Source organism: Cyprinodon tularosa, unplaced genomic scaffold, assembly GCF_016077235.1.
Source record: "Cyprinodon tularosa strain WSP-4 unplaced genomic scaffold, ASM1607723v1 ctg298, whole genome shotgun sequence".
Classification (NCBI taxonomy): Eukaryota; Metazoa; Chordata; class Actinopteri; order Cyprinodontiformes; family Cyprinodontidae; genus Cyprinodon; species Cyprinodon tularosa.
The window spans coordinates 3,490-75,067 of record NW_024039005.1 but is presented as its reverse complement, the minus strand read 5'-3'; the positions used below and the strand labels follow the sequence as shown (position 1 = coordinate 75,067).

At 39.7% G+C, this 71,578-nt stretch overlaps 3 protein-coding genes across 6 annotated transcripts in view; 2 read left to right on the top strand and 1 right to left on the bottom strand.

Moving 5' to 3' along the window:
* Positions 1-858, top strand: part of LOC119787429 (acyl-CoA Delta-4 desaturase-like) — a 12,520-nt gene extending 11,662 nt beyond the window's left edge. The window contains exons 12-13 of the mRNA XM_038291295.1: positions 252-377; positions 522-858. Coding sequence (XP_038147223.1) covers positions 252-377; positions 522-573 — 178 coding nt within the window. The 3' untranslated portion in view covers positions 574-858. The remainder of the gene's footprint in view (positions 1-251; positions 378-521) is intronic.
* An 11,973-nt stretch (positions 859-12,831) lies between these two features.
* LOC119787428 (acyl-CoA Delta-4 desaturase-like) lies at positions 12,832-23,359 on the top strand. Its single transcript, XM_038291294.1, has 13 exons — positions 12,832-12,976; positions 13,172-13,426; positions 14,970-15,080; positions 17,062-17,259; positions 17,338-17,439; positions 17,508-17,633; positions 17,709-17,769; positions 17,852-17,928; positions 18,019-18,116; positions 20,159-20,255; positions 22,332-22,411; positions 22,890-23,015; positions 23,110-23,359. Exons 2-13 carry the CDS (start codon positions 13,217-13,219, stop codon positions 23,159-23,161), a joined length of 1,338 nt encoding a protein of 445 aa, XP_038147222.1. The 5' UTR covers positions 12,832-12,976; positions 13,172-13,216; the 3' UTR covers positions 23,162-23,359.
* A 3,637-nt stretch (positions 23,360-26,996) lies between these two features.
* On the bottom strand, positions 26,997-67,863 carry eps8l2 (EPS8 like 2). Of its 4 annotated transcripts, none has more exons than XM_038291312.1 (20): positions 67,711-67,863; positions 62,619-62,672; positions 62,175-62,221; positions 54,448-54,512; positions 46,504-46,665; positions 45,066-45,215; positions 41,333-41,412; positions 41,108-41,220; positions 40,933-41,003; positions 40,737-40,863; positions 37,612-37,700; positions 37,455-37,529; positions 34,940-35,088; positions 34,700-34,868; positions 34,488-34,610; positions 34,257-34,376; positions 32,198-32,267; positions 31,944-32,112; positions 30,364-30,496; positions 26,997-27,554 (listed from the first exon to the last, which is right to left on the bottom strand). In XM_038291312.1, exons 2-20 carry the CDS (start codon positions 62,666-62,668, stop codon positions 27,474-27,476), a joined length of 2,043 nt encoding a protein of 680 aa, XP_038147240.1. In that variant the 5' UTR covers positions 62,669-62,672; positions 67,711-67,863; the 3' UTR covers positions 26,997-27,473. The 4 variants fall into 4 exon arrangements, with proteins under 4 accessions (XP_038147240.1, XP_038147241.1, XP_038147242.1 ...); XM_038291313.1 differs by having other exon boundaries at positions 67,708-67,856; XM_038291314.1 differs by lacking the exon at positions 67,711-67,863 and adding an exon at positions 66,940-67,038.
* Positions 67,864-71,578: the final 3,715 nt, after the last annotated feature.

The window sequence follows — 71,578 nt, the reverse complement described above, 5'->3', positions numbered from 1 at the left end:
CCATATCAACAATCTGATGTTTCAGTGAGTGAGTGCTTGTTGCTATGATGCTCATTCATTCTATTACCCCTTTAAAGATGAAGGGCTGTTTGCCACATTCATCTCAGCTTTTAATCCTAGCAGATGAGACCAGATGTTTGCAAAGGGTTTGGTTGGATGAGAGTCTTTCAAGGAGAAAAGGAAATATTTCGTTACATCTTTTTCATCTGAGGTTGGTTGATTTTATTTCAGACTCTTTTTTTGTCTTTAAGTTTGTTTCCAACAATGCCGAGGCACAACTACCACCTGGCGGCCCAGAGAGTCCGCGCTCTGTGTGACAAACACGGGATCCCCTACCAGAAGAAAAGTTTGTGGCGAGGAATGACTGATATTGTCAGGTAATACACTCACCACAGGAGAATCAGTCAAAGCTAAAAATAATGCATGAGCAGAAGAGTGCTGTCAGAAGCAATCAGTCTTTGTCTATCTGTCCACCAGCCTGGATACAAACTGATGCTTTCCCATTTTTATACTTTTTTCAGCTCACTGAAGACGTCCGGCGATCTCTGGCTTGATGCTTATCTTCATAAATGATGAGGTGTTTTTAAATGGAAAAGTCTTCCTTTAGATTAAATTCCTGCCATGTTTTAAAGTAAACAACAGCAACAAGCATCAGACTAATTTTCCTTTCTGTAGACAGTGTAGTTGATGGACTGAGAACATCCTTAAAGCTTTTGGGATTTTCAATTCTCCTTACTGACACATGTTTTATTTAAAATAAGTATTTGTTAATTTGTTAATTTTCTACTATATTCCGATTATTCCTGTTAATTTCTCTGACATAAAAAAGTCAAATGTAATAAAATCTCACAATGATCATTTTGTTTTTTGTTTTTCTCCAATCTCTCCCCGTATTACAGAATAAAAGCATTTTTGACTAAAACCGACAAACATTTAGTGATATTATAAAAGTAAGATATAGTAATAAAATCATAATGCTAATTTTTGCCTTTTGGTGTCTTAAAGAATTTGCTGAGTTTCTTATGAAGATTAAGCAAAAATGAAATCTGTAAGACGCTTTATGAGCCTCATCATCTGAACCACCTGCTGAGGAGCTTCAGCCAATCGATGATGGACCAAACTGCCAGCACTGAGATCTGAAGCCAGCTGTCACTGTAGACCCTCTTCATTAAGACGAAGGCCCAGCTCCTCTTCAGCGCATCAGTCGAACCTTCAGCCACCTCTGCCCGTCTCCTCCATCTCTCTTAAGCCTCTTTCCCACTGAAATCAGTGGATCGACCCGCTAACAACCGGCATTTGGCTCCCTTACGATTGGCAGAGCAAGCTGATCTCACCCCTCGCTGCCAAGGTGCATGGCCTCTGCCCCCCCACAGCAGCAAAGTCCAACTCATATATTAGCCCCATTTCCACCCCCTTCTTAAAACCGATCCGTGCCGAGTTCAGACCGAGCTTGGATCAGTTAACCGCACCGAGCTCGGTTTCATACGGCCGTTTACACACCATGTTAGCACGGTTCCTCGCCTCCTAGTGATGATCTACGGTACTACTGCTCTCTAGAATTGAAGGAGGGAATCACACAAATCAAAATGGCGGCGCCCGTAACATTCAGGAAGTTATGTTTGGTAATAATTTTGCTGTTTATGGAGAGTCAGGCGAAGAAGGCAGCCTTTGGTGGATTTACTTGACAGAGTCGGCTTTTGGGAAGTGAAAACGACAAACAATCGTCTAATCAGGGCTTCAAGACGCAGGAAACAACGACGGACATTGAGGTTCATCACACTGCTAAGCTGGAAATCATGTGGCTCGGTAGGGAAGCTAGGATTTTTAGGAATTTCCTGATTACGGAGGCTGACTGTAAGGGGATGGCACGGTCTGCTCATGAGAACCATGCCAGAACTGAACCGCGGCGAGCCCTACTGATGAACTAGTACCATGTTAGCGCAGTTCGGTTGGGTCTGGCACCGTCCGATTCAGTTTGGGTGTCATTTATACTCAACAGTTATCCGGGTTACCGTGATCCGACCGATCTCAGCTCGGTTTCTAAAGGGTAGTACTAGAAATGAAGCATTCCTAAAGAGTTAAAAATCAATCCACTGGACTTTGTTTCCAAGTCTGAAGATGTTTCTCTTCCAGGAAGCTTTTCAATTCAAAATGTCAGAAATATTGTTGAGTTCCAGGTTTTATCCAGCAGCCCAAACTTGTTTGTCTTCAAACCTGGAAACAAAGTCCAGTGGATTGTTTTTTTAAACTCATGGAATGACTTTGTCCCGGATGACTGAGAATCTTTACCAGTAAATGGGGCAATATTTTAGTTCAGTCCAGCCAGGTACACATCAGGGAAGCTCCCCTCCTCCACCCTCTTCAAGCATCTGAAAGTTCCTGAAACTCAAGGAGGAATTTTGTCTCTTTTGCAGCAAGTTGGTTTTGGGTGTCAACCAGTAGATCTACTGAGCCTTGGTCAGTCTGGAGATCTGGCCCCTGGTCAAATGCCCTGATGGTGGCTTACAGTTTCAGGGCTTCCTTTCCAATTTTAACCTACCAGAGCCTCATGGAAAAGAGGAAGAAAAGGGTAGAGAAGGTGGGGGGGGGGCAAAGGCATACCTCTAGGAGTGTCTTGTGATTCTGCCTTAGGCTGGGGAAGGATTGCAGAAGCTTGAGTGCAGAACGGCAGGAAAACCTTCAACCTCCTGACTCGAGCCGGGCGAACACGGTGCAATATTAGCAATCGTTGCACGCAGCTACAGCTCACACTGTACGACGAAACTGCAGGGTTTTAAAGTTCACTGTTCACCATGTTTGTTCTCACGCTGTGCGACCCGACGCTCTGATGCGACCTCAGGATGGCTGACTGAATTTCAAACATGGTTGGTTTTCTCCCGACCTTCCTATTCCTGATCAGGATATGGTCGCTAGAGGCTGATTGCCCCTCCTTACGCCCTGTCCATTAAACGATGTATGATCAGTCTGACTGGTTGGACTGGTGAATCTGCCAAAAAAGGGCAAAAAACACCTTACAGTTTATGCCGGTATGGAAGCTCATTGGTAGAATTCCCTTATGACAGAAAGAAGGCCACGATTCACAGCATTTTATCGTCCGGAGGGGGGACACATTTAATTACAAAACCTAATTCATAAAAACTCATTCATTTGTTGCGAAGTAAGTATAGGGCCACGTGTGAGGATATATTCTGATTTCTGATTCTGATCTGATATAAGACAATAAAACTTCTTCTACATATCCCCCCCTGTAGTTCATTGCAGATGAAATACTTTGTGATGTTACATGGTGATGTGAATACTACGCGACTAATTGCACTTTAATGCTTATGTTTAATGTAAAGAATGGACGAATTATTCCAGGTGGGGTTAATAAAGTGGTCTAAGTTTAAGGACTATGGTTACCAGAGTCCAAAATTATTATCATGGTTTATGACACTTGAAGCTAAACCATTTTATAGTCTAGCTCATTTCTCTGTATCCTTGCGCAACATTGTTTGATTTAATATGGAGGTAGTTACTATAAGGATCTATATTTATGGATCTAAATGAGGAAATCATTGTTAACCTTTTATGGAACATATAGTAACTATAAACACGTTAAGTAATATTATGTGATTGAATAAGGCTGGATTGGAACCAGTCAGGAGAAGATGAGGTTCAGGCAGGCAGGTGGAGCTCCAATGGAAGCTGCTGTGACATTAAGTCCAACAATAAGTGTTCATGTAACTCCAGTCCATCCAGACGCTCCTCCTTTCACAGGAACACCTCCCTGCTCAACTATCTTCACTGCAAGGGGTGAAAACCGTGAAGAAGGCACAGGAAGCAGTGATACAAATGAGTTGAAGCGACAATAAATCAAGCTGTTAAAGACTAGATTAAAAAGTTACTTGGTCTTTATGCGTAATGTAAATTATAATCATAGCTGCTTTAAATAAACATCTCATTCATCTTTGTGGCTGTAAGAGCCAGGTTATTCAAATATATGACGAATTTGGACATTTCTAAGATAGGTTAGACACAACTTATACATATATGTCAAAGAAAAACATAAAAAATAGAAAGCTTGCTCCTCGGTTTATTGCAGAGCTGCACACTTTGAAGCAAAATGCTATGAAACTGGAGAGAAATCGTTCTCCACAGGCCTACAAAAATCATACCTAGACTGGAAAAATAGTTTACTGCTGCAAAAGAGGATCCTTTGTTCAGCAACAGCAGCATATTGTACCGTCCTGTTGGATCTTAGTGCTGCATTTGATCCAGTTGACCATAACATTCTTTTAGAAAGACTTGAATATTTTGTTGGAATTAAAGGAACAGCTCTAGACTGGTTTAAATCTGATCTATCTGATCGATTTCAGTTTGTTCATGTTAATGATAAATCTTCAACATGCTCAAAGGTTACCTGTGGAGTACCACAGGGATCAGTGCTAGGACCAATTCTCTTTACTTTATACATGCTCCCAATCGGTAGAGTTATTAGACAGCATGGGATTAATTTCCACTGTTATGCTGATGATACCCAGCTATATCTGTAGCTGATCAGCCTTCGGCTGATCCAAAATGCTGCAGCCAGAGTTCTGATGAAAAATAAAAAGAGAGATCATATCTCTGCTATCCTAGCTTCTCGTCATTGGCTTCCTGTTAAAAAAAGACATAGAAAGTTCAGTTTATGCCAGCGTTTTAGAAGATTCTGGGAGGTCAGGGATACGCTGGCTAAATCGTTATGGTGTGACAGAGGCTTTCGATAGAAAACTTTGACTGAATCTGACTGGATGATCTGGTGAGCTATTAAGTCCCTTGAGATGATATGATGTGAATTAGCGCAAAAGAAATAAACCGTCATGATGTTACAAAGTTCTGACCCAAATGCAGAAAACTGAACAGAGAGACCAGGGCAAAGGTTTAGAGGGTTTTACTGAAGAGGTAAAACAGAAGGAGAAGTGTTGCTCTGAACACAGCTCAACCGGAAGTTTCCAGGGAAGTCGTTGAATCCTTGACTCCTGTCTGTGTGCCGTGGTTCCAGTGTTTGTCTGATTCGGTGGAGGGCGGAACAGAGTTTACCCAGAATGCCGTTGTTAGTTGGTGAACGGAAAAACTGACTGGCACTTAGATTTCCTGCGGTACTTGAACGGGTCCTAGTGGAGAATAATCCCTTTCTCAGTGTGAAGCTCAAACGATCTCTTGGGGAAAGTGGATCCAAACCTCCTGTTTGAATCTCAGCTCAGTTTGAAGCTCAGTTGATCCTTCCAGGGAGAGAAGGTCCGAAAAATCCAGTTTGCAGGATGACTTCCTGCCGAGAGGCAAAGACAAAAACAATGTTAAAACTCAGGTTGACAAAAACTCAGCTTGGCTAGAGAACCCTAAACTGGCAATCACTCTGGCGTGGAGGTAGTGGCAGTCAGCAGCTTAGGAACACTTCGTTTAACGAGGAAACTATCAGCAGGTGTGTGAGGAGGCGGACCAGAACCAGGCGCCTCCTGGTGGATGAAGGGAGACAAACACAGAAACACACTGTAATGTTAAGGCTATCAGGAGTCCTGATAGCCTTAACATTACAGGAAATCTGTAAGCACTTTATAAAAGTTTACTTGGTTTTAGTCTGACTTTAGCAATCTGGGTTGATGTGATCTTCTTATTGATCATTAATGTGTAATTTAATTGAATTCAATTTTAATCAATTCAGATTATTTACAGTATATAGCACCAATTGGCAACACATGTCATCTCAAGGCCCTTTATAGAGATGATTCAACCAGATCACCCAGTCAGACGGGTTCAGGGTTTTCTGGCTGCATGGCTGAGCAGGTTGTAGACTCTGGATTTGATTGTTTTTGCATGGAATTTGCATGTCAAAGCATTCTGGGTTCTCTCTGGGTAATTCTGACTGTTCGGTCAATTCGTGTCTTTAAATTGCCTTTATGTAGGTGTGGTGTGGGCCTGCAGAGACGGGCTCCAGCCCCCTGTAACCCTGACATAGAAGCAACTAGGGCTGGGTATTGTTAAAAAAATTTCGGTTCCGGTACCAATACCGATACCTTCACTTCGATACCGGTTCCTGAACGATACTTTTTTCGATACCAGTTTTATAATATCAATTCGAAAAAAAAGAAAATTACACAACATAAAAAAGTACAAATCTTGAGTTTTATTTTAAGCTCTGTTTTTCCATTTACATTTTTCCTCTTACATAAAAAAATAAATAATTCAGTGTCTAATATTCACTGTTACATTGTGAGGACCTTTTTACTTAGCAGTTTTCCTTTAGAAAAATTACCATGTCTGACAAACAAGCCCGTTGAATGGGATCCTACTGACAGCGCACCGCTGGTATGGGGGGGGTCTGAGCGGCTCCGACAGAAATATTGAAGGCAGGATGAACTGACTGCACTGATTACGTTTTCAGGTGGATTTTCCCACTTAAAAACATAATAAAACTACTTTATTCCCACTGATCACAGCAAATATAGCTGCAAGGCAAATAAAGGATAGAGTAGCTCCGCCCAACGCGCGTCTGACCCACTTTGCGACCGCGCAGCCAGAGCAGCAAAGCTTCTTCAGCAGCGCGTCAGAAGCTGGTACAAGCAGCAAAAATGAAGCAGCAGACGAGATTTTGCTGCTCCTGCTGCGTCCAGTTTGAAAGCAGCATGATTCACTCCGCTCTGGCTTTGCTCCGCCCACGGGCTGCTGAGAGGAGGACGGTCGCGCTGGCTGCGGTCCGCTCTTCTTGCAGTCAAACACAGAGCGACTTTCTGCTCTTAAATTATTTCCGTGCACGATGTATTGCATTGTGCACTATTAGCATCAGTCTTAATAAAGTGAAGCCGCACTTTTGACCTGGGGGGCATTTTAAAGGGGTTCCGCGACGCTGCAACCAGTTCACAAAAGATACACATGAACCCTGGCTGTAGGCGGGACCACCTGTGTATTTTTCCTGGATGACGCAATCACCTTAAGTGTTCCAGCCAATCACCGAAACTTGGTACCGAAAGACGAGGCATGTTTCGATACTCTGTAGAACCGAAGCATTTCGGTCGGTACCATAAAAGTACCGAAGTTAGGTACCCAGCCCTAGAAGCAACAGAAGATGGATGGTTGGAAACCCAACTGATCGCATTAAAATATTGACTTTGGACAAATTCACTCCTCTTGGATGAGTACGTAGCAACAGCAGACATTTGCTTTCATTGTTTGGTTGATTCTACAGTAATCACTCACACTGAGCATGCATGCAGCAACAGTGGAAAGAAAAAAAATCCCTTTAACAAGAAGAAACCTCCTGCAGAAGTAGGCTTGATGTGAATGGCCTCTTGCTGATGCCGGCTGTGGATTAGATAAGCAGACACACAAACGTCTAATTGTTCTGTTTTTTTGTTAATCGGAATGAAACAAGCATATAGTGACAATAAAACCCAGCCCAGATCTTTGTTAACGAGAGAAACAGCAGGAAACACTGAAGAACAGTATTAGAACTATCATCTATGATTGGATTTAGATAAATAAACTGAATAATATGTATGTAATGTACAGTAGTAGCCATTCAAATTTTCCCCACTTTCCTTAATTGGTCCTTGGCTGGTCCCTACAAATCCTTTGTAAACATCAATCTTTGTACTAAAATATTCTGTCTGTCATGATTCGTGGACATTAAGCTCTAAAGAGAAACGCCATCTGCTGGTCAGACCTTGTAATTCAGTGAAAGGCTGGAGTCAGAGTGGAAAACATGTCAGAGGGGCTGGAAGTTCTAGGGGATTCTGCTGGGAGTTGAAGGGAAGTGGGCTGCCATTCGGCTGGCGGTTGAATAAAAAGGGCCATTTATAAATGCTGCTACTGTAAGATAAGGAGGGCAGGTTGAAGGTGCGATGCCGACACCTGAGACTCTAGGTCACTCACCCACTTCCTTTGTAAGTGTTTACGTCACTAAAGTGTTCCATGTCTGACAGGATTATGTTGAAAACACTTTATTTATTTATTGCCCTGCGGAAATAACGATCATTTTAAAAATGATTTCAAGAAGAAGTGTCTCTTTTAACGGGAAAGAAAACTTTCTTCCTTACCTTTTTCAACATAGCATGAGTTTAAACAATAAAAACATTACCCAGTGCAGCAAACACAGCCTTTTTCACATCTTTTCATCCAAATGAAAGAAACATAAACAGCTAATTGTTCACTTCGCCAATCTGGGTCAAGCTGCAGGGGAATAAAGCCTCCCGATGAATGCATCGTCTCCAGTTACCTTCTCTCTATAACCATTTTCTTACTGACAGGCTGTTGAGTGCTAAAGCAAACATAAGCTGTATTATATTTTTCTTTAACAGGAATAACAGCTTGTAGTTTAAAATCTGTTTATAAAGATGGAAGAAAAAAAATATTTCTATGTATTTGCACCATTACTGATGATACTGTCCAGTCTATAAACCAATATATAGAATTATAGAATGGAATTAAATTTTATTCTCATTACATTGTTACACGTACAAAGCAACAAAATTTACCTCTCTGCGTTTAGCCCCTCCCCTTGGGGAGCAGTGGGCTGCCATGGTGTGGCGCCCTGGGAGCAGTGTGGGGTTAAGGGTCTGGCTCAGGGACCCAAAGTGGTAGTCTGTGGGAGTGGGGCTTGAACTCAGAACCTCAGAATTCCAAGCACAGTGCTAGACCCCCCCCCCCCCCCCCCATCTCAGTTCTCTCTTAGTATTTTATAGTTTAATTTAATAAGTGAAAGGAATAATAAAAACTGCTAGTTGGTTCCACAGGAGAGGAGCCTGATAACTAAAAGATCTGCCTCCCATTCTACTTTTAGAAATTCTAGGAACCACTGCATTTTTTTTACTTTATTATCTGAAATCAGTTTAATCCCATCCAAATGAAGTGACTGGCTAATCAGTTTCTTTTTCAGAGACTCTGGTCCAAAGACTATAACTTCTGTTTTGTCTGCATTCAGAAGCAGAAAGTTAAGAGTCATCCAGGTTTTTATGTCTTCAGACATGCCTGTAATCTATGTAATGGGTTAGCTTCATCTGGATTATTGTTTTTGATCAGGACCTGTCATTTAAATCCCATATCAAAGAGGTTTCTAGAATTTCCTTCTTTCATCTGAGGAACATTGCAAAAATGAGCAATCTCCTGTCCAGGGGTGATGCTGAGAAACTAGTCCATGCATTTGTTACTTCAAGGCTGGACTATTGTAATTCTTTACTATCAGGAAGTCCACAAACTGTAGTTAAAAGCCTTCAGCTGATCCAAAATGCTGCAGCCAGAGTTCTAATGAAAATGAAAAAGAGAGATCATATCTCTCCTATCCTGGCTTCTCTTCATTGGCTTCCTGTTAAATCAAGAATAGAATTTAAAATCCTCCTTCTCACATATAAAGCCTTAAATGGCCAAGCTCCATCTGATATCAGAGATCTGATTGTTCCTGATGTTCCTAACAGAGCACTTCGCTCTCAATCTGCAGGTTTACTAGTGGTTCCTAGAATTTCTAAAAGTAGAATGGGAGGCAGATCTTTTAGTTATCAGGCTCCTCTCCTGTGGAACCAACTACCAGTTTTAGTCCGTGAGGCAGACACCCTGTCTACTTTTAAGGCTAGGCTTAAAACTTTCCTTTTTGATAAAGCTTATAGTTAGAGTGGCTCAGGTTATCCTGAGCTATCTCTATAGTTATGCTGCTATAGGCTTAGACTGCTGGAGGACATAGGGACCCCTTTTTCATCATTCTGCTTCATTCTATCTCTATTCTCCCACTCTGCAGAATCTGTTAGTTCAATCTCTAACGTTCTGCTCTCTCTGCTTTTTCTCATAGTAGCTTCATCTGGTCTGTTCCTGTTTGGCTGTGACTCCATCCTGGAGAGAAATATCAGCTGTGCTGCTGCCATCAACACCTTTGTTTCTAGATGTTGGAGCTTGGCCTGTTTTCCAGTGTAGTCCTGTTTCTCTGACTGTGACTAACTGGATGTGCTCTCTTCATCCTCTGACATGGGAGCTGGCTCGGAGCTCGTCTGCCTGGCTGTGTGTTTCCTGGACGGGGCCGCCTGTGGAGCTGGTTGACAGTTGCCTTTTGTATCTATGCTTCTTTTTCTATGTCTGCTTCTCTCTCCTTGAACCCCAGTGGGCCTCAGCAGATGGCCGCTCACACTGAGCCTGGTTCTGCTGGAGGTTTCTTCCTGTTCAAAGGGAGTTTTTCCTCTCCACTGTCGCTACAAGCATGCTTAGTGTGAGGGATTGCTGAAGAGTCAATGAGTCGATGCAATCAGCTGGTTTTCCTTAGATAGAAAACTTTGAATCAATCTGACTGGATGACCTGGTTGAACTGGAAAGTGACCTGAGATGACATGATGTGAATTGGAGCTATAGAAATAAACTGAAAACACAGAGATCTAGCAGGATAAGCACAGATACAGTCCATAATCTGAGGCCATGAGAGAATCATTAGTATCATGGTCTTGGCGCCAATGGTTGACTTTTTCCATTTTCTCCTGCTCACCGTTCCCTTCGGCCCAGTGGCTGATTAACGCCGGTTGTTTCCACCTGGTTCCCTCAGCAACAGATTATTTGAGATATTGGAGTTTTTGCCTTGCCTCGTATGCTCTGTCTGTTTTTGGCTTTTTATTGTCTTTCCTGTGTTTTGCTGGTTACCGATCCTGGACTGTTTCACTGACCTCAGCTCGGATTCCCCTAACGGACCCTATTGCTCCCTCAGCGTCGGCTCATCTTCACTCAGGATACTGGAAGCAGCTACGGCTGCAAGCGATGGACTGACGCCCAGCTGCTCGCTGTAACCTGCGTGTTTATAAATAAATCCTGTTGAAAATCGCTGTGGTCTGTCTGAATATTGGGTCCTAGTTTCTGATGTCATTAGTGACTTTCACCAGAGCTGTTTCAGTGCTATGATGAGCTCTAAAGCCAGACTGAAACTCTTCAAAAAGTTCATTATGGTGGAAGGATTTTAGATCAGAAAGGAAGATTGGATATAGGTCTATAATTGACCAAGTCATCTGGGTCAAGAGGCGGTTTCTTAAGCAAAGTCTTCGGTCCTCCTAAGAACATTAAGAGCCATAAGCAAATCAAAGGCCCGTTCTCATTGGTTGCTCTAAGCTTTGTTTTGCATAGGTTTTTGGGTTTGGCCATTTGAATATCACACCTCAAGAACATCATCCCTCCGACTACAGAACGCTGAGGTTACAGAATTGATAAAGGCAATGCATTGAAATGTTTTTCAGAAATACTGTTTGAAATTTGATTTAAAACTGATTTAAAACTGATTTATGGTTGCCATGATCCAGCTGACTGAGAATGCACCGGTTGGTGAAAGGGTGTGAAAAGATCCATCTATAGTTTTCATTGTTGAAATAGTGAAAAACATCACATTTGTTCTAAAATCTGACAGATCTTATCAGATTTTAATGACCAAGATAATGTTTTACGACGTCCAAAGTGTGCTTACAGCTCGATCTAAAACATTAGTGAAAGAACAGCATCATTACAGCTGATATGTCAGGGAGAAAGTTGAGTAGAAGTTTAAAAGACATTTAGGTCATAAAACATTATCAGCAGCTTTGTACATTTCACAGAACACAGTTCAACCATCATCTCAACATCTATGTATGGCTATCTATGTTAACCGAGGCTGGGGAAGGAGAGCTTTAATAAAAGATGCAAAGTGACCCTTTCTGCAGAAGCAATCTAGATCCTCGGTTTAGGCTGAATAATAAGCTGTTAAAAATACAACTAACAGTTCAGCTGCTTAATGGTGTAAAAATACAGAAAAAGATGTGACTCTTTGTTCTATTCTAATTTTTAATCATCTGCCGTAAGCAGCTTCTGAGTTACCGAAATCTAACCCTGGACATCAGTCGCCCTGAATGCACCTACTGCTCTGAAAAACATGGTGGTGGCAGCATCATGCTGTGGCGAAGCTTTAATTCAGGGAGGTGGAAAGCTAGTCAGACCTGGAGGTTTTTTATGGTAATAGCTTAATGACTTTAATATTCTTTATTTGCAAAACTGAGAAGGGCACGCCTGCAAAAAAAAAAATAAAAAATCTGGACCATAAAAGGTTTAAAAGTTTGAATATGAGGAAGAAATTCCAGTCTGACCTGCTGGAAAAACAGAAGAGGCTCTTAAGGACTTAATGTTGCCTCAAGTTTTAAAGCTGTAAACACATTTAGATTTTGTAAAAAAGTTATTTAAACCTGAGTGATTTTAACACATCAATAGTTTAAAAAGATTTTATGTTTACCATCTGCTTCACAAAGGCAGAAATATCACAGGTGGCCTTTAAATGAACACAGAGGAACCTCTGTAGCACAAGGATTATTGTATTTATCTTAACGGGGGGGGGGGGGGGGGGGGGACCGGTGCTAAGAGACGGGGGGACTTGTAATGCACATTGTGTAACCTGTTGTGTAAGAAATGTGCTGCAGTCTGTGGGAAGCTAGCCCCCCCCCCCAGCATTGATCGCTGCTCCGTCCTTCTTAGTTTTATTAAACATTAGCCTATCATTATTATCTTGTTGTAATCTGTGCAAAGCTTTAGTTACTTCCTTCATAATTCTCTTTGCTTCATTGTAATCTGATTACATCATAAATAAGGCAGAAGAAGCTGCTGATTCACACATTACTGGAATGACCTACAATAACCTTTGACCTATTTAGATTCCCTGCATTAAACCAGCAGCACTTCCAGGCTCTGATTGTTTCTGCTCCTTAATATTCCCATAGGCTCAGCTGCAGCATCTCTGCCCCATGGTGCACAGGCAGCCAGAGCTGCTCTGCTCCCATTGGTCAGGAGGCCTCGAAAGATCCGCTCGAAGTTCATTAGGCAAGAAGAGCGTTGGAGGGGGGTGGGAGGGGAGCGGGGACTGGCAGCTTGTTAGGCTTTTATCAACGCCTTCATGCTTTTATAAGGCAGCTGGACAGATCCGGAGGGGAAGGCTCTGCTGATGTGACAGAAGGTGGAGAAGAGCCGTTAGGATCTGGATGCTGTAAGTTATATTTGTTTATAATTCACCATTTTCTGGGAAACAGACATGATCAGCAGGCGATTCTGGTCTGAGCTGCAGCAGAACAATTCAATGATCACTTATCCACAGCATATGCTGAAATAATCAACTAATAGATATGAAAGGACCAATGCCTGACTGGTTTATGTGTTTCTAAATGTTGATGCATGAGGACAGACTGGTCCTCTGAACAGGTGAATCCAGGCAGCAGCAGCAGGGAGGATGGGAGGAGGAGGACAGCAGACTGAGCCTGCAGAGCCAGGCAGCGGGAAGGCTGCAGGTGTTTACACCTGGGAGGAGGTGCAGAAGCACCGCAGCAGGAACGACCAGTGGCTGGTGGTTAACAGGAAGGTTTATAACATCAGCCAGTGGGCCAGAAGGCATCCAGGAGGCTCTCGGGTCATCGGCCACTATGCAGGAGAGGATGCTACGGTAAATACCTTCACTGCAGCACTGCTTGTGTTTAAAATCAGCTGCAGATGCATCATTTCACACAATCTGTTCTCCTTCCTGCATTCTACTGGAGGACACATTATGGGATCTATAACTATAGATGTGTTATCCAACAGATATCTGGAATCTATATGTTTTCATTATTCTGTTAGTAAAAGACTCTGAGGCATGAAGACTTTTTGATTTGATGCATTTTAGTTCTAACAACTGAAATTTCCACACCAACCTTTTATCATCGTCACGCATTTTCTCTTCTGAATCACTTTAAAAAACTGAAGTGGGAAAATATTAACACACAGAATCAGCCTTTGCTTTGGTCATTTTACTGCATATTTACCTTTCAGCTCTGCAAATGGTATTTCTGGCATTTTGTTGAGTATCTATAAAAAGTCCATCATAAAAATGTAATGTTCACAGTAATAAAGCTTGAATGCTTCTTTGATTTAATTGGGGAGATATTTGTTAATCTTTGAGATTGCTGAATGAAGCTGTGACCTTTGAACAGATTCACTACGTGTAACTGAGCATGATCTGTGATAAACACACTACTTAATGCTTCTAAATGCACGTATCTATGTTGCCGTATGTCGTCTTGACTTGTCTGAGTGTTTTAATCTGTTCATGTCTATGACGTTAGATTAAATTATACAAATAGAATTACTTATTCTTAGAAAAGTTCTAATTTGACATGGAAAAAAGTGGATTTTTCAGCAGGCAGATTATTGATGACCTTGTTTTATGTTGGGTTGATACTGGATGTATCTGGCTGAGGAAATCTGCATTTTTATCAACTTCATCTAATTTAATCACTTCTTTAACTTCATTACTAGCCATGAATTTAAAAATTTTCTTCTTTTTAAGTAATGATTTATGGTACAATTTTGCAATGTTCATTTATTTTAGTATCTTACTTTACTTTTCTTTAATGCCAGTTAAAGTGTTTTAGTCCATTGGAAATGTGGGATGGGAATTATTAAAAGTTATTTTAATAAAAGCCATTTTATTTGGCTTTTATTCCATTTTTTTTGGACCTTAGCTGCCTTTTTACGACTTACTGTGAAGGACAGAAAGACGCACCGAATGTTTGCATAAACCTTTACTGGAAGAGAAAACTGTTTTCAAATCTAAAAAGAAAAAGTTATTTCTTTTACTTTAAATGAATGGAGACAAAACTGGTTTTAGAAATAATATTTTGATAAATTCCTGATTTGTAAGTCAGGAGGCAACAATAACTTTATTTTTTCTTTTCCACTCTGAGATCCGTTGTTTTGTATAAAGGTTGTTTTTCCTCATCTTTCAGTTTAAGATGATTTTTCTGCAGAAAGAAAGGAATACATTTAAAGTGTTTGCTGGTAGATCTGCAGATTCTCTCAGCAAAGCTTTGATTTCCATAAAGTTGCAGCACGTGGCTCCCAGACCTCAGCCTACCTCAGGGATTGCTGCCTTCATCTTTTAAACAGCTTTCCTCTCTGCTGAAGAGCTTTAATCTTTAAATCTACATTTTTTTATTTTTGTTTTGCAGGAAGTTTTTGCGGCTTTTCATCCGGATCAAAAGTTTGTGCAGAAGTTTCTGAAGCCTCTGCTGATTGGAGAGTTGGTGGCGACGGAGCCAGACCAGGATGGGAACAAAAATGTATGACCTCATTTCCAACTTCCTCACATTTCTTTCAGCATCACTGCTGGTTTATTTTCACCCCTAATTTTCCTTTGATACGTTTGCATCGCATGATGACTGGACCACTGGATTCGTATCTTTAACTTACTTCTTGCTGTTGCATCATTCTGATGAGGCCATGATTATCTGCTTTTCCAGAGATAGAAAGTTTCCATGCATCACATGTGTTTAATGAATCTATTTAGCTTCTGTTCTTGGATTGAATCCACATGCCAGGTGTCCGTCGAACACATGATGGCTCTTCAGAGCAGGAGTCAGAAACCTTTATGCTTCTGTGTCGCTTAGCTCCATAACGTTAAAAATTGCATCATTTATGTGATAAAAAAAAAAATAATTTTTTTTGATGACCCAAATTAGTGATAGGTCCATTAACACTGATGTGTGGGTGCGTGCCTGGAGCCCAAAGAAACAAACACTGTAACGGGATCGTTTCCAGGAAGTCATGTGACTGATCAAGGAGCTGTTTCCAACTGATGACTCACTAAACTGGGTTTAAAACGTTTCTGTCAACATGATGCATCTGCTGGAAAAATGTCCAATTTTTTGTGGTTTATCATTAAAATGATCCAGAATTTTGGAGCCTAAAAGGAATAGGATCGCTTCAGCTGTTGCATTTTGATCTTAATTTTCTCGTTGTTTTATCCTTTTCCTCTCAGTTATCACTCAACTTATCTGAATTAATGTTAATTTCAAATTGAATCTTATTTACCATTTTTACTGCACTTATTGTTTTAAAAATATGATTTAAAATCCTAGTCAACAAGCATCCTCATTCACATTTTCCCCTAAATTTTCACTTTTATATGTTTACATTATTTATTTCCTGCATCAAAAAATATCAAAGATATTTAAAATTTAAACGAATGATATGAAATAATACAATATAACCTACAATAAGTTCAATAATATCATTGTTCCAGGTCATCAAATCAATTCAGTTTAGTCTGTCCAGTCAGCTGGCTGTAGTGTCTTCAAATGTCCAGCAGGGGTCAGTATGCTGTGAGACAGTTTTAATGAAGTATCAATGCAATTTGTCGAAACGCTTCAAGATGCCTCATTAACCGTCACTAACCCGAATGCAGAGGCGAGGAGGCTGAGGTCAGATCTTAAAGACTGAATGAAATTACTCTCAGGCAACTGAAGCAGGAATCCAAAAATCCAACATTAAAAAGTACAGAAAAAACCCCCCACCAGACATCAGGGAGGACATGCATGAGGAGCGAGGGGAGGACGAGGAAGCAGCCCTGAGGAACGGTTTATATGGCAGACTGAACAAAGACTGGACTAATGAGCTGATTGGGAGCAGGTGTGAACAGAGGAGTCTAGGAGGAGCTACGGAAAAATAAGACCAACACCAGAGGGCAGCAGAGGGCAATCAGGAAGAACCTAAGAACTCAAATATATCCAGAAAACACAACAACATAGGAATTAAACCAATAAAACTAGAAAACAAAGGAAAACATGGATCACAGTGAAACTGAAAACTCAAAGAAAACTTAACAGAACAAAGACTGTGACATTTTTTATTTTTATTTTTTCCTACACTGTCCTGTCCGGCGATGTGGCAATAAGGATAATTGTCTTAATGACAAAAAGATTTTACTTTCACAAGTGGAGCAGTACGGCTATCGCCATAGTGTCCCGCTTGATTTATGCATATAAATAGCTTTATTATAATCATGCAGGGAGTTTTACAGATTATATGGACACTGCAATGTAAGTAGAACAGGAAAGAAAAACAGGAAAAAGGATAAAAGATGAAAGAAAGAGGAGATAAAAGGGAGATAATAATAAAACATCTTCAGTCTGCTTCATCACCTGCAAAGAGATGGAAAAACAACAATCAGAGAGTTTAGCTTTTACTGAGCTCCATATAGTTAAAGATTGCATAATTTAAATTATTTTAAAAAACAATGTTGTATTTCTTCTCTGCTCAAAGGCGGAAATCATCCAGGATTTTGAAAAGCTGCGCGAACGGGCAGAGAAAAGAGGACTTTTTCAGGCTCAGCCTTTATTCTTCTGCCTTCATCTGGGACACATCGTGCTGCTGGAGGCGCTCACCTGGTTCCTGCTCTGCTACTGGGGAACAGGCTGGATAATGACCATACTGGCCTCAGTCTTCCTCGCAACTGCTCAGGTCTTTTTCACACTAAATGTTCTCCTTGTTATTGAACTTTCTGGAGGTCACATTGAACCTTCTGCGTTTCTCTTCTAGTCGCAGGCTGGATGGCTGCAGCATGACTTTGGACACCTTTCTGTCTTCAAGAAGTCCAAATGGAATCACCTGGTCCATAAGTTTGTCATTGGACATTTGAAGGTAACATGACAGAAATCTGTTGTGTTTCTCTGGTTCTGTGTCACCTTTCCTGTCTGTTGTTCCTTCAGGGAGCTTCGGCCAACTGGTGGAACCATCGACATTTCCAACATCACGCCAAGCCCAACATTTTCAGGAAGGATCCTGACATCAACATGATGGACATCTTTGTACTTGGGAACACTCAGCCAGTGGAGGCAAGCGGCTGGATGAAGGAATGCATTTCTAAATGCTTTTCAGCTCATTGACCTCCCCGCTTCTCTTTGTTACAGTACGGCATTAAAAAGATCAAACACTACCCCTACAACTACCAACACCAGTACTTCTTCCTCGGTAGTTTTGCTTTAAGACATTTAAAGATCATTTTAGAAAAAACAGAAAACTGCTCCAGAACTAACTGCTATGTGTGTTTCAGTGGCGCCACCGCTGCTCATTCCGGTTTTCTACAACTACAACATAATGAAGACCATGATTACTCGACGTGATTGGGTGGTAAGAAGCCCGCCTCCCAGCCGCACCAATCAGTTTATATACTTTCTGAGTGGAAATTTACATTTTTTAATTTCTGTTTATCTGTGGAAGGATCTAGCCTGGGCTTCTACCTACTACATCCGTTACTTCTACTGCTATGTGCCGCTGTACGGCGTGTTTGGCTCATTGGCACTCATGACGTTTGTAAGGTAAACGCACTGTGAACTCTGACATGTCATAGTAGACTAGATGAAAAAAAATGTTAGGACAGATGGTAAAAGTTTAACAGGTTTATTGGAGGTTAGCAAACACTGATGGAGATTGAAACTCTGTGGGGAAATAATGCTGGAACTCAGCGGACTGGTGAACCAGAACCGGAAGGGGAGATCACAGTGATCAGTTCAGGGACAGTGGGAAAATAGACTGAGGCTTGAATATTGCTGGAGAGTCACTCACTTTTGGGGGGCTCTTGGGTTATCCTTGGATCCAGTTTGTGGGGGTTTAATCCAGAGAAGAGGGAACTCGTTGGAGAGCGGAGAGGCAGACATACGTTGGACCCAGAGGAGTAAAGGAGCGAACTCTCACTTGGTTTTCTAGAAGTGGACTGGAACGGATCATGTGGAGGTTTCCCCCTTGCTCAGTGAGACTCAGTAAATCCTTCCAGGGGTAGAAGGTCCAGGCTTATCCAGTAACACATGAACTCTTCCTGCCAAAGAACAAAGACAAAAAACAAGTTCAGACTCAGAGAGTCAAGGCTAAGGTTAGACTCTGCTAATCAAACGCTCTGGCATCGAGGTGCTGACAGCCCGCTGCTCAAGTACTCCTCTGGTAGTGACCCAACGAGCCGCAGGTGTGCAGGGAGGCCCAATGAGGACAGGGCACCTGTCAGACAGCAGCTGTGGTGGGGAGAGGAAATCACAAAAAACAACCCACGCAAACTGGAATCCTAACAAGATCTATAAAATCAGACTAGAGTGACAGACTTTTCTGGGTATTTATAGAGATGAAACATTTTACTGGAAAACACAAAAAGAATCCAACATTACAGAATATAATTTAAAGCATTTTGAGAAGAGAGGCAGATAAATGTAAAAAGAATTTAAAGAACCATTAAAAAAGATATTTTTTTGGAATTGGAATTTGTTAGATGAGGAATATAAAAAAACAAAACAAAAGGCTTTTTAAAAAAAGGTAGAAAACTTTTTTCCGCTTTTTTTTTTGCTTTTCTTAGAAATGCATATTTTAAAATTGTGTGTGAGTATTATAAGCATCTGTTTAGTTTAATCTATACCCAATCAGTTCATCACATGATTAAATATCCTGTATGTATTTTGCTGTGTAATACGCAGATCCAATAAAGAGCTACTGCTACTAGAACAAACACAAGCAAAAAACTTTACATATTCATTTTCATCATATGCACATCATTTATGTTGGAACTGTGCTCAGGGACAAAGACTAAAAGGGGAAAGGAGCAATAAAAAGACAGATACCTTCATTTCTGCTTTATATAATGATTTTAAAGAGATTAGGATCGGGGGGTGGGGGGGTGGGTGGGGGGGGGGGGGGTCACCATTAGGCAATACTAGGCAGCTCCTGGGGCCCCAAGTTCCTGGGGGCCCCATAAAACTCTGTTTCCATGTATGGTTAATACAACTATTCCTTATTTCTGCACATTAATTATGTTTTTGATAAAAACCCTTTGGCTAAAATGCCATCAGAATGCTGATATTATCAGGTGTGTGAGCAGCGAACTCTGCTCTCCAGAGCGAGTAGATTGGTAACCCCGCCTCCTGCTCTCCTCTATCTTGTCTGCTGTCATGATTCATGCAGCTATTATTTCATCCAAATGACAAATGGAGAACAGATAAGCAGATCATGGCTTGTCTACAGTGAAAAGAAGGACTGGGTTATTTACTTTGGCCTTTTTGGAAACACAGGAAGGAGCAATCAGCTAAGTGAGCTTAGTGCTTGGAAAAAATCTTTCATTCCTTTAGAGACAGCATGAAAAGTCAGCTGAGTACAAAACATAGAGAGGAAAGCAAGAAGAAAAGGGACAAGAAGAGAGGGACACAACCTAGAACAGATAATGGATGTCTATTCTATTAACATTTCTACATCTGGAGAATGGGGCTGTTCTATGTGTTGTCTTCTCCATGCAGAGGGCCCCATGCCTGTCTTTGCCTAGGGCCCCACATTTCCTTCATCCTCCCCTGGTTAGGATTCTCACTGATGCTGTTTCAACCCACAGGTTCTTAGAAAGCCACTGGTTTGTGTGGGTGACTCAGATGAGCCACCTGCCAAAGGAGATCGATCACGAGCGACGCCAAGACTGGCTGACCATGCAGGTATACCATCCATGTTAAATATATGTGCTTATTTATCTCAACCAACAGATGATCAGTTTTAGTTCTATAGCACATTAGTAGACAACTAAAAGCATTTTAAATTGTAAAAACATAAGAAAAATCCAGAAAAAAGTCAATTTTAGTGACATATGGAAGGAAAGTAAATAAAAGGGTTATTCCAGGCTGAAATTAATGATGTTTTAGATCATTCGTTTAAATTAGACCACAGTCAAATCTCCCGACAACAACTTTAACCTTAATTTAAAGCAGCTGAGGGTTTTAGCCTCACTGAGGGAGGTTATTCCAGATTATTCCAGACTGTTTAACGCAGAGACCTGATAGATCTGCATGAGTCAATCACTGACAGCAGGTCTGTGATGGAGGGTGGTGCGAAGCCGTGCAGCGATTTACAGACTAACAGAAGGATTTCAGTAATGGAGTGATGTGCTTTTCTTTTTGATTTTAGTGAGAATGCAGGCAGCATCATTCTGCATCAACTGCAGACGGCTGATTTTTAGGCTGACCTAAAGACACAGTGATCAATTCTGCTAAATTTACATTTTATGTAAGGTTCTGCTGGGACATTAGTTATAAGTCATATAAGGAACAAACATTTTAATTAATTAGTAGAAAATTAAATCAATAGAAATGTTGCTTTGAAAGATAGAATAAGAACGATTGGTAAAAATATTTATTAATTAAAAAGGATTTTACTGACAAAGAAGTGAATTTTAAAACGTTGGTTTTATTGTTCACTGATATTAATGCTGTGCTTTATATAAACCTTTTTGTCCTTGTTTTAGTGAAGTTTAAAGGTGTTTTTGTGGGTCAGCCTGCGGTTCATCCTTATCTCAGCTGCTTCTTATCAGTTGTGTGCTGATTCTCCTGCTGCCTCCTGCTAACCCACACAGAGCTGCTGTCTGATTCACAGAAATAAAATAGCTGGAAGTTAGCCGCTGTTCTCCAGGCTGACAAAGACAAACAGACTTTTTTATTAAGCTTCAATTCCTGGAAAAAGTCGACGGTTTCTGGGAATGCTGCCGAAAAAATGACAAACAATAAAGTTTGTTTAAGTTCAAACATTTTGCATCTCAGGCTTCCTTCTGAGATAATTGGATTGTTTTTATAATTGGATAATTTTTATGTAGTAACTCTAATTAGTTTTTAACTGTTATAACAGGTTTACTGTATTTGCTGCCCTGTAATTGGAGTAAATACCTCCCAGTGCGGTACGACCTGTGCCATAGTTCCCATCCACATCCGCAGAGTAAAGGATACAGAAGTGAACAAAGTATTTTACATTTCAATTTATTTTCTTCTGATTTGATTTCTGTTGCATTTAAAAATGTTTTTTATTCCTTCAGCTGTTTCATTTCTGCACAGAATAGATGCAGCTTTTTTATGTAGGTCTCAGATGTTTGATTGGAAACAAACAGTCACTGGAAAAAATAAAAATGTTGATAAGTCTTTTTTTCTTAAAATAAGTGCATTTGTTCTTGGATTGAAGAGATAAAAGAGACACTTTTCTGATGGAACAAGACAATTTACATTTAAAATAAGAAAACACAATTGCATTGTCTTATTTAAAGTGCATATTATCTAATTATCTTATTTTAAGAGTAAAAATACTCATTCCATTGGCAAACTACCTCATTTACCTACTCAAATTAAGGGTAAATACACTTTTACTTATTTCTAGAAATTTTTCCAGAGTGAGAAACAAACCAAAAGAGTGTTTTACAAAATGACAGCAAAATGCCAAACCTGAGCAGAGAGCAGGAATCAGAGAAGCTCACCTGGTTCCAGCTCTGCTATGGCAGCTTCTCTACGTGGAAAAGGTTAAACATGGAGGCAGCGACATTCTGCTTTAGCAGGGACAAGCTAGCTGCGCACCATACTCTAATATGCAATAGAAATAAAATAAGGCAGAAAAATGCCAACCTCTTTTATTGCTGCGATACTTTAATAAAATCACAATAAAATCCTTTGAAATGTTTGCAGTGGGTCACAATATGAAAATATGTGAAAATATTCAATCATGTTGATGCAATCACTACTTCTTTTCCTCTGTTTCAGTTACAAGCTACATGTAACATTGAGCAGTCCTTCTTCAACGACTGGTTCAGCGGACACCTCAACTTTCAAATCGAGCACCAGTGAGTCTAATAACTTCACTCTGGGGCTGCAGACGTCATTTTCTCAGATATTTGGGACGAATTGGCAGATGGCCGCTCACACTGAGCCTGGTTCTAATGGAGTTTTCTTCCTGTTCAAAGGGAGTTTTTCCTCTCCACTGTCACTACAAGCATGCTTAGTGTGAGGGATTGCTGAAGAGTCAATGAGTCGATGCAATCAGCTGGTTTTCCTTAGATAGAAAACTTTGAATCAATCTGACTGGATGATCTGGTGAACTGGAAAGTGACCTGAGATGACATGATGTGAATTGGAGCTATAGAAATAAACTGAATAGAATTGAATCAAAGGTTTTTTTATTTTGTGGAAGAAACATTTTGCCATTCAGAGAGATTAAGTCTTCTAGTCATTCAATAAATGTGACTCTTTCAAAGAGCTCATGTCTTATTTTCAGATTAGCTGTAAATCTGCTCCGTATTCATTCTGCTTCTCTTTCTCTAGTCTGTTTCCCAGAATGCCGCGCCACAACTACCAGCTGGTCGGCCCGCAGGTCCGCCAGCTGTGTGAAAAACACGGGATTCCTTATGAGACCAAAACCCTTTGGCAAGGCATGGCCGATGTGGTCAGGTAGTGACACGATAATCATGGCTGCTTGCAGTCATAAACAGGATAATCATCAACGGTTCGTCTTTATTTATAATGTTCTTCTGTGATTTTTCAGGTCGCTGAAAACGTCAGGGGAACTATGGCTTGATGCTTATCTTCATAAATGATGAGCTGGAAATGTTGCTTCTGTCATCTAGTGTGAAAATCTAATTGATGATCCTGGAAGAATGTTTTTCAGACTTTATGATAAAATAAAACCTTAATCTTTAGTGAGCACTGGATCTTTGAACTCCTTTACATCACTACCAATGTTTTAGGTAAAACTCTGATTTTTGACTGACTCATTAAAGATGTTTACAATAAGAGATGAATCTTTCTTTATTTCCCAGATTGGAAAAGAAAATGAAACTTTAACAGAAGAATATCAAACCTGGACTTTGCAGATAAAAGTATTAAAGTAGGACGACCTGCAATGAAAGATACCACTATTTTAAAGTTATTAATTGAAGTTATTAACTCCAGTTACATACAGTAACTAAACATACATCTAAATTCCTTTATGTGAAACAAATGATAGACAATTATTCCAACTCCTGATCAAATATTAGATCAGTTGTTGGTTATGATGTAATTAAGGTCATAAGTGCAAAAATATGGAAATCTGTAAATTTTAGAATGATTTCCAAATATTGTCGACATTAGAGGTGAAGTTAGGTTATCTATCTGCACAGGTGTCATTTATAATGATCATTACCTTAAAGCCGTAGGGAAGTCATATTTAAAAGTCAAATTCTGGCTTTAACATCTATATAAATGTTCTCTTTATCAGACCATATTGTCCCAAACTTTAGAAAATTTCTATTTAAAAAAAAATCCTATCTTAAAATCTGTTTTCTCCGTCATCTTCTGCAGGCCAGTTAGTTCTACGTCAGCCTGAACACCTAAATTCGGCCAATCATATATCAACGGTCATCTGTCAATCAAATGTTTTCGGTCATAGCATCTTGATTCATGTGTCGCAGCTAATATACGCAACGGTTGAAACCAGAATCCTTTCCTTTCCCATTGAGTTGCGTCCCAGTGTTCACGGGGATGGACGTCTGTGTCTTCGGCAGGCGTAGAGCTAACAGAACTGGCAGCGTTGCGAGGCAAGGGCTCAAACATGGACGGCTGGAAGCCTTCTACACCAAACCAAGCTTCTGCCGCCCTGGCGTCCTCTTCCACAACATCTTCGTCCCCGCTTTCCTCCTCTAAATAAAAAATGGATGACGGAGGAGACTCATCCACGACCTCCGACACTAAACTCTCCTCCTCTTGCATGTTTCCTCTGTCCATAGCGTTCCTTGACAGCGTCGTTTCTAAGTCACCAATTTAGTGCTACTTGGTCCCAATGGAATTTCCCATTGGGAACCTGCTAGCACTAAGTTGCTAATCCGCTTCCCTACGACTTTAATGAGACGGAAGCTTTTGCTTCTTGGATTCCTCATTTTGATCGTCATCGTTTATCAATCAATTTATCTCTATTATAAACTACAATTTGCATTGTAATCAAGATTTCAGTTTCTGTACAGTTTTATATAAACATATATTTACAAAAAGGCAAACAAAGGGAATGTAGTGGAGCTTTGAACCTGCAGAGCATGGCGTGCATCGTGGTCCGCTGACTCCAGCAAAGTGCTTTTCACTTGGAAAAATAAGAAAAGGTCATTTGTTTTCAAACCTTCAAACCAACAACTAAAGTTTTTTTCCTGCCAAATGCTGGTGGACATTCTCAGTCATTAAAGTTATAGTCATTCCTAAAGTAAAAAAAAAGCAATCCCTCTAACGACCCCCTTTCAGAGACATAGACAGGTATGGGGCAATGCAGGCTAACAAAGAAGCCAAACGACCCCATTCCAAAGGGGGGGACCCGTTCATCCGTTTCTATCTGCATGTTTTCTAAACTAAAACCAGGCTTTGTTGGGCTGCTGGATAAAACCTGGAACTAAACGCTATTTTTGACATTTTGATTTCAAAAATCTTCCTGGATGGAAGAGAAACGTCTTCAGACTTGGAAACAAAGTCCAGAGGATTGATTTTTTTTTTTATCCTTTTGGAATTTCCTGCCAAATATATAACTTCATTCAAACTGTTCTTCTAGTAAAAAAATTTACTAATTCTCTCAAATAAAGTTTTATCAAGGAAGTGGAATGAACTGTTCACAAAAATAAAAAATGCAAAATATTAATATTTAATTTCTTTAATTATGTAAGTGAAAATATATACAACACCAAAAATTGTAATCTTCATTTCATTTTTTTTATATCCAAAAACCAATTTAACATTTCTACTTCTTACCTTATTGCCAATTGGTGCCATTTAAACAGTGAAATGCTAGGCTAACAACATTCAGTGCTGCACATATTTATTAGCACTCCTGGTTATTATGTGCGAAAAGCTTTTACTGCTGCAGCATCATTTTATACAGAAAACTAATTTATATTTGATGAAAAAACACAATTTAAACATTAATAGTTTCATCTTCTTTGTTACAAAATTAATGTACTAAAATTAGTAAGACTCCCAACAATATCTTTAAAGTCAAAAGGCTTCTTTATCCAATTGGAACTTTTTCTGGTTGATTAGAGAGTTAAGGGGAATTCTGGCTAAAATAAAGCAAATGACTGACAGGCAGCGTATAAACAGACTATGAGAGAGAAATGAACCTACTGACATAAACAGACTCTATAGGCGACAGTGGAAGCAGTCCTTGGACGGGACGTCCTGTCCACGGCTGCTCAGGCCCATTTCTCAACCTTTCTTTGTCGTCTATAAACCTGTGATCAGTACCTGAGGTCTTCCTGTTGAGCTGGTGCATAAATATGCCGTCAACCAAAAGCCCAATTTCACTGTTAAAGACGACAGATGGGAATCCATGATGTTCATAAAACAGCAACAATAAAAAAACCTTCAAAAGCTTAACGTCCTGAAGAGGCATCTGGTCCTACAATCCATCCTCCTATCCGGGGTCGGGTCGGGGGGGTAGCAGCTTCAGTAGGGAGGCCCAGACCTCCCTCTTTCCAGCCACTTGGTCCAGCTCCTCTGGGGGAACCCCAAGGCGCCCCCAGGCCAGCAGAGAAACATAGTCCCTCCAGCGTGTCCTGCGTCTCCCCCTGGTCCTCCTCCCAGTGGGACGTGCCTGGAACCCCTCACCAGGGAGGCGTCCTGGAGGCATCCTAACCAGATGCCCGAGCCTCCTCAACTGGCTCCTCTCCATGTGGAGGAGCAGCGGCTCTACTCTGAGTCCTCCCCGGATGACTGAGCTCCTCCCCCTATCTCTAAGGGAGAGCCCAGACACACTATGGAGAAAACTAATTTCAGCCGCTTGGATCCAGGATCTCGTTCTTTCGGTCATGACCCAGAGCTCCTGACCATAGATGAGGGGAGGAACGTAGATCGAGCGGAAAACACAGATCTTTGCCTTCTGGTTCAGCTCTATGTTCACCACACCAGACCGGTGCATCGCCCGCTTCACAGCAGACGCCGCACCAATCCGCCTATCGATCTCCCGCTCCATCTTCCCTTCATATGTGAACAAGACCCTAAGATCCTTAAACTCCTCCACTAGGGGCAGCACATCCTCTCCAACCCGGAGAAAGCACTCTACCCTTCTACGGCTCCAGACCATGGTCTCTAATCTTCATCCCGGCCGCTTCACACTCAGCAAACTGGACATGCAACAATTATTGAAACAAAGACCTTTAGAACTTCAGAAAACTCCTAAAACTGAAAAATAAAAACATTTTCCAACATAATGTGCATAAATACACGACTTTGTTGTTGCACAGACAATGAAGGGAAAGTTTTCTGTTAGAATATGCCAGAGCAATAAAAGGTGAGTTTATGTTATGTGTGGCCTGCTGCTATTAAAGGAAAAGGCCTCCTGCATGCAAAATATCAACAACATCAAGAAAAGCCTTTTTCCTAACATGAACTTGTTGTTTTCAACAATTCAGGTCAAACTTCTGCCTCACAGAACAAAAAAGTTCATTTATTTTCCATTTTTTTCTGTTAGCATCAACATGAAGATAATTGGCTTCAAACAGGAAGTATGTCAGATATCCTGGCACTGATTTCAAAAAGCAAAAACAGATCAGATGTTTCTACAAACACATTCTGTAAACGAGCGCATTGGAAGAAAGACGTCCTGCTTAGAGACGCGTTCCAACATGTCATGCAGGCTCCAAACTGTACATCAAGCTCCTCTCGTCAGCAGGACAGCTCTTCAATCGAAAAGGATGCGACATCATTTGGAAACATTTCAATAACAAACATTTTACATTTTACAAAATAAATATGAAATCAAACATGTTTAATCTTTTTGGTTTTAACTGAGGATCATCAGAAAAAGTTCGTTGATTATTAAGCTGCTGCACTTTGAAAGCTGCAAAGGAGGAAAGAAGGTAGACGAGGAGCAGAAGGATGCGCTGCTCCTCATGTTCAGTCCATGCTGCTCGTGGAGTCGGTCTTCTCCTGCCTCCGCCTCATGATTTCCAGCAGCTCAGAGTCACCCTGAGATCTCTGCAGAGAAACAACAGGATTCATCTTTCCGTTCTCTGGACCAGTTCCCGAACACAAGGACAATAAGACCTAGTTTTACTATAAAACCGCAGTTCTATTCAGTTTATTTCTATAGCTCCAATTCACATCATGTCATCTCAGGTCACTTTATAGATCCAGATCAACCAGATCATCCAGTCAGATTGGTTCAAAGTTTTCTATCTAAGGAAAACCAGCTGATTGCATCGACTCATTGACTCTTCAGCAATCCCTCACACTAAGCATGCTTGGAGCGACAGTGGAGAGGAAAAACTCCCTTTGAACAGGAAGAAACCTCCAGCAGAACCAGGCTCAGTGTGAGCGGCCATCTGCTGAGGCCCACTGGGGTTCAAGGAGACAGAAGCAGACATAGAAAAAGAAGCATAGATACAAAAGGCAACCAGCTCCACAGGCGGCCCCGTCCAGGAAACACACAGCCAGGCAGGTGACATGACATTTTGATCGGAAAACTTTTTTAGATGCTTCTTTCTTGCATCTCATCTTTGATCTTGATACTAACATGCCACCCTAATAGCAAACAGCCATTCTATGTAGAGATTCTATGTTTTTTAGCTAACATTCAAAGTTATAATGATTGGAATGATTTTATTTAACTGAACATTTCAATAACTCTGCATTTAATAAACATGACTGATCTAGCACTGATCTTTTCTTTTTACTCTCTTCACTGCCTCCAAAAATGCCATCCATATCATCAGGCATTATGTTTAACTTTATATGCATTTTATCATTTTGTTTACTTTAAATCTGACTGAGCTGAACCTAAAATGCACAAAGAAGAGTGATGTTATAATAAAGACAAGCTTTTGCTGAATTGCTGTTGCAGCAACTCACCTGGAGGTGGCAGCAGAGGGCAAATTTTGAGTTTAGGAGCATGTCTGCAGTTGAAGCTAATTAAACATGTTTAGAAGTTTTTTTTTTTACCCATCCTGAGAACTTCTAATTAAAACAAGGATCATTCTAGGTACTATATCTGGAGGCTTACTGTTTGCCTCTCTACAGTCCAATAATATGCAGGCAATGGCGGAGTCACAGAAACAGGAGTAATTAAATAAGAAAAGTTATAAAAACACAAATACTAAAACCAGTGAGGGGTGTGATATACACAAAAATCAAGTTTGTAGTCGTTCTAGTTTTAAAGTCCTAGTTTAGACACTTTGAATCAACAAAGGAATGTGACTAATAGCAGAGGGCTTCAGGTTGGCTGGATGGCTGGTCCAACACAGAGACTGAGGGAGCGAATAGATGAAAGCCCTAAATATACAAACAGCGTAAAGAAGGAGCAGTTTGTGGGATTTGAACCTGAGAGGCTTTTTGCTGAAATGCAACTGTCTACTTTTAAGGCTAGGCTTAAAACTTTCCTTTTTGATAAAGCTTCTAGTTAGAGTGGCTCAGCTTATCCTGAGCTATCTCTATAGTTCTGCTGCTATAGGCTTAGACTGCTGGAGGACATAGGGACCCCTTTTTCATCATTCTGCTTCATTCTATCTCTATAGTTCTGCTGCTATAGGCTTAGACTGCTGGAGGACATAGGGACCCCTTTTTCATCATTCTGCTTCATTCTATCTCTATTCTCCCACTCTGCAGAATCTGTTAGTTCAATCTCTAACGTTCTGCTCTCTCTGCTTTTTCTCATAGTAGCTTCATCTGGTCTGTTCCTGTTTGGCTGTGACTCCATCCTGGAGAGAAATATCAGCTGTGCTGCTGCCATCAACACCTTTGTTTCTAGATGCTGGAGCTTGGCCTGTTTTCCAGTGTAGTCCTGTTTCTCTGACTGTGACTAACTGGATGTGCTCTCTTCATCCTCTGACATGGGAGCTGGCTCGGAGCTCGTCTGCCTGGCTGTGTGTTTCCTGGACGGGGCCGCCTGTGGAGCTGGTTGACAGTTGCCTTTTGTATCTATGCTTCTTTTTCTATGTCTGCTTCTGTCTCCTTGAACCCCAGTGGGCCTCAGCAGATGGCCGCTCACACTGAGCCTGGTTCTGCTGGAGGTTTCTTCCTGTTCAAAGGGAGTTTTTCCTCTCCACTGTCGCTCCAAGCATGCTTAGTGTGAGGGATTGCTGAAGAGTCAATGAGTCGATGCAATCAGCTGGTTTTCCTTAGATAGAAAACTTTGAATCAATCTGACTGGATGATCTGGTTGATCTGGATCTATAAAGTGACCTGAGATGACATGATGTGATTTAGAGCTATAGAAATAAAGTGAATAGAAAACAAAGAACACATAAAAACTGTCCTGTAAAAAAGAAAAATCGAGAAAAAAGAATAATTTGCTTCAGTCTGAGGTTTCTTCATCTTCAGCTTAAATTTAGACTCTGATTTTCCTCAACTTCTCCTTCTAAAGGAACTTTGCCTGAAGGATCCCATGAACATGACAAAAACATTCCTAACATTATTTTTAATGTTTAGATTGTTTTTGGTTTTTGTTTTTTGATAAAGCAATGTGAAAAAAAGAAAAATAAGATAGAAACTGATATTTTGTTTCCAAGTGTGAATCTAATTGTATTAAATGACTTTGTTTTTCAGCCTAAGTGTCGCTCTTACTGTTCAAAGCTGTGGCGTAACCCAGCCCAGTCAAATACTTGATTTCATCACCACTCAGCCATTTCTCCCACTAAACCTGTATTCATTCCCTGGAACCTTGAAGCTGTCAACAACTCCTAGATCCCGAATTCACGCGTTGCCTCAACTTGTTCCAGCCTGTTATTGAGGTTGCATCCATTAAAAGAACAGCAGTTTCCTCAGCAGGATGCATGCAGATGTTACCAACCTCTACTAGTCCTTTCTGCAAAGACACCTGATTGAAGACACGACCCCCTTCTTCCCCACAGACGGCCTTCAGCTCCTCTTTGTTCAGGGAAAACAGCTGAGCTCCGGTCAGGATTCCCAAGCAATCTACGGTCCTGCAGAACGGACAGTGGGACAGATTATAATAACGGCATCATGTTTGTTCTCAGTGCAACACGGATTCCAGCAGGGAGCAAAATGTTGTTGAACCACAAAGGAACAGAAACATCTTTTTAAGGCTTCTAGGCATGTTGCTGCAGGAAAAAGCGGCAAAGCAATACATGGATTCCTCTGAGAGACGCCTCTCCAGTAGATTCAGATTAAAAAAGAAATAAACCCTTCAGTTAAACCAATATATGACTAATTATTAGCAAGTTATAGCTATAAACACCTTAGCCAAATCAAAGCTACTTCATTAACTGCTTCCCTCCTTTCCCTGAAGATCCTTTATTTCCACCTTTAACCAGGTTCAAAATAAAAGAAAAAAAATTACAAATTTTCTTTTTTGGAATGATTATGACCTGGATGACTGAGAATCTTCTCCAGCGTATTTCTCTCCTTCAACCAGGCTGCATCAGTTAAATGATTCTTTCATTTTAGCTCAGCTCATAGTAAAAACTGCCTACATGCCTATCACCTTATGCAACTAGGTTAAAGGAACAAGCAGCCGTTTTAATCTTCCTGCCGAGTTCAGAAACATGAAGACATGCGTTTATTGGATCCTAACTACAGACTCTATATCAGAGTCCTGAGCGGGTCGGATTTTTCTAAACTATATCCGTCTGCAGTGTTCAGAACTGAGACCTGCAACTATCTTCCTTTAAAACCCGGCCGGGTCCACAAGGACCCTTAAATTATAAAGTGAGACCGACTCGTCATCACAAAGTATTCAGACAGTAAATAAAACTAGCCTGACGCTCACAGCCAGAGCGCCGCACTGACAGGCTAACAGCTGAAAATAGGACGAAGTGAGGAGGTTTGACTCGTTGCTTAAATAAATACGGTTATCTAAATGTATTTTGTACAGTTTCTCTAGCCTAGTCCTTGTCAGGGTGGCGGGGGGGTCAGTGCCCATCTACAGCAGTCTGTTTTTCATCGTTAAATTCTTACTGTTGTGTTTTTAGGTTTAGACCGTTTTAAGACCTTTCAGGGACAACAGATGAAAAAATAGCATTTTGGGCGAATTCTGCTTATTAATTCCGTAAAAATTCAAAAAATATCCACTGGACTCGGTTTCCAAGATTTGAAGCCGTTTCGCCACCTTTCCAGGAAGCTTTCTCAATTCAAAATTTGAATTTTTACGGAATGACTATGACCTGGATGACAGAGAACCTTCATCAGCATCTGCTTATTAATGAACACTGTCCCTTTAAATAAATAAATCTCAATCTTTAGCAAAGGAACATGAAATCTAATCAAAATATTAAATTTAGGTCTATATTTATTTATTTATCCACTAATTAAACTCATTCTGTTCTTATTTCCAGCTGTAATACATCCATGGCACGTTGAAATAATTATTTCATAAGTTATTTATTGATTGTTTGTCGTCCCCAAACTTACGGTTTAGAGAATTCTTTAGCGGTGAGCCACGCCGTCACCTGCTCTGCGTCTGAGTGAGAGTTTAATGGCACCTGGGGGACGGTGGAGCGCTTTATCTGCACCTTTCTGGGCTCCTGCTTTTTGTTTGCAGTGATCTTCATCAACAGCTCGCTGTTCACCTCATCCATCTCTGCAGAGAAAACCATGCGGTGAAAAAGATGGAGGAAAACTTTCGTTTGAACATTGATGTTTTTTAGCTCGGCCTGCCGACTCACTTCTGTCTTTCTGTATTCCCTTGTTGAAGCTGTGGTTCAGCGATCCTGTTGGTGAAGCCATGTAGTCATTCTGCAATCACACAAACAAAGAACCCCCCCCCAGATAGATCAGGCTTCATCTTCGATGGCCAGTTCAGTTTCAAAATAAAAGCCAGAAGCAAAATAAAGGGAATGCTTCTTTGCTGCGTCTACATTCCATCCGCAGGAGGTGGAACGGCGAGAAAAGATTAATTTCTGATTTTATTCATCTACTGATGATGATTAACTATTAGAAATAAATATGGGAGCTGAGCGAGATATTGGACATAGAGGTTCTTTTTTCTAAAATAAATAAATTATTCATCTATCATATTTTATGAAAACTGGAAAAATCAACAGACGTCGATTAAATATTTAAAACTTTTTCACATTTAATCTCTGGTACAATCAAACTGAAACAACGATTACATTAGAATACAGCAGGAAGAAAAAGGCTGATAAAAGCTGGTGTGCGTCTCTTTTATTACATTAAATAAAATCCAGCATCTCATCTCTAAGCTTAGCAGAACATTATTTTTTCATTCTATTCTATTCAGTTTATTTCTATGGATTCACATCATGTCATCTCAGGTCACTTTACAGAAACAATTCAACCAGATTATCCGATCGGATTAAAGTTTTTATTCTAAGAAAACCAGCTGCTTGCTGATTGGTTCTGCAGATCTACCTGTTGTAGCTCTGCAGGTAACAGCTCAGATTTTCAATCAACTAGTTCTGAAAGTCAGAAATTACTTTTATTCTTTTTAACAGAATGCTTAAGAATTTAGGATACATAAATAATGTAATCCAGTTTTCAAAGCTTTTTAATCTCAGATTAAATTGATCTTTGGTTGAATTATTTGGGATCTTTGTCTTATTTAAAGCAAAAAGTGTTTTAAAATATAGGCATGCACAGCATCCTAAAACGGTCAGCTAAATGAAACTAAACTTTTTTAAAGCGGAAATCTTTCCTGAAGATGCTGCAGTTCAAGCAGCTTCTGAGAGGGAAGCTGGACCTGCAACATCTCCTCAGGCTCAGAGGCAGCAGGTTTACATGCAAAGTCAATGGTTGACGCTCATCAAGGAGCAGCAAAAGGTCCTGCAGCGTCTAGAGCAGCGGGAGCATCGCATCACGAGCTTCTGAGCATCTGAGGTACGTGACGCGCCGTGAAAGCAGCAGCTGCTGGAGTTGGAGAAATGTAACTTTATCTGCTGGACGCGCCTCATCAACCAATGAGAGAAGCTGATCTGGGAGCTGGCAGGGAGTCAGACGCAGCCCTGCTGATGCAGAGCGCTTTGATCACTCCTCTGAAACAGTTTATTAACGCCTAAATTAACTTCAAATGTAGAAACCTGCCGGCAGAATATGTTGGCTTTTATTATCCTGCTGCCTGCAGTTTGTAGCACAGACCTGAAAAACGCTAACATCTACTTCCAGCCGCCACCAACAGGAGGGGAAAACCCTGGAGAGGCGAGCGGGCCTGAGGCAGCTGCTGCTGGGGATTCCCAGTGACAGCGCAGCGCCGGTATGTGGGGGTCTGAGCGGCTCCCACAGAGAAATAATCTTTGAAGGCAGGATGGTAATCTGGATGAACTGACTGCACAGACCATGTTTTCAGGAGGACTTTCTCACTTCAACAGAGATTCTAACTACTTTCTACCCGCTGATCACAGCTAATATAGCTGCCATTGTTCCAGGCAGAGAAAGGATAGAGTAGCTCCGCCCACCACGCATCAGAACCACTTTAGCACCGAGCAGCTAGAGCAGCAAAGACGCTTCAGTCGCGCGTCAGAACTAAACTGGTACAAGCATCAGAAATGAAACGTGTTTCTGTTGCTCCTGATGCTTCGCTCTGAATGTAGCATAATCCAGCTGCAGCGCGTTCTCTAATAAGCCCATAGAATAAGCTGATAGAGCAGCTATGGATGCCGCCATGCAGGTCTACTCAGCTTAATTAATTCAACTGTTTGGTGAATGCTCTACTCTACAGTAGATCTTAATGTGTAGAACAGACTGCAGCATGCAGAGCCGCTATGTTACCTGGCTGTAGGGATCACCTCGCTCCTCTTCACTTACAACATCCAGGACGTTAAATGGAACGTAGCCGGACTGGCCGGTGTGATTTCGTAGTTTCCACCACTGCTTGTTATCTTCTAACACCTGCAAGACAGATTTCTTTAACAAGGATCTATTTATAGGGTGATAAAAGAAAAGCAAACGTCTCTTAGCTGTAAATCTATGCTGCATAAATTGTAGATCTAAAGTTTTAACCTCATAGATTTCGTCCTGCAGCACTGATAGCTCGTTGGGATTCCTTGCAACGAAACTGTAAAGGACTCTGGCATATTTACGGTTGCCGGGCATCCCATTGGATGGCGGAAGAGTGTCATAATACTACAAAAAATAGAAATAAAAACATAAAGATGTAAAGATCCAGTTATATGTTCAATAAAGAAATGAAAATGTGAAACAGAACATCTCACATCGTCAGCTGACTGCCTCCTGTAGTCAGGGCTAGCAGGCGACCCGACTGGTCGGGATGGTCCCTCGGTTTCCCATGGAGCCGTCAGGAAGAGCTCCGCAGGCGGCTCCCATCCATTTCGAAACTTGGGGTAATAAGGAGGAGCGCACTGTTCTCTGGGCCACTCTGCCCTGCAGGATGAGAAACGACGGGTTGTTTAAAGAAACCCTTTAAATTCAACAATCTGCACACAAAGACCAACCTGGGTTTAGTCCAGCCGTCACCAAGCTGCTCAAATATGGACATCTCTTTGGGGGTGAGGATTCCCTGCAGGAAGCTGACAGCATCCTTGGAAAGGTGGGGGGAGATGACTGAACGAATAAGTTCAGGACTTCCACACGTCTGCAGCACCTGAGGCCAGAGTTAAAAAGCCTGTTAGTTGGGAGGAAGTGAAACTCAATATCGTCATCGTCATAACATCTTTTTTTTGCATGATTCAGATGAAGTTAATAACATTATTTAATTAAAAGCCTTAAGAAATCTCATTTATCATTTCATTTAAAGAACAGTGAAGACAAAAGAAATGTAAAAAAAAGTTTCTCATCTAAACCGAGATCAAATTTTTTGGCCGACAAGCAAAAAGCTCTTAGCAGATAAAAACAAGCCGACTCTGATGACTCCTCCCTCATTGTGTAGCACGATAGCGGCGGACTCATGATGTGGGACGGCTTCCTCAGGGCAAGATATTAAGACTCTATTGGAAAATCAATAAAGGCAAATGCTGTGCAGTGGAGGTCTTCAAAAGGGGGTCCGCGACCCCTAGGGGGTCCACGGAGATACTGCATGGGGGTCGCTAAAGTTTTGGTTGATTAGATTTTTTTTACACCCCCTCCTACAATTTTTTCCACTAATTAAAATGAAAAACCACGCCCCCCCTCCCCATCGCGCTGCTCTTGTAGACAAATGAAGCTCCCTCGCTCTGCCTGGGGGGCGTTTCTGTCACTCAAGCACAAATACTTTGTTACTGTACTTAAGTACTCTTTTTAGGTATCTATACTTTACTCCATTGCTTATTTTTCTTCCTACTTTTGACTTCTACTCATTACATTTTTACACAAGTATCTTTACTTTCTATTCCTTACATTTTTAAAACAAACGTTAGTCGTTACTCTTGGCTTCGGTTTAAAGCACAGGTCACGGATTAGCGGACTGCGATGTTATGAACAACATTAAATCCAAAGATTGTGTCCGAGGTAAAGCTGATTTATTTGTTGTAGTCTCTTGTTATTCACACACAACAATAAACAGCGATTATCCGACGTGGGTTTTAAAACTGCAAAGCTTTGTCTTCAGCTGAAAATCAAACGCGCATCTACACAGACCAGTGTGATGCATTCGCGAGTGTCAGACAGCTATGGTGCATTCAGGAGCATGGGACATTTCAGACTTACAAGGAAAGAGACAAAAACGGAACAGAACTCATAAAATAATGTATTTATTCAGAGGCAGTGTGGGCTTTCTTATAATACTGAATGCTCTATAATTGTATTTCTGTTATTTTTTGGTTATTCACATCTGCTAGCTTTTTATTCTAAAAAAAAAAGTTTTTCAACAGCCTGTTTAAAAGCTCCAAATTATGCTTCAGATCGTACAGCGACAATTACGCTGTCATTGTTTTACAGGCAGAGTTAGCATTTGCTGAATCTTGTCTTTTAACTACTGATGGATATACAGGAATACAGTCATATGGTCTAAACTCCTCTCAGATAGAACAGGATGCAATATTTGCCAATTTCTATTTTTATTTTTTCATCTTTTTTTTTTTATTCAAAGTAACATGAATGCATAAATATGTCATTTTATTTCAGTGTTAAATTCTGTTTAAAGTAACAGATCATTAAAACTGTGTCTCCTGACATTTACTGGTTGATTATTTTATTCAGACCCCACTGATTTTTTTATTAGTTACCCGTTCTTTAATGTTTCTAAATCTTTATTTCCCGTCATGTGCTCCATCCAATGCAGATCATTGGCTCCGCCCACATCTAGTGAAAACTAGTGTGATTGGATGAGTCATAGAAGGCAAACACTCATTGGTTAGCTAAAGGAAACCATCAGAAGCAAGCAGGTGTTCTTCAAACTGCTAACGTGAATTGTCTATGCCATGCTACAATGTGGGATTCAGAAAAAGATTCTGAAATGTCTGAAAGGTCGGACACAGGCGAGAGCGTATCGGGAGACGGAGACCAACAAGACCTCCCTCATCCTGGGCCCTATCTCAGAGAGTTTATAGAAATAGTCGAAAAATTACTTTACTTTATACTTTTATACTTTAAGTAGTTCTTGGAGCACATACTTTTTCACTTTTACATGAGTAATAAAGTCAAGTTGATACTTCTACTTTTACCAGAGTGTTTTTAAGCTGCAGTATCTATACTTCTACTTAAGTAACAAATGTGTGTACTTTTGACACCACTGGATGAATCTGATTGGCCGGATTTTCAGCTCCTATCCGGTGCCTTTTTGAACCGAGTAACATCCCCTTCGCTTTTTAAGGAGACTTCTGACCCTCTCTGACCTGGCTAACTCTCAGTAACGCCGTTCATGGAGATCTCAGCAGTTCCAAATGTTAGAGAACCATCAGTTTGTTTGAGAGGTTTCTAACTGAGCATTTATTGACACTAGGATCTCTGATTATTTCCCACATTCTGCTCAATCAGACAGACGTTTTCCTTAGCAGGTTTAAACTCAAACTGTTTGTGATTTCTAGCTCTTACCAGCTCCAGAGGTCCGAACAGGAAATGAACCAGTTCAGGAGCGGTTGGGTTCTGTATGTGTTTCTTCAGTTTGGCCTGCAGGGGGCAGAGTGGTGCAGAGTTAATGACCAGAGAGCGGCTGATCGCTGACGGACGGTTAGGAGCTTTGATATCTCACCAACAGGTTGAAGGCTAGCTTCAGTTTCTGCAGACTGTCCAAGAACTCAGCTTCAGGGGGGGGCTTGGCCCGCAGGGTCAGCATGCCCTCTGTGAACAACCAGAACAAAGAGGTCCAGGTTAGCGGGCGTTTCCACCGCAGACGGGACACGCTGTAGGTTTCAGTTTCTGGACAAACACTCCTTTCATTTTCCCAAACCTTTTATTGCTTAAATAGTGCAACAATGGAGGGCAATAAACATTCACCTTGACCAGGGTGAACAAAAAACAAACCCTCCTGTAGAGTTTCATGACCTCTAAGTAAACTGGTAGAACAAAGACTTTATGATCCGGGACATCTTGGATATGAAGCAGGAGTTTGAGATAAGTGTTGATTGCTTCTATCAATCGTCACGTCTATTATATTTACCTTTCCATTGCATAACAGCTTACAGTTAAAAAGAACATTACCAGTTAGGATTAACATTTCTACCAGTATGAATGTAGACTGAAACCAACAGGTGATTCATTGTTGGACCTTTTGAGGACAGACTTGCTTTAAAATCATCTTTGAATTTAGGCGCAGCTCAGAAATCTCAGACTCATTTCAACGTTTAATGAACCAGTTCAGAACCAGAATGTTCACATTTTGGACAAAGAAGACAGGTGGTTTGAGAGGAAGGAAGCCATCTATGTGAAGAAAGAAAAAACAACTTTAAATGGGGGGGAGGGACTCACACATTTCAGCTTTAAAAAAACTCCAATGCAGCGATAGAGTTGGTTGATTCCTTCCCGCTAGAGAACAGAAGACCTCACCTGTTCAGCCAGGCCAACTATTCCCTCTAACGACCCCCCTTTCAGAGACATAGACAGGTATGGGGCATTGCAGGCTAACAAAGAAGCCAAACGACCCCCATTCCAAAGGGGGGGACCCGTTCATCCGTTTCTATTTGCATGTTTTCTAAACCAAAACCAGGCTTTGTTGGGCTGCTGGATAAAACCTGGAACTAAACGCTATTTCTGACATTTTGAATCCTGGATGGAAGAGAAAAGTCTTCAAACTTGGAAACAAAGTCCAGAGGATTGATTTTCATTTTCTTTTTTTGGGAGATCAGAACAAAATATTTCATCAAAACATGAAAGCATTGAAATGCTTTTCCTCAGCACAGCAGTGAAATAAAGCAGTTTATCACTAAGTTCATCAATCTCCAGGTCACTGGTTGACCTAAGCTCCATGTCAAGCTCAGTTTTTAAATTCTTATCTTTGCTGTTTATTTACTCTGACAAAAAAAGATAAATTATTTCCAGATTTAATGATTATCAATATATTGGACCATCTGATGAGATGCAGTATTTAAAGATCCCCATTAGAGACTATTCAATTCCTGGGGTCAATTTTTAACAATTTAAAATGTTTATATATATATATATATATATTGCAAACAGTTCATTCAACAAACTTACAGTAGAAACAACATTATTTAAAAAGACAAAACACACACTAAGTTCTCTCTGGTTAAACAAACAGAATTTCCTTATTAATTAGAGATTTCTTAAGAGACAAAGAAGATGAAGATGATTTAATAGTATAAATGATTTTGTATAAATCTCATATTCTGGTATTTAAATGTGTTTTTTAATGCATTACTTCCTGGATGAGGAGGCGGAGTAAAGCCAGGATTAACAGCTGGTCTGGTATTAAGCCTGTTTCTGCTGGAGTTAGGCTCTAGTTTAGAGAACATGTATCTGTATAAAGTCCATGCAGAGACACCAAAGAACAACAACTCGATCCATTTCTGATGCAACATGGGTTAGAAATGTGCATCCTGGTCTTGCTGCTGGATTCAGAGCTACCTGCCGTCTGCTGAGGTCTCTGCTTTGCAGCATTTGATCACATCATAGATTAATAGTCCAGGTGATATAATGCTGGTAATGTCTGGAACCGGACTGTTCTGGTGAGATGAAAGCTCCTTTATGGCGCATTTCACCGAGTCAGCAGTTGAAACATAACCAGGTCTCATTTAAGAGAGTTTTAAAATTATTAAAATATAAAATTCAGCCGTAGTGTTGGTGAAACATGCAGAAGTCTGATAAATGCTCATCGGTATGGAAGACAAACAGTCTCATTGGAATGTGCCTCTTTTGTTCGCCGAATTTTACTGAATTTATTTACACATTGACTTCATTACATTGAATGTTTATCTGCTGAAAATTCACCTACAAAAAAATTCATTTGGAAATGAGCTCATTTGGTCACGTGACTCAACAGTCGGCATGGCTTTGTTCTCGGCTGAATGAAGCTGAATGAAAAGTTTTTCTTCTTAAAAAAGAAATGATTACTAAACGTCAGGCAGCTACTAATAGACGGCCGTTAGAGTTTTTAACTAATCGGACTGGGTGAAAGAACAGCCGATCACAGCTAGAGCGACACCGCTGTCTGCCAAAACTCTCTGTTTGAGCTGGAAGAAGCGTCCGGCCGCAGAATTAGTTTGATTTTCTGACAAAATGAGCTCATTTCATTGGTTAAAAGCTGCTTAACTGCATCGAGTGCAGATTGCTTTGGCTTGACTTCACCAAAAGGTCAACTCATTTGCAGCTGAATTTTTTTCTGGGGAATTTTCACCAGATAAACATTGACTGTAAGGAATTCAATGTGTAAAAAAATTCAGTAAATTTGGTGAACAGAAGAATGCAGATTCCAATGAGCCTGTTATCTTCCATACCTATGAGCCTTTATCTGACTTTTGCATGTTTCACCAACACTACAGCAACACATTTGCAGTTAAATTTTTTTGCAGGTGAATTTTCACCAGATAAACATTGACTGTAGGGAATTCAATGTGTAAAAAAATTCAGTAAAACAGAAAAAGGCAGATTCCAATGACACGGTTTCCCTTCCAGACCTATGAGCCTTTATCAGACTTTTGCAGGTTTCACCAAATTTTTACCAGATAGAAATTCCCTGTAAGGAATTCAATGTGTAAAAAAAGTCAGTTTTAATAATTCGGCGTACAAAACAATGCAGATTCCATTGAGACTGATTTTCTTCCATACGTAGGAGACAAAGAGAAGAACACGTCACAGTGAGCAATACGTGCATATTGTCACGTGGTTTGAACCACCACAGAAGAAGAAAGGGCGACAGACCTGCTGGTCCTTTCTTCTTGTTCTTCTTACTCTTGTTGCGTTGGTTGAGCTGTGAAAAGGCCTCTGCTGCTTTCTGCAGCCGCCCCACAAACACCTCGATGTCGTCCAGCGCGCAGTTGAGCATTTGCTGCGGAGGGAAAACGGTGAGCAGTAATGATCTAATCAGAAAAGACCTTTAATGGATGTCAGAACTCACCACATCCACTTCAATGCGCTGCGTTAGGTTATCATCCAAATGAGCATCAGTCGGTCCAGCGAGTCGAGGATCTTTGATTCATTACAAAAACAAAAAAACGAGCATAAAAACTAAACTCTGCTGCTAAAACATGTTCGTTTTCCTTTGAGTGCACATGTGGTTTCATGATTCTTACCGTGAGAATCTGCAGCGGCTGCTACTCGCCGGTTGGCCACAGGTGGGGGCCCCCTGGGGGAGGAGGGGGGGAGGATGGTCTCTCTGTGCCGCTTCATTTTCTCCTGGTTCACTCTGAAGAGGAAGAAAATCACATGTTTACAGGAACAGCTGCTACCAAAGTGACAGAAACGGTCAAACATAGAAATGTGAACTAGATCAGCAGCATTATCAGCATGTTTCTTACCTCAGGGTTTCAGCCCTCATCTTCTTCCCATGTTTCAGGTCTCCGATAGCACTGTCTATGTCTGCATGAACCATCTCAGCCTAGAAGGAGCAGAAAATGTTCATGTCTGTTCATATTCCACCGTCTGATCCAACTTAATTTCATTTTTTATAAACTCTGTGTATAAAAAATGGAAATAAAAGCTGTCTAAGTTGTAAAACAAATCTTCAGAGGAAGAACCTCTTAACATCCACCTCATTTTGGGAAATTCTCCCTATTTTGCATAAAAACAAATGGATAAAACTGATTAACTGTAAATTATATGGAGCAACACATTATCTGAAGCTAACAACAGAAAAGGCAGCTCTCATTCTATTACATTAGTTCTACATCATGTCAATTAAAGGTTTTTATGCTTTTTAACTCCTCCTTCAGACCTTTTTTTCTCTTTTCCATGAAAAGTCTTAAAGGCTCTTAAAGGAAATTAGAGTGAAAATCATTCAGTAAAACTGGTCTGTTCCTGTTTGGCTGTGACTCCATCCTGGAGAGAAACATCAGCTGTGCTGCTGCCATCAACACCTTTGTTTCTAGATGTTGGAGATCGGTGAACTGGTGAACTTTAAAGTGACCCGAGATGACATGAGCTGTGAATTGGTGCTATAGAAATAAACTGAATAGAATTGAATACAAATAACCTGAATCTGACCAGAAAAAACAATAAAAATAGCAAAGTTATATTAAGAATCAGAAATACTTTAAAAATCCCAGAGGGAAATTACTTTTGTCACACGCTCCAGTTACAGTTTTATATAATATATACACACATCCAACTATACAATATAATAAAGATAAAGAAAATAGGAATAAAGAGAGAGATACATAGACGTATACCTCTTCTGTATATATATATATATATATATATATATATATATATATATATATATATATATATATGTACGTATATCTATGCATATGTAAAAACTAAGTCCAAATAAAGTGCAAATCCAAGTAAAGTGATACATGGCGTGCAAAAATAGTGCATAAATGTCAATTACAGGGGGGGGAGGGGGTCTAAATCACTTGAGGGAGGCGTTATAGAGGTTGATGACCACAGGCAGAGATGGCAAAAGTACTCACTTTCCGTACTTGAGTAAAAGTACGGATACTTGTGTTAAAAAATACTCTGGTAAAAGTGGAAGTACAGGTGCTGGTCATAAAATTAGAATATCATGAAAAAGTAGATTGATTTCAGTAATTCCATTTAAAAAGTGAAACTTGTATATTATATTCATACATTACATACAAACTCATATATTTCAGATGTTTATTTTGTTTAATTTTGATGATTACAAATGACAACAAATGAAAATCTCAAATTCATCATATCAGAAAATTAGAATATTACTGAAGACCAATAAAAACAAAGGATTTATAGAAATGTTGGCCAACTGAAAAGTATGAACATGAAAAGTATGAGCATGTACAGCACTCAGTATTTAGTTGGGCCTCCTTTGGCCTGTATTACTGCAGCAATGCGGCGTGGCATGGAGTCGATCAGTCTGTGGCACTGCTCAGGTGTTATGATAGCCCAGGTTGCTCTAATAGTGGCTTTTAGCTCTTCTGAATTGTTGGGTCTGGTGTATTGCATCTTCTTCTTCACAATACCCCATAGATTTTCTATGGGGTTAAGGTCAGGAGAGTTTGCTGGCCAATTAAGAACAGGGATACCATGGTCCTTCAACCAGGTACTGGTAGCTTTGGCACTGTGTGCAGGTGCCAAGTCCTGTTGGAAAATGAAATCTGCATCTCCAAAAAGTTGGTCAGCTGCAGGAAGCATGAAGTGCTCTAAAACTTCCTGGTATGTGGCTGCGTTGACCCTGGACCTCAGAAAACACAATGGACCAACACCAGCAGATGACATGGCACCCCAAACCATCACTGACTGTGGAAACTTTACACTGGACTTCAAGCAACGTGGATGAAGTGCCTCTCTTCTTTTCCTCCAGACTCTGGGACCTTGATTTCCAAAGGAAATGCAAAATTTACTTTCATCAGAGAACATGACTTTGGACCACTCACCAGCAGTCCAGTCCTGTTTCTCTTTAGCCCAGGCAAGACGCTTCTGACGCTGTCTGTGGTTCAAGAGTGGCTTGACACAAGGAATGCGACAGCAGAAACCCATGTCTTTCATACGTCTGTGTGTGGTGGTTCTTGAAGCACTCACTCCAGCTGCAGTCCACTCTTTGTGAATCTCCCCCACATTTTTGAAGGGGTTTTGTTTCACAATCCTCTCCAGGGTGCGGTTATCTCTCTTGCTTGTACACTTTTTTCGACCACATCTTTTCCTTCCCTTCGCCTCTCTATTAATGTGCTTGGACACTGAGCTCTGTGAACAGCCAGCCTCTTTAGCGATGACCTTTTGTGTCTTGCCCTCCTTGTGCAAGGTGTCGATGGTCGTCTTTTGGACAACTGTCAAGTCAGCAGTCTTCCCCATGATTGTGTAGCCTATAGAACTAGACTGAAAGACCATTTAAAGGCTTTTGCAGGTGGTTTGAGTTAATTAGCTGATTAGAGTGTGGCACCAGGGGCCATCAATTTTGAACCTTTTCACAATATTCTAATTTTCTGATATGATGAATTTGAGATTTTCATTTGTTGTCATTTGTAATCATCAAAATTAAACAAAATAAACATCTGAAATATATGAGTTTGTATGTAATGTATGAATATAATATACAAGTTTCACTTTTTAAATGGAATTACTGAAATCAATCTACTTTTTCATGATATTCTAATTTTATGACCAGCACCTGTACTGATTAAACTTCTTTACTCAAGTAAAAGTAACAAAGTACAGGCTTGTAAATTTACTACTTTTTTCATGCCGTTGCCTACATTTTAAATGGATGTCTGCCAATAGGACTAGATCTCCGTTGTGTTCATTTTCAATCATCTCGTCGTCCATGCTACTATGCTAACGCCACCGCCACCAAGCTGCAATGATTTGCCGCCAATGAATACCGCCGAATCTGTCGATTCATCTTGTAGTGGTGCGTCAAATGCAACGTAGATTCCCATCCAATTAGATTGAATTTGGTATTGATGACGTGAAAAATAATAACGGTAACTCCATTGAAACGATTCAAAACTAAAGTAACGAGACAATTTTTTAAAATGTAAGGAGTAGAAGTAAAAAGTCGCCATAAAAATAAGTAGTAAAGTAAAGTAAAAATATCAGAAAAATCTACTTGAGTACAGTAACGAAGTATTTGTACTTCGTTACTTCCCATCTCTGACCTCAGGTAGGAATGGTTTCCTGTGGCGCTCTGTGGTGCATCTGGGTGGGAGGAGTCTCCTGCTGAAGGAGCTGGTCTGTTGGACCAGTGTCTCATGGAGAGGATGTGAGTCGTTGTCTAAGATGGACTGAAACCTGGACAGCATCCTCCTCTCTGCCACGGTGGTCAGGCTGTCCCCCCCCACAGCATCACCGGCCCTCATGATCAGTTTTTTAGTCTGTTATTGTCAGCGACCCTCAGCCCACTGCCCCAGCATGTGGCAGCGAAGCAGAGCGTGCTAGCAACAACAGACTCATTAAACATCCTCAGCATCGTCCCACAGATGCTAACGGACCTCAGCCTCCTCAGGGAGAATAGTCGGCTTTGGCCCTTTTTATAGACCGCCTCGGTGTTTCTAGTCCAGTCCAACTGATTGTTGCAGTAAAACAACATTGAGAGATAAAGTAAATCAGACCCACCTCCACCTGATCACAGTGGAAGAAATGGACGTCTGGTCTGGGCTGGTCCCTCTCCTGACAGACCAGCAGCAGCACCGATGGGTAGCGTGTCTGATTGGGAACGGTGTTACTGAGGCAGATGGTGGACAGAGGAAAGTTCTCCAGTTCTTCCTGCATGGAAACCAGAGCAAAGATTCAAATGAAATCAGTCGTTTTCTGAATAAGGAGAAAAATGTTTAGCTTTTATAAAAACTGGTTAAATATTATTCCTTTATAGTCGATTCATTTAGTTTGCTGCAGAATTTTCTAATGCATTTCTAGAAACTTCCCTCCCAGATTAGAGTCATCCACCCTCAAAACCAAACTCCAAAACTAAACTGCTAAAGTAGAATTTATGAGCTAAAAATAGATAAAAGCATTTATTGTTAACTGGTAGGTACAGGGTGATATAGAACCTCTGCTTCTGTTTTAATGTCATTTCCTAAAACCTCATTTACATCTAAGGAGGGGGGGGGGGGGGGATTCACCATCAGGCAATACTAGGCAGCTTCTTACGGCCCCAAGTTCCTGGGGGCCCCATAAAACTCTGTTTCCATGTATGGTTAATACAACTATTCCTTATTTCTGCACATTAATTATGTTTTTGATAAAAATCCTTTAGCTAAAATGCCATCAGAACGCTGATAATATTAAGTGTGTCTCAGCCCCCCCCCCCCTCAGTGTCCACCATATTGGATCAGTCCATTTGCTGCACATGTTCAGAAAGGTCCAAACAGACAGCAGCAAACCATTTGAAAACAAACCATGCAAAGAGCAGTGTTGCCAACTTAGCGCTTTAGTCGCTATATTTAGCCACTTTTCAGACCCCTCTAGCACTTTGATTTCTAAAAAGCTCCTAGCGCCAAATCTAGAGACCTTTTTCTGCTACTGGAGACTTTGGAGACAACATCTAAAAGCAGCGAACTCTGCTCTCCAGAGCGAGTAGATTGGTAACCCCGCCTCCTGCTCTCCTCTATCTTGTCTGCTGTCATGATTCATGCAGCTATTATTTCATCCAAATGAAAAATGGAGAACAGATAAGCAGATCATGGCTTGTCTACAGTGAAAAGAAGGACTGGGTTATTTACTTTGGCCTTTTTGGAAACACAGGAAGGAGCAATCAGCTAAGTGAGCTTAGTGCTTGGAAAAAATCTTTCATTCCTTTAGAGACAGCATGAAAAGTCAGCTGAGTACAAAACATAGAGAGGAAAACAAGAAGAAAAGGGACAAGAAGAGAGGGACACAACCTAGAACAGAGAATGGATGTCTATTCTATTAACATTTCTCTATCTGGAGAATGGGGCTGTTTTATGTGTTGTCTTCTCCATTCAGAGGGCCCCCTGTCTGTCTTTGCCTAGGGCCCCACATTTCCTAAATCCGCCCCTGTCTACATCCTATTTCAGTGCCAATATAAACCAACCTGAGTGTCACAGTCCAGAAGTCTGACTGATCGGTCTGTAACCTGCAGAAGCATCTCCTGGGTCCAGATCTTCCCCCTGGAGTCCAGAAGAATCAGTTTCTTGATGGCGTCGTCTATCGTGCTGATCGCTTCTGACTTGTCCATAACGAATGTTGAGAGATGCTGAAGGAGAAACCACAGATGTTAGCTACTAGAAGCTGCAGCTAGCCAACAGAAAAGGAAGAAAACAAACGTTTGAGTCTTTTTATTGTTCATATACTTATAGAATTAGCTGGAACTTTATTTAAAAGTGCTTTAAAGCTTATTAACTTAAAATAGTGCATCTAAAGCAGAGGTCTGGGATCCAGCTGCCATGGTTTAGCTCTGCAGTCTCTTTCATTAACCACACTTTAAAAACCAACTTGTATCCCTCATAATCCCAGGATTATTATTCCAATGCTGGAATCATCAGAAAGAGAATCTTCCTGCTGTTTAAGTTTAACATTCGTTTATAAAATCCTTCAGTCATTCAGGAAAATACTTTCCAAACTTAGAAGTCTGTCTCTGTGGGCCAGCGTCTCATTTTGTAAATATACTTTGTAAAAAGTCATTTCTGAACACGATTTTAGATTCCCACATTGGCTCAGGAAAGGATTGATTAACGTGCAGAACTTTAGATATTTATATTCCAAGATGACTTCATTTTACAGCAATCAATGTATCTGACTGAGATTTTAGGCCAAAGTACAGCAATAAATCATTACTATGAACATTATGCTAATTTTAAGGCAAGGCAAATTTATTTGTATAACACAATTCAGTACAAAGACAATGCAAAGTGCTTTACATGATTAAAATACAGGAAGATAAAACAGAATCAAAGCAAGTAGGAAAAAATAAAAAACAAATAAAATAAAATAAAAAATGCAGAAACAAAAAAAGAATATTAAAAATAGTTGGATTAAAGAAAACATGTTTTAGTTGAACTGTTTAACTAGAACAGTGGAAGGCAATCCTAAACAAATGTGTTTTTAGTCTTGATTTAAAGGAACTCAGACTTTCTGCACTTTTACAGTTTTCTGGAAGTTTGTTCCAGATAAGTGGAGCATAGGAACTAAATGCTGCTTCTCCATGTTTAGTTCTGGTTCTAGGTCTGCAGAGCAGGCTGGAGCCAGAAGACCTGAGTGGTCTGGAGGGTTGATACACTGATAGCAGGTCTGTGATGTATTTAGGTGCTAAGCCATTCAGAGATTTATAGACTAACAGAAGGATTTTAAAGTCTATTCTCTGAGATACAGGGAGCCAGTGGAAGGACTTTAGAATCGGGGTGATGTGCTCTACTTTCTTAGTCTTAGTGAGGACACGGGCAGCAGCGTTCTGGATCAGCTGCAGCTGTCTGATCCACTTTTTAGGCAGACCTGTGAAAACACCGTTGCAGTAATCAATTCGACTAAAAATAAACGCATGGATTAGTTTTTCCAGATCATGCTGAGACATTAGTCCTTTAATCCTGGAAATGTTCTTCAGGTGATAGAAAGCCGTCCTTGTAATTGTCTTTAAATGCTTTTGGAGGTTCAAGTCTGAATCCAGCACTACACCTAGATTTGAGGCCTGATCAGTGGTTACTAGCTGAAGCCACTGAAGCTGTGTGCTAACTTTAGATCTCTCCTCTATTGGTCCAAAGATTATTACTTCAGTTTGGTTTTTATTCAGTTGAAGGAAATGATGGCACATCCAGGCATTGATTTCTTCTAAGCATTTCCTCAGTGCTTGAATTGGTTCATAGTCACCTGGTGACATGGTGATGTAAAGCTGTGTGTCGTCTGCATAGTTATGGTAGCTGATGTTGTTGTTTTTTATTAACTGAGCAAGAGGGAGCATGTAGATATTGAATAGGAGGGGACCCAGGATGGACCCTTGGGGAACCCCACATGTGATTTTTGTCATCTCTGATGTAAAGTTGCCTACTGACACAAAAAAGTCCCTGTCCTTTAAGTAGGATTTTAAGGCTTTATTATTGGCCTCCTGTAAATAAAAATGTTCTATTATTATTTAATTATATTAGGGTTTGGATGGACGGCCTCTTCTTGGTTCTGGGCCTTTTTAGTGGATTCATGTCTTCTAATGGTTGGTGGTTTGGTAACCTGCCCAGCTTTAAACTGGTTTATCTCTGATCACTAAACCAATTGGTAGCAGTGGATCTTATCTGGAGAAGCGATCAAGAGGCTCTGATAAACACCGTGTGACACATATTATACTGTTTCCTCATTTTTAAACTGTAAAATTATTAGATATTTATTAAAAAAAAACATTTTCACACTTTAGATTGATGCACTGCTTCTCTGGGCGACAGAGGCGTCGGATGTAGGAGTTTAACCTGCAACCGGCCGGTTGACGGTTCAAGTCCGGGATAACTGTCCTTGGGCTAGACACTTCACCTGCATGGCCTACTGATGGTGGTCAGATGGTGGCGCCAGCGTTCCGCAGCCTGGCTGCTGGCAGTGAGCCCCACGGCAGCTGTGTGTAGCTCACCACCTTCAGTGCGTGAGTGTGTGAGTGAATAAGTGTGTGAGTGAATGAGTGAATAAGTGTGTGAGTGAATGAGTGTCAGTGAATGAGTGTGTGAGTGAATGAGTGAATAAGTGTGAGTGAATGAGTGAATGAGTGTGTGAGTAAATGAGTGAGTGAGTGAATGAGTGTGTGAGTGAATGAGTAAATGAGTGAGCAAATGAGTGAATAAGTGTTTGAGTGAATGAGTGTGTGAGTGAAAAGGTGTGTGAGTGAATGAGTGAGTGAGTCAATGAGTGAGTGAGTGAATGATTGAGTGAGTGAATGAGTGTGTGCGTGAATGAGTGTGTGAGTGAATGAGTGAGTGAGTGAGTGAGTGAATGATTGAGTGAGTGAATGAGTGTGTGAGTGAATGAGTAAATGAGTGTGTGAGTAAATGAGTGAGCAAATGAGTGAATGAGTGTGTGAGTGAATGAGTAAATGAGTGTGTGAGTGAATAAGTGTGTGAGTGAATAAGTGTGTGAGTGAATGAGTGTGTGAGTGAATAAGTGTTTGAGTGAATGAGTGTGTGAGTGAAAAGGTGTGTGAGTGAATGAGTGTGTGAGTGAAAATGTGTGTGAGTGAATGAGTGTGTGAGTGAATGAGTCAGTGAGTGAATGATTGAGTGAGTGAATGAGTGTGTGCGTGAATGAGTGAGTGAGTGAATGAGTGTGTTAGTGAGTGAATGAGTGAGTGAATGAGTGTGTGAGTGAATGAATGAATGAGTGAATGAGTGTGTGAGTGAATGAGTGTGTGAGTGAATAAGTGTGAGTAAATGAGTGTGTGAGTGAATGAGTGTGTGAGTGAATGAGTGAATAAGTGTGTGAGTGAATGAGTGAGTGAATGAGTGTGTGACTGAATGAGTAAATGAGTGTGTGAGTGAATAAGTGTGAGTGAATGAGTGTGTGAGTGAATGAGTGAATAAGTGTGTGAGTAAATGAGTGTGTGAGTGAATGACTGAATAAGTGTGTGAGTGAATGACTGAGTGAATGAGTGTCAGTGAATGAGTGTGTGAGTGAATGAGTGTGTGAGTGAATGAGTGTGTGAGTGAATGAGTGTGTGAGTGAATGAGTGAGTGAATGAGTAAATGAGTGTGTGAGTGAATAAGTGTGTGAGTGAATGAGTGAATAAGTGTGTGAGTAAATGAGTGTGTGAGTGTGTGAGTGAATAAGTGTGTGAGTGAATGAGTGAATAAGTGTGTGAGTGAATGAGTGTCAGTGAATGAGTGTGTGAGTGAATGAGTGAATGAGTGTGTGAGTAAATGAGTGAGTGAGTGAATGAGTGTGTGAGTGAATGAGTAAATGAGTGAGCAAATGAGTGAATAAGTGTTTGAGTGAATGAGTGTGTGAGTGAAAAGGTGTGTGAGTGAATGAGTGAGTGAGTCAATGAGTGAGTGAGTGAATGATTGAGTGAGTGAATGAGTGTGTGCGTGAATGAGTGTGTGAGTGAATGAGTGAGTGAGTGAGTGAGTGAGTGAGTGAGTGAATAAGTGTGTGAGTGAATAAGTGTGTGAGTGAATGAGTGTGTGAGTGAATAAGTGTTTGAGTGAATGAGTGTGTGAGTGAAAAGGTGTGTGAGTGGATGAGTGTGTGAGTGAAAATGTGTGTGAGTGAATGAGTGTGTGAGTGAATGAGTCAGTGAGTGAATGATTGAGTGAGTGAATGAGTGTGTGCGTGAATGAGTGAGTGAGTGTGTGAGTGAATGAGTAAATGAGTGTGTGAGTAAATGAGTGAGCAAATGAGTGAATGAGTGTGTGAGTGAATGAGTAAATGAGTGTGTGAGTGAATAAGTGTGTGAGTGAATAAGTGTGTGAGTGAATGAGTGTGTGAGTGAATAAGTGTTTGAGTGAATGAGTGTGTGAGTGAAAAGGTGTGTGAGTGAATGAGTGTGTGAGTGAAAATGTGTGTGAGTGAATGAGTGTGTGAGTGAATGAGTCAGTGAGTGAATGATTGAGTGAGTGAATGAGTGTGTGCGTGAATGAGTGAGTGAGTGAATGAGTGTGTGAGTGAGTGAATGAGTGAGTGAATGAGTGTGTGAGTGAATGAATGAATGAGTGAATGAGTGTGTGAGTGAATGAGTGTGTGAGTGAATAAGTGTGAGTAAATGAGTGTGTGAGTGAATGAGTGTGTGAGTGAATGAGTGAATAAGTGTGTGAGTGAATGAGTGAGTGAATGAGTGTGTGACTGAATGAGTAAATGAGTGTGTGAGTGAATAAGTGTGAGTGAATGAGTGAATAAGTGTGTGAGTAAATGAGTGTGTGAGTGAATGACTGAATAAGTGTGTGAGTGAATGACTGAGTGAATGAGTGTCAGTGAATGAGTGTGTGAGTGAATGAGTGTGTGAGTGAATGAGTGAATGAGTGTGTGAGTGAATGAGTGTGTGAGTGAATGAGTGAGTGAATGAGTAAATGAGTGTGTGAGTGAATAAGTGTGAGTGAATGAGTGTGTGAGTGAATAAGTGTGAGTGAATGAGTGTGTGAGTGAATGAGTGTGTGAGTGAATGAGTGTGTGAGTGAATGACTGAATAAGTGTGTGAGTGAATGACTGAGTGAATGAGTGTCAGTGAATGAGTGTGTGAGTGAATGAGTGTCAGTGAATGAGTGTGTGAGTGAATGAGTGTGTGAGTGAATGAGTGAATGAGTGTGTGAGTGAATAAGTGTGAGTGAATGAGTGTGTGAGTGAATGAGTGTGTGAGTGAATGAGTGAGTGAATGAGTAAATGAGTGTGTGAGTGAATGAGTGTGTGAGTGAATGAGTGAATAAGTGTGTGAGTGAATGACTTAGTGAATGATTGTCAGTGAATGAGTGTGTGAGTGAATGATTGTGTGAGTGAATGAGTGTAGAGTAAAGTGCTTTGGTCAAGTCTCCTGACTATATAATTAGAGGCCATTAACCATTTACTTCCTGTTGGTCAATTATTAAAATTCCAATAAATTTATTAAAATTTAAATTTCATTTCCTTTATTTTTTTTATGGAAAAAGTAGAAAGATAAAAATAAAAAGTTTTGAAAGCATGAATTGATTTTTGAAGGCAGTGTTTGTTATCTGATTGTTATAAAATGTTAATGTCAGTTGGTTCTGTGGCTTTAAATGAGATTAAATTCAGCTTCACTGAAGCTTTTATATTTGGCCAGAAATGATTCCTGAAAATAAAATAATTACCAGCTGTGATGTCATCTAAAGGCTTCCAGGTTTTCCAGGTTTTCTTTCTCTCTGATATCATCTTTAATGCTCTGAGGGAACGAATCTGCTAGCAGAAGTAGAACCACCCCCACACCTAATGCTACCAAATAAAAAAACTATCTGTTCTCTCATTAACAATGCAATACTGTAATACCCATTACTAATAGTTTATTAATATTATTTATTAATATTTATTAATAAATCCAGATTTTACATCTTTGGGTGAAATTTGAGTTTAGGTCTTTTTATTGCTGCTTTTAAAAGCAGCAGCGGAGCCTCGGTCTCATGACCTGCACATGTGCAACAATAAAGAGGCGTTTCATCTAAATTGGTTGGAACAGAGTTCAGAGGCAATGACTGACCAACAGCACGTCTTCCAGCGGCGTAGACGCCCGACACGCCCGCTTTCACAGCGCTGATTGTTTTATTATACGCTCTTGTAAATCTCAGACATCATGATGTGAGCTTTAATCTCTGGTCTAAAGAACAGACCAGGATAATTTCATGATAGACTCTTTATCTTCCTCCTCTGTGACCAGCAGCTGTTAACAGGAAATACATTCATAACCCTAACCCTTTAATTAATAAAGCTTTTCTAACTCTTTCCTTTCCCCCTATTTATAACCACATCCTAATATGCATAGTTTACTTAAAAGGAACCAGGTCGAAAACGTAGAATTAGATATGAATTAATTAATTAATTCATTCATTATTAATGAATGAATGAATCAATAAATGAATTTTTTGAAGTGCCACACTGGCTTATAGAACTCTACAAACAAAAACAGGAAGATATAACTTCATAGATGCTAAATAACAGACTTTTATAGATCAAGCTCAGTTCTCTTAATTACTTATTACTTATATTAATTTTCACATTAGGCATTTAAGAAAAAATTACCTTTTTTCCAGGTTTTTACAGATTTTGTGAAGCAAAAAATACTTCATGCTCGGGTTTTAATTATCTTTATCTGAGCGGCCTGTGATCCAGCAGTGCTTTATTAATACTTAGAGTTAGTTTAATCCAATAACTTAAAGATCTAAACCAGTAAGAAAAGCCAACTGTTGCCTCTGATGTCATATACTTAATATGGATCATTACTAAATAAACTAAATCTTTATTTTACTTTTCTTCTTTTAAGCCTTAGTGTGATTATTATGTTAAAAATAAAGTTATGGTCATTTAAAGATACATAACTGTAATTTTCTATCAGTCATTGCAGAGATCAGTTGAATCACTTCATAAGATAAAGTATTTAACTTTTAAATGACAAAATTAAAGCAATTATTAAAACATTCTTTTTTTTTTTTGTAATATCCAAAATAAATGAATCTTCATAGTTTTTGGTGTTTTCATAAGTTTCCAGTGAAAATGTTGCAGAAACAACAAATTAGGCCAAAAGGCAACATATAAAATTAATCTTAAATTTAGGAGCTTCTGATTTATGCTTTAAATATTCAAAGACGGAGGAAAAAACACCTTCTAGAAAATTTATTTACATGCATATAATATATATCCTCTTCTAACACGTCTCTTTAGGGACACTCGGATATAAACGCTATGTTTCTATATTATTGCACTTTTATTCGGCTCCTGGGAGGGAAAAATAAACTGCGACAGACAGACTGAGACACTGCCAACTATTCCTAAACATCGGAATATAAAGTCTGGAATATCAGGTTAAATCAACTCTGAAGCTTCCAACCAAAAGGGCTAAAATCCACAGAATGTTTTATGGTTCAAAACAGTCTGAGAGAAAAATGTTTTTCTCCTTGAAATCATTGAAATAAAACACAAGGAGCCCTATAAAAAAAAATAGAAATCCAGAACTTTGGTCCTTTAAATGAACAGGTAATGTTTGATTTAGTAGCAGTGAAACGTCCCTCTTCTCCTCATGAACCACAGAAGCCTGATGGCCCCCACCACCCTGCAGGTGTCTACCATCACCACCAGTTAGACCACTTCAAAGATCACAAATAAAGTTAAGACCTAAGCCTAAACCTAACCTAAGCCTAAACCTAACCTAAACTTAAACCTTTTCAAGAACATTTCAAAGACAGGCTGTAAATATCGAGCAGAAATACAGACGTTACCAAATCTATGTAAACATAAAAATAACCTATTTTCTTTAAAACATATAATTAGAACAACAGATACTTTTCAAAACAGTTTATGCTTCATTCATTCATCTAAATTCTAAACTTTAGGATTAAATCGTCAATCAAAGAGACTTTACCTCAACATGATACTGCGACGTCTCATGAGTGATAAAGTTGGAGTTGGAGTACTTTTTCCGCTGCTCTGTAGGAAAGAAAAAGAATATTTTTATTTTCTGCAGGAAAATTGTCCTTTTTTCCCGTAAATATAAAGAACGGCAGGACTGACCGTGACCCCACATGTTGTTTTAGAAGAGAGAAGAGGTGAAAGGAAAAAGTAATGCGTGAGCTGAAAACAACACCCAGCAAATAAGGAAGTGAACCAACGCTGGAAACCTTTTTTTTTTTTATCTGAGTCAGATTCAGATTGGTCACACAGATAGGAAGGCAATCACTTCAGAGACTTCATGTCATGTTTTTCCTCTGGTGACACAAACTACTCAACCTTAGCAAATAAGCACAATAAGTAAAAAGTGTCGCGATCCAAAGAAGCAAATCTTGATAAAAGTTAATCCTAAATCCCAGTAAAGCGTCTATCTAGATCTGCCTTCCAACATCTCATAATGTTGTCAGAGTTGGCATTGAACAGGCTGGGCTGGACTCATAAGCTCAGATTTATTATAGGTTCAAAGATCAATGAGAACCATGGCCTTACTTCCGCCTTCATAAAATCTAACTATAGATCTAAGATTCTAGACAGACTTTAAGAAATGAAGTCCATCATTCTATGATTATTCTTTACAAATGAGGCAAAGTTCTAGTATTTCCTGAAGGAACAGAGTAAAAGTTTTAATCTACTTTAAAGCAAAATCTAAAAAGTCTGCAGATTTTCTTTGACATGGAAAGTTTAAAATAGATGAGTTTTCTAATAGCAGAGTCTATAAAACTGAATGTTTTCCAAGATGTTTAACGGTTTATTACAGGCGACTCCTACAGTTACTCAGCATTAAGGATGCAACCAACGATTATTCTGCCAATCGATTAATCAGTCGATTATTTATTTGATAAATCGATTAATAATCTGATACCCAAAGGTTTTAAAGAAGACTTTTTAGGAAATTAAACAAGTTAAAACTAAAACTTTTCCACTTGAGGAGTTCTGGATTATAGAGCAGACTGACAGACTGAAAAATTGTAATCTTAAATTCAAAATGTTTATATATTTTTTTACAATCTTGGTATAATTCATTCTCCTGCTATATATATATATATATATATAAATATATGGAGGTCCATGTATATATATATACACGGACCTTTTCTTCCATTGGCACCTTCTTCTTCTTTTTGACAATTTGATGTAACAAATAAATTTCTCGACTTTGAGCTTAATGAAGTCAATCAATCAATAAAATCCCTCGTAGGAATAGATGTTGCAAATTAGCCGCTGGCTATAAACACTGTGATAAAGCATCGGATTATTTTTGTAAGAATTATCTATGTTTCTTTCTTTTTATCTGCCTCTATCAAATTAATATTAAATAATGTAAATAAATCAATAATCATTTATTGTACCACAGTGGGAAACGTTTTCGGTAGCAAGAGGCAAGTTTACAACAGAAGAAAATGAAATACTGAACAGTTATCAAGGACTGCAATCTCAGAGCATTGAAAGGAGACTTAAAACATTTACAACATCTGTACGTTATAAATCTATGTTAAAAATGGCTACCGCTCCATAGAGCATCTGGGAAGCAATATCCCCTCCATGGAAGAACCCTCCAGCTAAGCAATAGCTTCATGGATGATTTTTCAAAGGAGGGGAAGTTTGAGAGCATCATTAGCAATTAATGGAAAACAGAAGAAAAAAAGAGAAAGACATGATGTGCAGTTAAGAAAATTAGGACACTAAAAAATGATTTCAGTCTGCGTCTACAAGCTGAACACATCTAGAATAAAACCTTTTGTTGGAAAACAGCTGAATCCAATCCACCAGGATTTTGTCTTTGCTGCTAAAAGGTGAATTTCCTGCTCGGCCTCAAGCCTTTGCAGACTCCTGCAGTTTTTATTTGATGATTGTCCAAAATTTAATGTCAACAGACTTCCCACCAACAGTAAGCATCCTCCTGGAATGATGCTGCCGTCACTGTTTTTGTTTTATGTTCTTGGCAAATTAGTTTAGCATGTCGCCAAAAAGTTCTAACAAAGACTTCGTCTATTTAGGGCAGATTTGTGGAGCCTGCCAGCAGCCAGACTGATGAGCTGCTTTCTGAATAACGTTTCCTTTACTGAGGCTGTCAGGTCTTTGCAGCTTTGCCACACTCTGTTTCCCTGAAGTGGAAGTTAGATTTTCAGATTTTTAAAATACCCAAAATCTGTTTTAAAAACCTTTGCGACACAAAACAATGTATTGCAAATGTATGTATGATCTTTGTTTCTAGATGTTGGAGCTTGGCCTGTTTTCCAGTGTAGTCCTGTTTCTCTGACTGTGACTAACTGGATGTGCTCTCTTCATCCTCTGACATGGGAGCTGGCTCGGAGCTCGTCTGCCTGGCTGTGTGTTTCCTGGACGGGGCCGCCTGTGGAGCTGGTTGACAGTTGCCTTTTGTATCTATGCTTCTTTTTCTATGTCTGCTTCTGTCTCCTTGAACCCCAGTGGGCCTCAGCAGATGGCCGCTCACACTGAGCCTGGTTCTGCTGGAGGTTTCTTCCTGTTCAAAGGGAGTTTTTCCTCTCCACTGTCGCTACAAGCATGCTTAGTGTGAGGGATTGCTGAAGAGTCAATGAGTCGATGCAATCAGCTGGTTTTCCTTAGATAGGAAACTTTGAATCAATCTGACTGGATGATCTGGTTGATCTGGATCTATAAAGTGACCTGAGATGACATGATGGGAATTGGAGCTATAGAAATAAACTGAATAGAAAACAAAGAACACATAAAAACTGTCCTGTAAAAAAGAAAAATCAACAAAAAATAATAATTTGCTTCAGTCTGAGGTTTTTCAGGCATCTTCAGCTTAAATTTAGACTCTGATTTTCCTCAACTTCTCGCCTTAAAGAAGCTTTGCCTAAAGGATGAAATGAACATGACAGAAACATTTCTAACATTATTTTTAATGTATATATCTGTTTAGATTGGTTTTTTTTTTTGATAAAGCTTTGATATAACATGTTGGGAATTGGAGTTATAGAAATAAACTGAATAGAATTGAAAAAAGCTTTTTATTCATATCCTAAACCAAACTGTTTGTTCTGGAATGATTTCTAAAAAGCAGCTTTATTTATAGAGAGATTAAATTACACAGCAGTGTTCATAAAATCCTAATCCAAACCAGGACACATTGTTTTTTTAGCACTTAACCCTTTTTTACTTCTAAAAATTTAACTCATTGAATTTTCAAATCCATAAAAAAAGTTTTTTAAAGTGAGTAAAGTTTATAATCTCTCAGCACCGAAACAAAACAGGAATAAACTTCGGAGGCCATTTTTTTTTCCTGCCCACATGGCAGCACTCCAGACCTGCGTTGCGTGAGCGGCTTAGATCACGGCTGATGGTGGATGAGCTCACCAAAGTGCTCTGACCCATTTAGCAGCTGAATAATGTAAAAGGAAACAAACGTTCCAATAAAGTCGCGCCGTAGCTCTCATATCACATCTCTCTCCTCTGCCTCACAGAGTCAACATCCAGGGTTTTGTGTTCATACAGATAAATTCCCTATGGTGCACTTTATGCTGACAGCATCAAAAAAGACTCGATATTTGCAGAACGCTTAGGAAAATGTAGGTCGAGGTTCACAGGTTACATTTCAATATTTACCCTCATAATGAAGAATAAAGCTGGGATTAAAGAACAGGTTAGTTTAAACCATCCAAATGATGCAGACTCATTGTCTTATCTGTTCCTTCCATTTCCTTCCTCCTTGGCGCTCCACAGGTGAAACAGGCATCAGGTGTCGCTCTGAAAGCTGAGCTCCACTGATGCCTTATTAATGACCCACATTCATTCCAATCAGTTTGCAGCGTGTGAGCGAGCGCAATAAGAGCCACTCAGCCAGCAGATGGGGCGATCTGCAGAAGAGTCAATGATAAAACACGGCGCCCTGGCAGGTGACCAAAATCCTCCATGAGTCTATCAGACGATCATTTAAAGCCACTTTACACCCAGCAGGTTGATGTTCCACCTTAAACGATCAAAACCGACTAAAACTGAGCAATTAAATCTTCTCTAGTTTGATTTATGAAGAAAATTCCTTTTATTTAGGAACAAACCGCAAAACTAGGAAACATGAAATGTAATTTCTCCTGTTCTTAGGATAATTTTTTAATTGACTTTAGTATTAATTTTAGTGTTAATTGTTGATAGTCTTCAGATCTTATAAAGTTTTAAAGTGACGGACAGAATTCAGAATTCATCGTTCTGTTTTCCATCTTAATAAATCTAATCTGATCAAAAGGAGAGAAACTGCTTGTTGAAATTAAAAAAGCTTATTTTATAGTATAAATGTGATTGTAGATCAGCTTTGATGATGATCCGCCATAACCTTATAAAAAGACTTAATAATCATAACATTTAATTTGATCTTTGATTTTTTTTTTGTAAAGCTTTTACCTTAAAATGTGACTAATTCTAGTTTTTTTCCTCAAACACTTTAGAATAAGATGATATAAAAAACTAAACTTTAACTTTTTCTTGCCTTTCATGAGTGATAAATTATATTAATAGGAGCAGCGGTGATGTCACACCTGAGAAGATGGGGTAAAATAGGATATAAAAAAATTAAAGGAAAAAAATATTAAAAATGAACTTTTAGCATCTTATCTTAAAGGTATACTATGCATGTTGATTTTCCAGCGAGACTCCCCCCAGAGGGCGAAAGTAAAAGTGCACTGTGGTAAATACACTCAGCTGTTTCTCCGTCAAGCCAGGCGCGGTTGTTTTGAGCTTAGCAGACAGGCGAACGCAACGAATCACCATGTCTACTGCGGTAAGTGACTATTTTGTTCCAATTTTCGAGTCTGAAAATTCTCGCTGGTTCCGCCATGATAACTGGACAAATATGGCCACTGCGCTAGCAACGAGCATGCCTTCCACTGGGGGCGTGTAGCAGTTCTCGCCGAAAAGCAAGACCGACTCTTGCGATGCAGGAGACTTCTGAGCCTGTGGGTGCAGGCCGAGGGCTCCTGCTATTGCAAGTACGGTATTTCCCATACAGACCACCAGGGCTGCTTAAAAAACCTTTGTTCGACCTGAAATGACTCATTTAATCATCCAAAATGTTATGGAACACATTAACTAACTCAAAAATGTTGCATAGGATGCCTTTAACCACTAACAGAGTTAGTGCTGCTAGCGTTGAGACGACGGACCTCGTGTGGAGAATCCAAACATTTACCTTCATAATCTAAAATGTTTCCTCCAGTTTGGAAGCTGCAAACATTAGCAGAGGAACTTTTTCTGCATCCCATCCAACCTTCCCTTTTTCCACTGGAACACTCGTTATCTCACAGCCGTCATTAATGACACGTATTTGTTTATAGAGCTTTCTGGACCCTGGCTCCTCTTTAGGCGTGTTCTCCTGATCCTCAGATTGTTGCAGTTAGTGCATCCTGGTCATGACGCATTATCAGATAAAAAACAACCAAAAACTTTACATTAAATTCGTTTTCATTCTCTAGCAGGATTTTTTTGGGGTCTTTTCTACATTTAAGATACGGTTTGCCCAGAAACGCCCCTAATCAGGAGTTTACTCAAAGAAAAAAGGAATTAGAAGAGTTTAGCTTTTAAGTTAAAGACTAAAAACTCCAACAGAATTAAAAACGTATCTCAGTGGTTGAGTCTAAAGCCAATCAGCGATTAAAGTCAAACTCTGTCTTTCCACAGAAGCTGATAAGAGATCAGAATAGAGGACCTGATGGTCATTTGCATCACTTCTGTCCTGCAATGCTTGAGTTATGGGGAAAGTTTGCATACGTGAGATTATTCTACTTTACGTTTATTCAACGCTTTATCAAGCTCTGCTATAGACGGTTGGTTCTCTGGGAGGACGGGTGACCCTGTGGACAGACGGCAGAGACCATCTGTCCCTCAGTATGAGCTCAACCACTGAAGAACAGCCCAGCACATGCACTGTAGGGGGCGACCCAAAGATCACTGGTGGGGTGTTTGCATCCTGAGGATAGATGGAAAATAAAGAGCCTAAAGATGTTTTTAGCGGCACATTTTGCACCTTCAGCTGCCCTCTGAGGCGGTTCTAAATTTAGAAGAACAGATGAAAGAGCATTGTCCTGATGTCCCTTTGTGTTGGTTTCTATTTGAGACGACAGGCTGGAAATGTTTTTCTGTGTGGAAGGAGGTGGCGGCTCATGTCTGGAGCAAAGAAGGGAGGGTCACTCAGCAGAGGTTGCCTTTTTTTTTTCCTTTCACTTCTCAATATGCCTTTTATTCACCTGCAATGCCGGAGTATCCCCACCCTGTTCCAGCCGCACATTAAAAACAGACACACCCTGCACTTCAGCTTCTACCCTCTCAGTCATTTGGCATTAAAAAAAAAACGCCTTATGTAGGCAGGGCCCACAGACTCTATGCTATGAATACTTTTCTGCATCCCTTGAATATCACCTTCACAGCCATGTATTTAAGGAATGCAGTAAAAACATGAGATTGGTTCACATGAGAAGCACGACTCGCAGACGCTAATGGACACCACAGCTAATACTTGCATATATGTGCAGCTGAACAGTCCAGGTAGCTTTAAGTACTCCCTTTCACTCCCATTAACCTGTTTTTCTAACTGGGCGTCACCAAACTGGGCAGAAACTTGAGCGAAACTTTGGTCCATTTGGTTTTAATCCATCAGTTAGTGATTATGCAGATGTGTTTAAGGGGGGAGGGGCTGTGAGAGTCCAATAAAGCTGCACAGCAGAGCAGCATCACACGGAAAGCTCTGGATTTCCTCACTGACTCATTTGCATGGCATGTGCACTACTGTTGTGATTTGAGTCAACATTAGAGTTGATCCACAAAATCTAAAGAGCATAAAGATTCAAATGTGTAAAAAAATCACAGCTCAGTCTTAGTTTGGTTTGAGCTTAATAGAAGCGATTTAACTTCATACCTGAGAGTATCTCTATGTTGTTTATTTTTAGCTTGGTTAGCAACAGTACATCTTATTTCATAATATCTTAGTTTTATAACATAAGTTTCTAGCAGGTTGCCTGCAGCATATTAGAGAAATAAATGACTCATGTTTTCAGTGCTTTTTATGCCACTTTTATCATTCATGTAGGATTAACTCAAACTACTATAAATGAACATCAGTCACACAATTACTGACAAAAGGATCATTTTCCTCTATTTGATCAAATGCCAAATAGATGAAAACGTTTTTGCAGCCTTTAAATGTTTACAGGATGCTCTGGAGTTTCAGAACCTTCTTCAGATGTAGAAACTTTTGGAAACTGTTTCCTACGAAGCAATCATCAACTTATTGGTACTGAGCTGCACATAAAGTCATGAACGTGTTTCTGACAGCGCTATCATGATTTATTCTGTCTGAAGCAGCATAAATAGAAACATTATAAAACATCAGCAGGGCTTTGAATTCTGCTAAACATGTTTATCATTAGATCAACTTTAGAGACCAAATAAATTCATGAAAAGTTGTTTTATTTCCATAAACTAAATCCTCTAGAGGTGTTTCCAGCGGTGAAGGTAGGTATAATATAACCAGAGCATTTCTCCACAGTGAGCTCAATCAATCAATCAATCAATCAATCAATCAATCAATCAATCAATCAATCAATCAATCAATCAATCAATGAGGATCAGGGTGTATAAAGGCAGGTTCTTGATAAAAGCCAGGCTTACCATAGAGGGCCTTGGCGCTGAGCTTGCTGTCCGATCTGGCAACTCCACTGCAATGACAAGAGGAGGGGGGGTTACGCTGGGAACCCTTCATCTTCTCTTCCTTAAACCAAAATGCCGTCCAGACGCCTTCAAACGCTTCCAGTTCTGATCAGCTCTATTCTCTGCTCACACATGCAGCCAGACAGGCTGCATTCGAATAGAAGCTTAGAGACCAAGGAGAATCAGAGGGAGGAGGAACTGAGGAGGGGTGGGGGGGGGGGGGGGGGTAGCAAAGCAAACAACTGTGAACAGAGCAGCTCTGTGCCCAAAGTCCCTGACCTGCACCACCTTTCCCAAACTGGGTTAGTGATTCTCCGCCAACCGGAGCCATTGGAGGCGGCTGCACATGGAAAGGCAGCGAACCTGAGGGAGACCGCAGGAATGTGTTGAGTGCGTGAAACTCACTTTGCTTGCCTAGACTGAGGTCCTGAGGCGCCGCTCATGATTTCAGGCATCTACCTGGTGAACAAACAGGAAGAGCAGAGTCAGAATGAAGGAAGGTCTAAGGTTAACGAGAGAATACAGGAGGAAACACCTGGAGGGGGGGGGGTATTTGGTTATTTTAATTTGTTAGCATTTTAACACTTAAAGAATTCAAGCTAAACTAACAAAGACATTATGTTCATTAATATATCATCAGACTTCTATTTAAATTAATGTTACACAAACAGGTTGTTACATAAATAAATCTTTATGATTCAACCACCCACAAACATTATGGCTAAATTCATGTTTCCACTTAAATAACCTCTAAAGCAGGGGGGGGGGGGCAATTGCACTTCCTGGGGGCCGGGATCCTGACACTTTTAGATTCACCCTTGGTCCAATGAATCAAACGGCTGAGTTACCTCCTCAGTCTGCAGTCGGTTCTTCCAGAGTCCTTTTAATTATCGAATTACTTGATTCCAGTTTGTTGAACCAAAGGAAAATCTAAATGTTCCAGATTACGGCCCCCAGGAACCTGAACTGCTCACCTTATGCTCTGAAGGCACCTTACTAGTAGACAAGCGTCTCTCCTTAGCTCCACCTTTCTTATGTCCAAAATACATCCTGAGCTATTTTCTCCATTTGTGCTGCTACAGGCTTAGACTGCTGGAGGACATAGGGACCCCTTTTCATCATTCTGCTTCATTCTATCTCTATTCTCCCACTCTGCAGAATCTGTTAGTTCAATCTCTAACGTTCTGCTCTCTCTGCTTTTTCTCATAGTAGCTTCATCTGGTCTGTTCCTGTTTGGCTGTGACTCCATCCTGGAGAGAAATATCAGCTGTGCTGCTGCCATCAACACCTTTGTTTCTAGATGTTGGAGCTTGACCTGTTTTCCAGTGTAGTCCTGTTTCTCTGACTGTGACTAAAGGGCTGGTTATCCTCCTGCAGCAGAGGGACGCAGGTAGTTTTCATTTATTTCCAATATTGAAGCGTAATAAAAATAAAAACGAACAAAAATTAAAACAAAGGAACAAAAAAATAAAAGATTATTAATCTCCAAATAAATTCTGTAAATAATTCCCCAAAATATAAAATAAACTAAGAATAAATGCATACAGAATTCAAAGTAATAAAAATTAGAATAAAGTAGCTCTTTCTCTAAAACTTTCCCTGATCTTTTGTCATCATCATAATGCTTTAATTGCCTCTGATGCTTTTCACAGAACAGAAGTATTTTAGAAAACTCTTTTTTTAGCTTTTAGAGCATCTGAAGGTTAGTTCCTGTTGGATATAGAATGAAAAGGGGAGAAACCATAAAAGCATCATTTTTGTTCTACTTTACAATAATGAGCTACTGTTGTTTTTTTTTTTTATTTAGATCTTAAACTTTGAGATTATATCATAAAGAAAAAAGCCTTTTCCAGCTCATTCTCACTTCTGAAGGCAGAGATGCTCCACAGCTAGAGATGCAGGCTGCGTAATTAAATCCAGTCCACTGATAACTATGCATGCAGAACTGCAGCTCCTTCATGCTGCAGAAGGAGTCATGCCTCTAAAGGTGAGGAACTAGGAGGAGCAGAAAGGCAAAGCTTCCCACGCCCTTCCACCTCAGGACTTTGGCTCTGAATGTGTGAACAGACGAGTTACACAATAAACTGATCTCTGAGTGAAAAGAACAATATTCCTCAGCTTTAATCTACTGCAGAGAAAACATCTTAAAAAGTTTGTTGCATTGAAGCATTAATGCTGTTATTAGGTTAAACTGTTTCAGTTTTTAATAAGAAAGGAGAGCAATCAGTTGCAATGAATATCACCTGATGCGACATTCAAAGGCTGCTTAAAGGTAACGTCTCTACTTGCATCATCGACAGGTAGCAGGTTAGGATCCTGCATCAGCTGCACTCTGAACGCTTTAGACAGTAGGAACCTGGGATCCTGTTGGGCTCTACGCCATTAGTCACCGTTCAGCTGAAGGTGTTGGCCTGATAAATACGGACAGTCAGAGGTGCGTTTACAGCCAGGCTCTGAGTGCAGATCAGAAAACAAAACCACTTTAAGCAGCAATCTCCTAAAATCCTCTGAAAGAAATGAAAGGAGAGCATTCCTGTTCCTGCTCTCATCTCTGCGCTCGTCACCTCTCCACGCCATTGTTGGCGGCTCTGGCCTGCCGCCAGGTGTGGAGCCTCACAGCTCACCTGAGCAGCTGCAATCACCAGGATGCTTTCTGCCTCACAGCGACGGCTTTATCCTGAGACGTACAGCAACCTTCACATTTATCAGCCCTCCCAGGAATAATGTCTGCTAAAAGCATAAAATAAATATTTGGAGCCCTGGGGACCCCAGGGGGCCCCTCTGCTGCCGTTCATTAGTTCTGTGGTCAGATAAGGAGAAAAGGCCTCTATTGTCCCACATAGAAGGCGTGACAGTAGAAAAATAAGACTAAATAATAAAAGAAACAGATTTATTAAAAACAATCTGTTCAATAAGACCCCCCCCTGTTCTCTTGCGTTTCCCATTTTCAAGACTGACTAACAGAAAATGGCGTCTGTGTCCCTTTTTATTTTCTCCACAGGTAAACAGGAAGTCATTGAAAACTAACATCAGCTTTATAGACAATCTGATCCAATAAGAAAGTATTTGATAAAAACTTTTAACATATTTTAGCTGTAAACTATATTCAGCAACTGGTACAAAGTAGAAAATGTGTTGTTAGAAGTTCAGAGTCAATCTATTTGACTCAGAGTAAACTCTACCGAGTGTAAATCTGCTCAGCTGTTGGAGAAAACGGTCAGTAAATATTTACCAGCCATGCAAACTAAGTTTGACTCTATAAGGTGTAAATTACCTGCCAGTCTGAGAGGTTCTGACTTTAACATTAAAATGATTAAAATTAAAGAACGAGCTACTGACTTAGATTCAAACTGTCGGAGTTAAAGTAAAACTTTAGTAGTTAAGGAAAGTAAAGCTGCAGAATCCCAATAGATCATTTTATCAACACAGTTTGGATTTATACGTGTTTTTTGTTTGTTTTTATTTTACATTTATTAAAAGCGCTGCATGAAATATGTTTTATGAGGTTTTATTAAACTTTTAATTTGCTCATATTAACAACTAGAATTTGTAGCAGCTACTCTGCTCTTTTCTGTCCACATAAAACACAATATTTTTATTTATCTACTTTTAGGAAACTTTGCTTTAAACATAAAAACCAGAAACAGATTTAATGAAGATGAAGAACAAAGGCAAGAAAATAAGGGATGAAAGAGGGACGGAATGAAAAAGAAAGAAAGAAAAGAATAGCATTAGCAATAAAAGGAGGAGAAAAGGAAGAAAGGATGGAAAGAAAGGAATAAAGTGCAGATAGAAGGAAAAGAAGGCGTGAAAGGAAGAGAAGCAGAAAGAAAAAGACATTAGGAGGAAAGATGTGGAGGAAGGTCAGACACAAAGAGGTATCACATTTGTTTACGCATTGTTACCACGGTAACGATAGGTGTGGAGGGCATTTTATGCATAAACAATCAGTCCAACAAAAGCACCTGAAGAAGATGCTGGTTATCCTTTAAACTTTTAAAACTGCTCTATAGTCATTTCAGCTCTATTGTTCAGCCGCTTGTTAGTGAGCGTTACACCGTTACATAATAAGGTTATAAAGGTCTGCAATCTGTTTCTGCAATAATAAATGATGTGGGTGTGCATATCAGCTCAGCTCAAAGTTTCACATTAGTCACCTCTGGCTAGTTTATAAGAAAGATACAAAGTTAAAAACCAACACGGAGCAAATGACGCGCAATTAGTCATTACCTGGAAAAATCCCACATGTTCCCACATTTCTACGTAGACTTAATTCTCTTAAAATCTATGCATCTGAAACATATTTAAAACCTAATAATCAGCTTTAGTCTTCAGATTATTTATATACATTTAGATTAAATATCCGTTTTCCAAATTGCTCCTAAAAATCTGAACATTCAATTAAGAGATTTATGCAGATTTTCATCAGTCAGCGAAGATAAAAATAAAGGTGCTGTTATCTAAAGGCAGAGCTGCAATAAATAAAACAACGTTAGAGGAGGAGGATTTTCACAATAAAGACAACAAAACAACTGAACGCAGAAATAAATGTTACTGCATATTTTCCACAGCTTAATATAAAATCCTTCTGTTGGCAAAAACAAGATAAAGAAAACTTTAGAAGATCAAGTCCAGACAAATATATAAAAGCAGAGTTTATAAAAGCTGTTCAGGCTGAAGCAGAAACCTGCAGAGCAGGAGCTTTCTGTGCAAAGCCCAGAATTACCTCCAACACAATAAACTTCTGCTCCTAATAAGGATTTTAGTTGTGGTTCCTCAGCTGAAGGAATAACAGCAGCCAGGAACCAGTCAGTCAGCCAGGAACCAGTCAGTCAGCAGCATGCATCTCAGCCAGGCTGGGCTTTAGCTGTATTCAGTCAGTTCACATGAAAAACTCTGACAGCCATGACCTGAGGGAGCTCCACCAACACCTGGTGTTGGTCTTACATGACCAACGTGGACTTTGCTCCGCAGGTCCTGAAAGAGCAGGTGGAAGGAGATAAGAGGCCATTAACTCAATCAGCCTGTAAATAATAGTGTCCATTAGATGAAGCATGATTCACACCTGAGCTGCAGGTAAACCTGCAAACAGCTCAGCTGCTTGAACCACCTGAGAAATAGATGAACTCATTTCCACCAAAGAGATGAAAGCAGTTATGATGAAAGTTAAAGAAAAAAACCGATTAGAGGCAGAAATCAGCAGCTGACAAAATGAAAATAGCTGTAAATGAGTTTAAAATCATGTTTTTAATTTTTTAATCTTATTTTTTGCTGAGTCACCAGTCAGTTACAGCAGATTATCGTTTTGTAATAACAGGTTATGTAACAGAAGATGCTCTGCAGAGTTAGAAAAGAAAATACTAATAAATAACTTTAAAAGATGAAAGTCAATCATCCGCCAACAGATCGAGTTTCCTACTGACCGATAATAACTGACCTGATTAAAGAAACAGCTTCATAACAAGACAACACATCCAGACAGATGTTTTCTCACCACCTTAGAAACTTCCAGAGCTTCTTCTGCAGGTCGGACCTTTAAGTGACGCACGTGAGTTCAGACGCGACGTCAGCAGAACATCTTAGAGGTGAGAGGCAGAAAACCTGAGGAAGAGTTTCAGGTGAAGCTTTAAACGAGCCTTCAGCGGTGAACTGTCACCTGTGGAGGCGGGGCAGGTGACTAATGCTGACTGGCCAGGTGCAGGGAGGGGGCGGGGCTAAGCTCACACCTCACTAGCGGGCTGATTGAACTGCCTGAAGATTTACCAATTACTGTAAATACATTATAATACATTATAACATGCTGCTGTGAAACACAGAAACACAATTTATTGATTAAATTCAACCCCCCCCCCCCCCGTATTGACTATTTGTTGCCACAGGAGAGAGTTTCTCTTTTATACAGTAAATAAATACAATCATTAAATGAATAATAATCTATAATAACTTATAAAGTTAAGTATCTTTCATTTTAAATGGCTTCATCTCAGGATTAATGTAAAAAACTTTAACAAATATTAGCAAAGAAAAGGCAGGAAATGAAAGCAGGAAGGTTTTTTTATGATAATGTTAATTTTTTTAAAGAATAAAGAAATTAAACTGATAAGTTTCCACTTTCCAGAAGAGATGAAGCGAATGTTTGTCCAATCTTTTCCATTTATCTTATCCTGCATGATTTTATGACCGTAGAGTTTACACTATCTGTAATTGTTTATAACTAACTTATGTATTCTTCACCTATAGGCCAACATCGATGCACTCATGTGTTTATTCATTGTTCATTATGTATCATAAAACCATTTCTTTAAGTATTTATATCTGTTTAAAACCTCTTAAACCAACTAACTCTGTTGTGCATGAATTAGGATAAACTCAGAGTTTTTTTTAATATTTGTTTTTATGCTTAGGAATGTAAAACAAGGTTTGAAGAAATCTTTATTCAATAAAAAATATTTTTCTGTCCATTCAAGTGCATTTTATTTGTAAAAAAAAATCAATATACCAACAAAGTTGCTGCATAGATCTAGATGTAACAGAGTTTTCCGGTTGGTATCCTGTCGGTTCCTCTGCATGTAGAAATCATATCATGTTTGATCTTTTTCCCTGTTTCAGCCATCTTGGTGTCGCTGAATTTTTTCCCATTGCAATGATCAACAAATGTGATTTTACTGCATGGGAAGATGCAACAGCTTCCACCAGATTGGAATATATGCACAACTGCCCAAAACTGCAGGCATATATTTACAAAAGAAGACTTTTAACAGCTGCACACTGATCACTATGCATGGAAGGGGGGTAGTGATGCTGTGGGACAACAGAAACGATGGAGAGTAAATTTTCTAAACCCTGACCAGTGACAACACACAATATGTTCTATGTGTCTTTGGGGACTTTTATGGCACACAAAGAATGAAACATCAAAATAAAAAAAGAAATGAAAAAAACAGGAATTTGTTGAAGTTGTTTTCTTAGGCGGAGGAGGCTGGTCTGAACCGCCTGTCTTCCTCAGAGTGACTGAATGGACAGCTTCATTAATCACCTCTCATTTAGAATCACCTCTATGCAGCCATTTCAATAGAAATGCATCAACATCAGAGCAAATGACATCAGCAGGTGTTTCAGCTAAAAGGATTGAGGGAATCCTGCAGCTCAGCCGACCTACAGTCAGTGTTTATCTGTGCTCACCTATTGCTCAACCACTGTGATATGTGATTTGTTTAGAAAGTGGTTACTATGGGAGCCTTGTCAGTGGGTTTGATCATTAACTTTAGCTTTCAGTGCTGAGAAATCACCTGCTAGATGAAAATGTAGAGCTAAAGGACAAACACTGAGATCAGATCAGAAAAGACATCAAATTCATCCAGGAAACCATTAATCCAGCTTTAAATATCTACATTATTCTTTTGTTATTTTATATTTCTCTATTATATACATTATCTATATACATTAGATAATGTTATTTCACGACATTGTTTTGGTTGAAAGGTGTTAAAATCCAGAAAAGGTCTGAAAAATGGTTTAAATTACATTTTTAATCATCTTAACACTCAAATTTAAACAAAAAAAAAAATGAAAAACATGCTTAACTAGTCCCATTTTATGCCCTCTGCTGGACATAATAGGTAACACATTAAAACTAAAGGTCCTTTGCTAAGAACTATTCAGGTTGCAGATGTCCTACAGATTTGTTTTAATGAATAAAATCAAAAGCTTATTTTGAATTTAGGGCAAATATCTTTACAGAAATCTGAGTTTCAAAATAAAACCTGGAAATTGCAAAGATTTGAAGGAAGAGAAGCTTGAAGTTGGATAAACGGTCAGATTGTTTCACTTTGGTAAAGATTGTTTGTTTCACAGACATCATTTACAGCACAGCTTCAAATTATAAAAAGACAGTTAGGGAAAATTAAAGCTTATTTTAAATACTTTACTCAAATATATTGCAAGAGAAAAATATTAAGCAACCGTCTAATTTTCTTTTCTTTTGTCATATAAAAAACTAAAATAAAAGACTGTTCGGTAAAACTTTCTCCAAATGATTTCCAAATATCTCTTAGTAACATAAATAAATCCATTAATCCAAATCATTGCACAAATCAATGAAAGAAAAACGTTTCTCTCAATAAAAAAAGGGACATTTATCTGAAACAGTCGGATTAATAATAGAAATAAAAACATTAACAGCAATAATACCATGCAAACTTCTCCATTTTAAATCACCAACATTTTTAGTCAATGGTTTCTCTAAATTAATCCCCATTTCACCTCAGAATCAACTTTAAAAAATCTCTCCAAGGAGAATCTTTTTGATCTTTTAATTTTACTTTGTTCAAAGCCTTAAATATATTATATCTTTCCATTCACAGAATCCAAAAGAAAGAAAGAAAGAAGAGCAAATTAAAACACTGAAATATCATTCATCTATGTACAAAAATAAACAATTATCTAAAAAAATAGTTGCAGATCCATAAAAAGGAGCTTTCTGCGCCTGTGATTGACTTTTCCATGGATTTCAGCAGGAATTTGAATTAATTTCAGCAGAACAAAGTGAGAATGAGCTGATATTCTATCAGCATGTGTGTCACTGGGTTAAATGATATCCATGTGAATAATGCAGGCGGCCTTAAAGGCAGCCATTCTGGGAACAAAGGAAAGCTCTCTGCTGTCAGGCTGTTCAGAACAAACCTGCTAATTAGCTCAGCATATCCTGTCAATCAGCATCCATGGAGCTTAATCTGATAAAGAACTGTTTTTTTCCCCCATATGTCGGAAACAGATACTTTAATTTGCCAGATTATCCCCAGATTATTTCTAATCAAACATAAAAATGATGAAAAACATAAACATAAATTGCAGGATCCTCTCAGTGAAAATGATTTCTGAAGTTCAGACAGATAATTAAAAATAGCAGAAAATATTCTATTCATTTAAACAGGACTGGGCAGTTAATTGCATTTGGGATATAAACGCAATTTAAGAAAGAAAAAATGTTCAGATTGCAGAGGAACTCAGGTTTGGTCACGTTCCTTTAAAAAAGACTAAGAGACTCATTTTTTCATCCCTCAGGTGGAGGTCAAAGGTTCCTCCTGTTCTCCATTTTAAACCACAGAAGGAAATCAAACCTACAACCTTCCTGCAGACTAACTAACACCTTTTATTAAACACAATTAAGTAAGGCAGAGGCAGCTATTTTATTAAACGGGTTTCATAACGTTTTCAGCGCTGGAACTACTGTAACTATAGCAACGGATCAAAACACCTGTTGGAGACCGCCATTTTGGTTTTCCTCCTCAAAATTTCAAGCAAAATGTCTCCACCTGCTGGCTGGAAGATGAACTTCAGTAGATCTATGGTGTGCATCGAGGCCT

Coding starts and splice junctions, on each gene's coding strand:
- eps8l2 (XM_038291312.1), bottom strand. CDS start 62,668: ATGCCTGAAATCATGAGCGGCGCCTCAGGACCTCAGTCTAGGCAAGCA. Junction 45,216..46,503: donor TTCTGGACTGTGACACTCAG/GTTGGTTTATAT, acceptor GTTTCCATGCAG/GAAGAACTGGAGAACTTTCC. Junction 41,004..41,107: donor AGCCGCTGCAGATTCTCACG/GTAAGAATCATG, acceptor AATGAATCAAAG/ATCCTCGACTCGCTGGACCG.
- LOC119787428 (XM_038291294.1), top strand. CDS start 13,217: ATGGGAGGAGGAGGACAGCAGACTGAGCCTGCAGAGCCAGGCAGCGGG. Junction 13,427..14,969: donor ATGCAGGAGAGGATGCTACG/GTAAATACCTTC, acceptor TTTGTTTTGCAG/GAAGTTTTTGCGGCTTTTCA. Junction 23,016..23,109: donor GGCATGGCCGATGTGGTCAG/GTAGTGACACGA, acceptor GTGATTTTTCAG/GTCGCTGAAAACGTCAGGGG.